Genomic DNA, 71647 nt, shown 5'->3' on the forward strand with positions numbered 1-71647 from the left:
TATAAATATAATATCTACATATTAACATATCTACACCTCTTAAAGTAAAACATAATTATTCTCATTTACACACAGGACCCCAGGACATGGAAGATAAGTAACTGACCTTACGTCACAGAGTGAGAAGTAGAACTCAGTCTGGCTGTCAAGTCAGCGGGTTTTGGCTCTGAGTAAGAATGTGAGTCAGATGAGGCAAGAGGGAGGAAGACCCCAAAGTATGCTTTATTCATCTCTGGAACATTTCCCCTCCTGCTCTATTTAGCTGAAGCAGGGAAGCTGCCTCCCCTCCGGCACCTTTCAGCCTGCATCTCCTTCCAACTCCAACTTGGAGTTCTGGGGCTCCCTTGGAGGAAACACACAGGATCTAACACAAACATGAGACCTGGGGGAAGTCTACAATCTTGTCGTTATTGATCAATGAGTTAGAGAAACATTTTTTAAATTCTCAGGACTTCTGGGTTTTCAATTATAAAATGTGGATTACAAGTCACACCTGGTCCTGGTCTTGTGAATGTTCCATATCAGTCTAGGCTGTGCTGTCATCATGCTATTCTTACCATTTCCCTTCTTTGAAGACCTGGAGCTCTCTGTTGCCATTGTCTTCAAGACAAAGCAAAGCTGGGGGAATCTACTAAATCTCTAGTGTGGGGATACTGCAGAGCACTGAAGCCCCTCAGCAGACCCCTTAACACTTTTCTTCAAACCAGTTTGCCTCTCTCCCACAGAACCTGGAGGAAAAGTCAGCTTCCAGTTATGTGAACTGCAGCCAGATCCAGCCAGTTCATGAGGTAGGGGGGGAGGGTGGTCTTCCCAACAGGAGCCAGCAGGGGACTGCAGCTTCAGTTCTGGGAAATCAAGGAAATAATTACTGAAACCTATGGTAGAAGCATGTTCAGACAGTCCACAACTGCCCCACGTGCAGAGAGCTCTTCTTGGGCCCACAGCACAGGGCGAACCTACCCCATGTCCCCAGAGTGCAGGGTGCCTCACATGCTTCCTTATGCTTAATGTGCCCATGCCTATGCTTTTGCAGCTGGTGAGAAGTGTGCCAGGTTCCATGAATGAGGACGGCATGTGCCATTGCGTGGTCCACCTGCCCAACGGCCTCATCTCCCTGCAGCAGCTGGAACAGCTACAGAGTAAAGCCCAGGCACTGATGGACAAATATGAGTGGGCGCTGTCCAGGGTGAGTGCTGGAGCCCCAGGCTGGGCCTTGGGCTATGAGCTGTACAATCACAGTTTCTACTGCTCCCAGCATGAGCGCTGGGATGGAGAAGGAGCTGAAGGAATTGCAGTCCTCACCTTTGAGATGAGTTCTCATCTTTCGAGTATGAAGGGAAAATTAGGAACTGTTCTTGGGACCCTCAGTGGTAGCATCAGGATAGAGAGGCTTATAGAGAGGTTGCTTTCCATATTAATGGATGAATTAGTGAGCATGAATCAAATGGGAAATGGAAAGAGGATATGACACTCACTGGTTTGGAAGTGGGATGATAGGTGCAAGGGAGGCAGGAGTTTGAATTAAAGAGTTGAAAACGGGCAGTTTGTGCAGGGTCTGTGGGTCAGACAGTTAAGTTTGAGATTGATGCTACACAGGTGAGTGAATAGGAAAACAACAGTGTGAAGCGGGCAATTATTATTTATTGATTTTTCTTGCAACGCTCACACGTTGCTCCTGGGAATGTTGATGGGATGAAGCCAGATGGAACCTGGGAGTTTGCCCATTCAGTCCCTCACCCAAACCATTCCTGAGCGTGTGGCTCTAATCAGGACAAAAGAAAGAAAATTGGGTGGCGTAGGGAAATGGTTATTTCCCCTATGATGCAAAGGAGGATCTGAGTGTCCTCAGTTGTGAAATGGGGATAACACCAATGCTCACCTCACTAATGGAAGTAAAAGGGCTATTAAAGGCAATAAAAGAGGTGACAGAAATGAGTAATTTGTAGGCTGAGTGGCACTGTTGGGATGAGGATGGATGGGCAGAGCCACAGAGATTGAGGTTTGGAGGAACTGCTTGGTCCACCCTCCCACCTCCCTGCTCAGGTCGGCGGGGATGCACATGCCATGGACGGTCAGGGTCATCAGGACCTGGAAAGGGACCTCACTCCAGAATCCAGGAATCCCGGCATCCTAGTTTCCTCCTATGAGAACCCAGTTTTCAACCTGCTGCGCCTGGAGCTGGAGGGAGCCCAGGAGTTGGTCACCCAACTTAAGGCTACGGGAGAAGGCAGTGGAGCTGGGGGCCTCCTCCACCAACTGCAGAGCCAGGTACATGGATGGATTAAAGCATCTCCGCCCCCTGTAGCTTCTAGCCTTATCGAGCCTCGCAAACTCGACGATTTCCCACATCACTTCTTTTGAGCTGAGAAATATGAGAGCCTGTTTCCATGTCTTAAGAACATCTGTGACCTGTGTCTTGGCATCTAATTTCCACAGGTGGCTAATGCCAGTGTCACACTCAAGCTTCTGGCTGGCTCTGACCAGCACACCCTCCGCGCCCTCCGCCAGGAGGTGGATGTCCTTGAGGGCAGGCTGAGCGAGTGTGAGAGGGAAAAGGAGCAAGAGGAGGCCTCTCCACATCCTGGCTCCTCCCTGCCCCCTGGTGAGGTCCCAGAATGAGTTTTCCAAAACCTCATCACCTTAAGGGCGGGTTGGGAATGCAGGCTTAATTATGGTGCACTGGAGGCTGCGCAGTAAAGATCTTGATGTGTAAGAAGTCTTCATTTCCCTGTCTGGTGTATCACTAAGGGATAGAGGCTGAGACAGGTACAGGCACACCACATGCACAGACATTTCAACACACCCCCTATCAGACATGCGCACTAACCTGCAATCATGCAAGATCATCCCTGCTTGAACGCTTATATAAGCACTCAGGTGTATGGACACATCTCAAAGTTGCATGTGCTTATTACACTTTCCTTCTCTGCTCCCTGGGGGTTGTGTGCTTCACAGCTACTTCACACGTTACCTATGCTCTTCTCTAGGTTCTTGTGCTCATGGAGGCCTCCAAATAGTCAGCAGACCCCTTGTAGTGCAGCTCAATTGGAGAGGCTTCTCATACAAGGCAGGTTCCTGGGGCAGAGACTCAGCACCCAATCCAGACTCATCCCTTTATTGGGTGGCCCCTCTGCGTGCAGATGGCAGGTAAGTCCAGGGTGATTTCTATTCTGCAACCAGATTCATTTCAAATGTTCCCTAGCCTACCCACTAGTTTTCTTTCAGCCCCCAGCCCTCCTATTTCTCTACCTCAGGTGTATTTCTGGGCAAAACTAGCTCAGGTCTGACAGTTTGCCTCCTGATGTACCCCTCATGGATTAAGATCAGCTCCTAATGTTGCCCTCATGGGTTAAGGATGGTTCAGATTGTCCTGACTTCCTTTACAAACTCACTGTCTCAATTTTCTAATTTCATTGCATTTCAAAGTTTGTTCTATCCCTGTCCTGTGTCTTATACCAAGAACAAGATCTTCTATATCTGGGCATCAGAGTCATAATTTCTACTCAGAAGTTTAGAGGATTAACTACCAATCTTGACACTTGGAGTCAAATAGATCTGAGCTTGAATCTCAGTACACTTCTTGGAGAAATGCATTAACATCTCAGACCCATTCTTCACCATATGCAAAATGAGGAAGATTACATATATGAAAACATCACAAGAAATTACAAAGAAAGTTGTGGACAACATAGTAGGTGTTGGTAAATATTTGATAGATGAAAAAACAGCTAATGAATTGATGCACAGATGAATGCGTCCTTCAGTAAACTGGCTAGGGAGCTAGACCTGGCCAGGGAGGTAGACTCACCGACCACAGGTTTAAAGACAGTATTTATTTATTTATTTATTTTCAAAGATTTATTTTTTTTTTTAATGCAAGAACCGGGGAACAGGCCAGATGCATGGGAGGGTGAGAGGATTCACCAGAGATAGAGCGGGTAACAGAACAGGCAGACTGACGAAATACATTGCTGAGAGGAGCAGCAGGTGAGACAGAAGTCTGCTTGCCATGTGGGTTGCTCGGAGGCCGGTGGGGATTGAACTGGCACTGCAGAGGCTGCGGAGAGCTTCACAGCACTGTTCTCAACCACCTGCGCCACCAGGGAGGCCCCAAGACAGTATTTATAAAAGTGTGACTCTTAAGTAGGAGGTTATGGGAGGGAGAGAGAAATGTGAGTTCAAGGAGTCCTTGAAGAACCCCAGTAGAAGTTAATTTCCGAATGATAAGCATCACTGATAATACTTCCTAACCCCTATAGACTTTTTGTTTCATATGAAACACATTTACTTGCCTTTGCTTTTTAAATTCTATCAAAATCTCTGTAAGGAAAAAAAAATCTCTGTAAGGCAGGACTTGCTGCCTAATGTTAAGAGAGGACAATACTCATAAGACAGGGATAATTTAAAGGACTTTCCAAAAAGACCTCATCAGCATAATCTCCACGAAGGAAGCTTTAGCTAGAACTACATTCTGCTCAAGGGCAGATGAAAAGCTGTGAAGTTTATGTACAGGAAAATATCCATGAAGGAAAAAACTAGCTACAGCTTGTGGATCCTTATTTTGAGGTGAATAGGCTACTAACTGTTTTATTTGCATTATCTAGGCCAGTTCTGACACTGAATGAAGTAGATTCTTTTGTTACTGTTTTTATGGATTTACATATGAACTGAATGACCAGGAGCAAACTACTTAACCTTTCTGAGACCCAGTCTTCTAATCTGTAGCAACACAACCTTTCTTTAAGTGTTTTTATTATAAGTAAATGAGCTAGTGCATGCACAGTGCCTATAATGTATTGTTGAGGATGTTATTGCTGCTGTTTGTTTCATGCTTTTAAAAGTAATTCTTTAGTGTCACAGTATATCTTAAGTAAAAGAAGAGAAATTAAATTAGATTCCAAAGCCCCTGCACTTAATTAGCACACTAGTCCTGCTATTTTTCACAGCATGTGTTTAGTCTGCATGTTCTCACCAGCTAACTCTGGCGTGGGGTGTGGCCTAGGTACTTTGACTACTACCGACTGTACAAGTCCTATGACGACCTGGTCTTGCTGAAAAACTCTCAGGAGTGGAAGATGGGATATGGTGATGGCAGTGGCAATACTGTGTATAAAAACTTCATGTACTTCAACTACTATGGCACAGCGGACATGGCCAAGGTGGACCTCTCCTCCAACACGCTGGTGCTGCGGCGGCCCCTGCAGGGAGCCACCTACAACAACCGCTTCTCCTATGCGGGCGTGCCTTGGAAGGACTTAGATTTTGCTGGTGATGAGAAGGGACTATGGGTGCTCTATGCCACCGAGGAGAGCAAGGGCAACCTGGTTGTGAGTCGTCTCAATGCCAGCAGTCTAGAAGTGGAGAAAACCTGGCACACCAGCCAGTACAAGCCGGCCCTGTCAGGGGCTTTCATGGCCTGTGGGGTGCTCTATGCCCTGCGCTCTCTGAGCACCCGCCAGGAGGAGATCTTCTATGCTTTTGATACCACCACTGGGCAGGAGCACCATATCAGTGTCCTGCTGGATAAGATGCTGGAGACGCTGCAGGGCATCAACTACTGCCCCTCAGACCACAGGCTTTATGTCTTCAATGATGGCTACCTCATGAATTATGACCTCAGTTTCCTCACATTGAAGCCCAAGCAGCCAAGACCACCAGCCAAAAGGTCCCCTGGGGCTTGGGATCCACCCAAACCCATTAAACCCAACAAGTCCTCTAGGCCCTGAGACCCAGGACAGGGCATTGGTAGATACCCCTCCTCTCCTCAGCCTCCCACCCTCCATCAAATGGCCTACCAGCCCTAATAATTGGGAGGCATTGATTTTATCAAGTTAGTTCCTTTTTATTAATATCTCAATCAGCACATTAAAGTTCTCTTTAATAATGGTCTAGGTGGATTTAATTGATTGGGAAATGAAACACTAGCTGGGAAATGTTACTCCTCTTTAACCAGAATCCTGGAATTATGTAGGAGAGAGAGTCATCTTTAAAAAAAAAAAATCTTATATTTTATGTTTTGAGAATTGTGAATGCAGTTACTACAATTCTAGGATTCTGGGAATCAGTTTAGAAGTGTAGCTCTTGGATTTTCTCCTCTGATTCCAAGTGCAGAAAACCCAGGGAGCTGGTTATTAGAGTGGGATGTAGAAGTTTCCTTTTTAAATATCTAAGATCCAGGGATTGGGGAACCTGGGGGCTAGAGGGGCAGTGTCTTGGTGTGAAAACCAATGTTTCACTGTCGTGAATCAATTTAATTTTGAGCATAGTTGAGAGAGGAGTTTAGACCTGACTCCTGCTATAAACAGCTGGGGTCTGTGGTGGATTGGGCTAGAGTGTCAGCCATTCCCAACAAAGAAATCTCTTGACCCACTCTCTGTGACTTCTTTTCTCATCTTCAACACATCAAGAACATACAAGTCTGGACTCTCTGCTTATCATATACCCCTGTAAGCAGGTGGAGAACTCTGATGTAGGGCTTGGCCTAGGTACTTTGACTACCACCAGCTGTACCTGTCAAGATTTCAGATCATGAGCTCTTCACAGTCACACAGAGGATACCAGAACACTCCACACTGTCTTATGTTTATGTTAGTGGGTGGCCAAGTGGTTCCCAGCAACCCCCAAAATGCACAATCTAAAGATCCAGGCTTTTATGTACACAAAGGCAAAGCAGACTCTTAGGGTGAAAGAAATTTAATAGAATGAGTGTGCACAGACAGAAGAGGAGACAGGATATTACTAATGTTTCCCAACAAAACACCCCAAATTACCTATGCCCTTGTGGGCAAATGCCCAGCCAAATTGGATTGGCCTGAAGTGGTGCCTCTAAGACCCAGAAGTCTGAGACACCTTCTGGCTGGAAACCGTGTGAATAGGGTTCTGAAGCAGGTCCCAGAATCGGGACAAGGAGCAAAATCAAAGTACAAATCAAGATAAGGCGTCATCGTCAGCCTCCCCTTGTGTCTCTCACCTACATGTCTCTTTCAAATGTCTCTATATGTTTCTTCTTCAAGTGTCTTCTTCCGTGACTTCTTCCTAGAAGCACCAAGGTGCAGTTTGGGCTGCAGAAGCAAGAGTTCTCTCCTCCAGCCACCTGCCTTCGCTGTCCTGTATCTTCCCCTGGCCACTCTGCTCCACCTGTCATTAAGTGGGATAGGGAACATGGTATTGCCCCTAACCGTTATACCCTCATGGTACACTCACAAATATGTATCAAATCAGATACAATGTATGTATCAAATACATACATACAAATATGTATCAAATCATCCTCGCTTTCAGATATACAATATTTCCATCCATACCCAAACACCAGCATACACATTTACATTTTACATAGACATTGACTTTACACAGACAATATACATTTTAATATGTCCACTGACAGGAAATTAATTTGCTACCTGAATAAAAATCAAACACTTTCACCATGTTTCTGTGAAACGGAGAATCTGGCTTTTTGATTCCCTAAACCTGTCCTCTTAAGAATACCACTAGTAACCACCTCCACCTCTTGATTTACAGGAATCTCTACCCTTAAAGCTTTAACACAAAAGTAAGTGCTTGAGATTGGATCAAGACGTTGAAACAAATATTCATAAAAATTCTGGTATCATGATAGTAGCAATGACTAAGCGATAAGTGAATAAAACATGTGTTGCAAGAAAAAGCTCATTCACTAGTTTGAAATATTCCTGGAGGGAATCTCCCAACCCTGTTTCTAGGACCGAATAAATCTTTTCTCACCACAGGAGTGCCCCCTCAATCAAGTGCAGAATCATAAAATCTCTAACCAGAGGAAAAACACAACTTTCCCACTTCCACTTAAGAACTTGCTCCATTTCCCAGCCTTTTTCAGATCACTGAAAAGTAATAATCTTTCCATGGAAAAGACTCCATTCTGACTCACAGCTATATGGTTTCACCTGTGGTTTCAATAGATGTCACTTTTCCACAATAAACCTGACATCCCTACAAAAGACTCATGCACAGCACCATAAAGAAATTCTCCCCCCCTCCAAGTTTCTTATTTATTTATTTTATTTATTTATACATATAAGAACTGGGGTGCAGGCCAGAGGTAGAGGGTGAGAGGATTCATCAGAGACAGAGTGGGGGGCAGAACAGGCAGACTGACTGAAATACACTGCTGAGGGGAGCAGGGGGCGAGACAGGAGAGGTTGGCTGGGCCACGTGGGTTAGCTCCCGGCTGGGGATCAAACTTGTGCCATAGTGGCTGGTGATAGCTTAATAGCACTGAGACTTTAACCCCTGTGCCACCAGGGAGCTCCCCCTCCACCACCCATAGTTTCATACTGAGAACTTTGTGTCCAATTTGCTGGAAATTTTTCTTATTCCTTTATGGAGACCTGGACCTTCAACTAGTCATCCTTCCCCAATTAGTCCTGGCAGAAGTTGTGAGGCTTGAGTTGACATCATAATATCTTGCTTTTGAAGCAGTGATGCTCTTAGCGGGAGGGGCAGACCTGGGAAGAGTCATCACTTGGCCACACTGAAACAAGGATGGACCAGTAGCCACAGCAGACCTCAGCAGGGTGACGTCTGGAGAGCTGGGGTGGGGGTACAACATCTGAAATTACCTGGCACAGCTTGGTCACTCATTACTTTTTGGACAAGGAAACTAGCTCGTGAGTTAAGAGCACAACACCGAGACAGAGGCCAGTGGAAACGTTTGTCTGCCCTCACCCCTTCTGCCTCTACTTCTACCTGCTCCCCAACCAACCATCCACACAGCTCCATGCCGCATATCATCTCTCAAGCATCCAGGATGGCCCACCATGGGTGTCGTTCAGGTTTGCCTGCAGATAATAACATCCCTTCCAGTGTCACTCGAGTGATTGTGAAGACTCCAGGCCACCAGGAAGACTTTATTGTAGCTCATGACACTTCTGTGAGGCAGTTTAAGGAGAAGCTATCTGCTCACTTCAAATGCCAAATGGACCAAATAGTGCTGGTCTTCATGGGCCGCCTTCTCAAAGACCATGACACCCTGAGCCAGAGGGGCATCCTGGATGGCCACACCATCCATTTGGTCATCAAGTCCAAAAATGGCTCTAGATCCCGAATCCTTCACTCCCATAATCTGTCAACCAATGAGCCCTGCCTCCAGGACAGAAACACCAATGGAAACAGTGGAGTATGCCAGCCTGCTGGTGTGAGTCACATCTCAGGGAAAGCAGCACACTTTGTGGAGTCTGAAAGACCCAAGGAACACATCCAAGACACAGAAGTGGGCGGTACAGAGCTGGAGGTACAGATGCTAGAGAATCCTATTGTTCAGCAGCTTCTGTCCAATGTGGACCTCATGAGACAGTTCATTTCAGATCACCCAGACATGCAACAACTGGTGCAGCAGAACCCGGAGGTCTCAAACATCCTTGAAAATTCTGAGATTCTGTGCCAAACTCTGGAACTGGCCAGAAATCTTGCCATAATTCAAGAGATAATGCAAACACAGCAACCTGCACAGAATCTTGAACAGCCTTGGAACCCACAATCATGTCTGGGATTAGAGACAATCTCAGGTGGGGACAATGTCCTGGGTCATAGCTATGCTGATTTCAGTGACCAAGTGCTCAACAGCTTGCACGATCGCTTTGGCAGCAACATTTTCAAGGCTCTCCTGGAAGGACAAATACCAGAAGTCGATTCTTCAACCCCATCTCCACCACCATCCCAGGAACAGTGGAACCAGCTCTCACATCTTCCTACTACTCGTGTCATCTATTCTAGCTCTCGTTCTGGTTTAACCTCCATCATCTCACCCAACACTACCCCCAACAGGGCGAACCATACTTGCAGAGTCAATACTGCCGCTCTCTCCACCAAAAGCCAGAGTCAGACATGTGCCATTCAGCAGCCAGCTGGGGTACCAGCTTTACCTAGCATAGAGCTCTCCCAGCAGTCCCAGGCAAAAGACAAACATGCCACCATCTCTTCAGATAGCTTTGACCAGAGTTCAGAGGAGGATCTCCACCCACTGGATGAACAGAGCAGCTCCCAGATCACAGGAAGCATGATGCAGTCGCTTTTGAATAATTCCAACCTGGCAGCCCAGATTATGACATTCATGAGTATGCCCCAACTGAGTGAGCAGTGGCGGCAACCACTGCTCACCTTCCTGCAGCAGACACAGCTTTCTGACATGCTTTTATCCCTGACCAACCCCAAAGCATCACAAGCATTATTGCAAATTGAGCAGAGTCTGCAGATTTTGGCCACGGAGGCGCCTAACCTTCTACCCTGCGTTGCACCCTATCTGTGGGGCCTGGCTTGGCTTCCTGCCCCCTGTTGCAGCTACTCTGACGCAGCGCCCTGCACTGGGAATATGTCAGATATGACTGAGTCCAAAATGTCTGAGTGCTGTCATAAATGTGGAACAGTCCCTCAGAGGACGCAATCCCTCGCTGATGCCCCTTCCCAACTTCTACAAGTCCCTGAGATTCGTTACAGCAAGCAAATGGAATCTCTGCAGGCCATGGGATTTGGGAACTATCAAGCCAATCTGCAGGCACTGATTGCCACTGAGGGGGACACCAGCGCTGCTATCCACAAGCTCAAGCGATCCCAAGGATTCTAACCACCTCATCTACCTATTTGCTTATTTGCCTGCCAATCCATAGGACCATCTTTTCTGACTTTCCACCATTTCTGATGCTTCCAGCCAGGATAAGTCCTGGCATAGGAGAAAACAGTCACTGCTTTCTCTACTGAATAACAGATCATTGGTCATGGCTGGAAGATCTGTCAATAAAATGGCTACACTCACTCGTCCCCATCCAAGGTTTGGCTTTGTTTCTTTTACTAAAAAGGCAATGATCTCTGTGTGACATCTCTGTGTCACATGCCATCTATCTGCAAACACACATACACACTCCACATACATACATTCATGCAGAGCTATAGTGGCATACACAGAAGCACATACCAAGATATAATTTCATGATTGTGTGTATAAGAACAAGCCTATGTAGCTTCAGATAGGTGTGCACACGTACACAAGCTTGCATAGCCATATTCACATACCTGGGCTCACAAAGTCAACACATAGGTATACACAGTCATGTGCATACACAGCTGCACACAAATATCTGGTGACACATAAAAAGACCCAGATGTGGGGAAGACAGTCATAACACCCATACCCCGAAGGGAAAATACATAAATAGACCTAGGTTATTATTCTAAGAAGGATGGCCTGGTAAGCCAGAATAGGAAAAATTCACATTTCAGCCAGGACTTGGTATTTATCCTCATGGGAGTCTCTTACTAATTGCTATTGTTACAATTGTAAAGTTTCTCTGCACAGTGACTTTTCTCTTTTTAGCTCAGAGAGATACAGCTTTGCCACTCCCACTGCATCTTCCAGTCATCACAAACTCAGGCCTCTATGGGACATGCCACCTTCCAAGAAATCATATCCATTAGCATCACCAATGTTTGTAGCTTATGTTTCCTATAGTCAGCCAAGATCCCCTCTCCTGGTCTTCCAGTCTCTCCAAGAGGATCCCAGCCAATTGGCATGTATATGTAAGTGACTATTCAATTGCTAAATAATTTAACAAGTTCTAGTGGTAATTCAATAACTCAAACACTCTTTTACATATTGAATACAGTGACAAAACAAAGATCTTTAATTCATGGAGTTGAATTTTTTGATGGGGAATATAGAGAATAATATGGGAGGGGTAATGAGTGCCGTGAAGACAATTGAAGCAGGAGAAGTTATTTAAGTTATTTCAAACAGAGATAAGGGAAGGCCTCTCTGAAAACATGACAATTTAGCAGAAAGGAAAATAATTGAGAGAGTTGAACTTGCAGTTTCCTGGGAGAAGTATGTTCCAGGCAGAATGCCAAAAAAAATTTTTTTTTCTCAGATTCCTTTGCTGAATTAATCTAATCTTCCAGACTTTAAATATTGAAGTGCCCATGATTCAAAATTTTTATCTTTACCTTTTTTATTATAATCTCAAATCTCAATACTGTGCCCTGCTGATAGATTCTAGACTCATAATTTTGATCTATCTTTCTACATATGTAAAATAGACATAGACATATGTAAAACAACTCTTTATTTTTTGTCTAACAACTTTATTCCATAGTCTTTTTTTCTTAATTCACTAGTCAATGCATTCTTTTAGTTCTTCTGGTGGCTAACACCGTTTTTTAAAAGTTAAATAAAAAGTTCGTGTCATTCTTGATCCTGCTCTCATACCCTAGATCCTACCAATCAGAAAGTCAGTAGTTTGAGAGTACATAAAGAATTCATAGCTAATGTTGAACCAGAAAGACGCCAGGAACACAGGATACTAGCAAGTAGCTGAATTTGGTTCTCAGTGGGGACACAAAGGATGATAGTGCCTTTTCTTTTCTTTTTTTTTTTTTTTTTAAAGACTTTATTTATTTATTTATTTATTTATTTTTTATAGAAGCATGCTTTATTTATTTATTTGTTTGTTTGTTTTTGTTTTGTTTATACATGCACTGGGTACAGTCAGAAGTGCTGGAGGGTGAGAGAATTCACCAGAGCCAGAGCGGGGAGCAGAGCAGGCAGAAGGACCAAAGTACACTGCTGAGGGGAGCAGCGGGCGGCAGGAGAGGTCTGCGCGCCATGTGGGACCCTCCTCCAGTGGCCGGGGAGCAGCCGGGGATCGAACCGGCGCCGCAGAGGCCGCCGGCAGCTTCGCAACCCAGCGCTCAACCGCTGCGCCACCGGGCAGGCCCGATAGTGCCTTTTCTAAGTGTCCAATCTCATTGTGATTCTCCTCATGCCATGTATCGGATGTGGAAGCAGGACTCTTGAGAGAGAGGGGTCAACCCAGGTCTCTAAGAAGAGGCAATTGAGATACAGGAAGTAAAGCAGGGAAAGCGTGAGGCAGATGGTGTTCCCTTACGCTTGGAGACCTTGGAGATGTCTCAAGAATCCATTGTATGCTGCTGTGATGTCAGTGCTGAAGTCACAGAGAAGACCTGATGGAGTGGGTTCCGGCCCAGAAGGCTTCATGGGTGTCTGTTCAGCAAGATGAGGGTGGTTTGGAGCCCTGTATAAGAGGAAGGACGGGGCCACAGCTGATCGGTATGTATTCCCCAAATTGGGCCCTTCTTTCTGGCTTTTCCCTTCTGCTCATCAAGTGTAGACCTCTTCTCCAGGTTCTCGGATTTCTCTCCTATCACCCCAACATGTCTTGAACCCATAATCTTCCAAAACCTTCCTATCCCAGGGACCTGACTGTCCCTTCCATGTGGGTCCCACAAGTTCCCTAACACTGAGATAGTAAGGCCCCTCTCTGCCTTCCTTTTTCTACTTTTACCACTGCCCAAAAGGATGATCTTGGTCTTCCATCCTCACACCCCAGCTGTGTCCCCACAGACCTGGGCCTCCTGCTGCCCACCATGGCCAAAAGCGGAGAAACTCTGCCACAGGGCAGCCCAGTGCCAGTCCAGGATCCCCACCTCATCAAGGTGACAGTGAAGACGCCCAAGGACAAGGAAGATTTCTCAGTTACAGACACGTGCACCATCCAGCAGCTGAAGGAAGAGATATCCCAGCGCTTTAAGGCCCACCCTGATCAGTTGGTCCTAATCTTTGCTGGCAAAATCCTCAAGGACCCTGACTCACTGGCACAGTGTGGAGTGCGAGATGGCCTCACTGTCCACCTGGTCATCAAGATGCAGCGCCGCCCCACGGGCACCGAGTACCCAGCTGCTTCGGTCCCTGCCTCAGCCCCAGGCCCTGGATCCCTCCCTCAGTCCAGCCCCATTTACCCAGCAGATGGACCTCCCACCTTTAGCTTAGGGGTCCTCACAGGCCTTAGTGGACTGGGTCTGACCTCTGGCAGTTTCCCCGACCAGCAGAGCTCACTGATGTGGCAGCACGTGTCTGTGCCTGAGTTCATGGCTCAGATAATCGACGACCCCTTCATCCAGGGTCTGCTGTCTAACACAAGCCTGGTGCGCCAGCTGGTTCTTGACAACCCCCACATGCAGCAGCTGATCCAGCATAACCCTGAGATTGGGCATATTCTCAACAACCCTGAAATCATGCGGCAGACACTGGAGTTTTTACGCAACCCTGCCATGATGCAAGAGATGATGCGTAGCCAGGACCGGGCACTCAGTAACCTGGAGAGCATCCCTGGTGGCTACAATGTGCTTCGTACCATGTACACCGATATCATGGACCCGATGCTGAATGCAGTGCAGGAGCAGTTTGGCGGCAACCCCTTCGCTACGTCCGCTACTGCTAATGCCACCCCCAGCAGCAGTCAGCCTTCAAGGATGGAGAACTGTGACCCTCTCCCCAATCCCTGGGCTTCCACCTCTGAAGGCTCAGGAGGCAGGGGCAGCAGGCAGCATGGGGATCATGATGTATCTGCAATTAGAAATAGGGTTCCCAACATTCTGGGTAACATAGGCCTCTATGACTATCTCCAGCAATTACATGAGACCTCCCAGTCCCTGGGAGCCCATCTGCAGGGAACTGCATCCATCCTTAGCCCAAACCAAGAACCACCATCACAGGGAAACAGAGTTCCCCCGAGTTTGTCCCAGGACCCTGAGTCAGGCACGCCACTCCCCAAAGAGTCAGTAGCATTCAAGGGAAAGTCCTCCTGCCCAGCCTTCCTGAGACACCCCACAGGGAGAGGCTCTAGACAAGATAGGGGCCACGATGGTGCAGGGAATGGCTCCACTGCCCACAGCGTCAACATGCCTGATCTTGTTTCGGGGTTGGGGGATTCTGCCAATAGGGCACCATTTCTTCCTTCACCACCATCCCCCATGGCTGCTACCCCTGGAATCCCTGAGCATGCCTGGCTGCCACCACCAGCTTATCCAAGATCTCTGAGACCAAACAGCAGGTATCAGGCCCCACAGTTGCAGGAGGAGATGCGCCGGCAGCTGCCATTGCTACTGCACCTACAGGCAGCCATGGCAAACCCTCGGGCCATGCAAGCCCTGCTGCAGATTGAGCAGGGCCTTCAGATCCTGGCCACTGAGGCACCTCGCCTGCTTGTCTGGTTCATGCCTCGCCTAACGGGGCTGGCAAGTGTGGCAGGAGTTACAGAATCTGGAGAGGGAGCCCTGGTGCCTGAGGATCTCCCCATAGCCCCAGCCTCCGAGGTTCCCCTAGTGCAGGGGAATAATGAGCAGGGCCTCCATGCCACCCCCTTCCTCCAGATGCTGCAGGCCTTAGCTGGTGCCAATCCTCAGCAGCTGCAGCCTGAGACTCACTTCCGGGCACAACTAGAACAACTTAGGGCCATGGGATTTCTGAATCCTGAAGCCAATCTCCAGGCTCTCATTGCCACAGGAGGTGATGTGGATGCTGCTGTGGAGAAACTGAGGCAGTCATAGAAGGCCCAGTTATTGAGACCATATCCTCTGTGCATTCCCTGCCTAGTCCATTACCCCAACTCCCCATTCTTGAATGCAGCTGCATTATGAACCAAATTTACTATGACGCCCTTTCCTGCGGAGACCATGTTGTTCAAGTCAATGAGGAAGAACGCGAGCCAGAAACAGGGTAGGGGTGCTCTGTGTGACCTGACCACCCCTGGCTTTGTGCCATCTTGGGGCCCCAGTCTGAGCTCTGCTTATGCCTATCTTGAAATGCAATTACATCCAATCTCCAGTGTCTCTTGCTTCCTGAGTTTTCTTTGTGGGGATGGTATAGAAGAGGTGGGATGAGATTTTCTCTGCATGGATGGGGAGGGTTTGGAGGAAAAACTAAAGAGTTGAAATTAGATTCACAGGTGTAAAGAATAGAAGGGAACCGAAGGCCTATAGCTATCCTGGTGTCCTCCTTGAGGTCCCCAGGTTCTGGGCAGGATTCAGCCCAAGTTTTAAGATTCTCTAATGTTACCAAGTTCACAAAGTTACAGTGTCTAGTCAAATTCAGAGAGTTGATTTCATTGTTATGGACTCTGTTCAGGATTTTGTCTTTCTTGCAACTTTTAGCTCAGAAATTGAGTACCAAGTCTGTGCCCAGAATTCTGCTGGGAATTAGAAAATCAATAAGAGTGAAAGAAACACAATCTTGCCCTCATGAACATGTGCTCTAGTAGCAGCATATGTACTATGAGTTCACTACACATAATTAAAAACAAAGTGCTATAAAGAAAAAGACAAGGGGCTATGAAGTAGCATAATGGGCTAGATCTAGGCTGGGGAGACAGGAAAGGCTTCTGTGAGCAAATCTCTGGAAAGTGCTTAAGAACGAAGTAGGTAAAGATTTGAGGGGGAGGAATATTCCAGCAGAAGTGCTGTCATGTCCAAAGGCCCAGAAGTAGGATGTGCAAAGTGTGCTCAATACTGCAGACTAAATTCTAGTTTGCATTCAGTGAAGCTTTGTTATGCGTGTTCTTCCAGGGTAAGGTGTTGCAAACCATAGGTCAGGCGGCTGAACCATGACCTCCGGTACATATACATACAATATGTCCCTGGGCTCACACTTGTCAGCATTTTATGGGGAAATACACAAACACAGGATGTACATTTCAGCTTAAATTCATCTTCACCTGGGCACATCCTATTTTGCACACATGCAAAAGCACACACACGGAGAACAGTGTATCAAAAGCTGATCATAGAATGAGTGTGTAAACATAACATGAATCCTATCTTCCTGTCAAGGAAGGAAAAGGATCTTGATGGAGGGTACTGCTATGGTAAAATTGACTGTGGTGTGTTTTTAAACATCAGTGCCTCAGTTTGGGGTCTCAGTCTCACTAGAAGACTAGAAGTAACAGAATCCTGGAGCTCTAGATACTCGGAGCAACCCTTCTTTACTTTTTAGCAACCAGCGTATGACTTAGTGATGAGACAAGTTTTTCGGCACAACTTTCTCCCACAGCTTTAGGCCTCGGTCTCTAGGTGAAACACAAACCTCCCTTTTCACTCTTCACTCCAACAGTGGGGGAGTTCTCCCGATCAGAATAGTCGTTTATGGCTCCACCCAGCAAGGCAAGGGCTGTGGAGCTGCCTCTGATGAGTGAAAGCATACAGTGCTATGGTAAAATTGATGACCAGGCAGGTCTGAGAAGAAACCTCTGGGTAATGAATTTTCCTTTTTTGCCTTTTGCATGGGCCGAGGAAAGCAGGAGAATTCATGAGAAGTAGATCCTGCTGACCAGGGCAGACAACAGTTCCAAATTGTAGAGGCCGGACAGGCCACAGAGCAGGTTTTCTGATCCCATGCAGACCGGGTAAAGGAGGAGTCAGAGTCCTTAGTGGTTTTTGCAGGTCTTTTATTGGGGTTCACCAGGTATATGGCAGGCAGGGGTGCTGGGGGGCTGGGAGGCCTCCCAGCCCCCAGCAAATCCTCACTCTATCTGGGCTCTCTGGCGTTCTCCGCTTCTCGGCTTCTCTCTCGATTTTGCTTTGGCTTCTGCTGCTGCTGCTGGCGTCCCCGTGACACCGCCCTTAAAAAGCATAGTCTTCACTCAGCTGAATCCCATCTACCTATGCCCACACCCTATTCCAGGTGCCCGCCATCAGGCATGCATTCAGGACAAGGATCCATCATCTATCCTGATGGCGGAAGGGCAGAAAAGCCTGACATTTTCTTTACCCTACACAAATGTAGGTGGAAAAGTCTTGGTGAGGGTAGAGAGTATTCATGGAATGGATCAGTTCCTGAACAGTCAGAGTCCATAGACAAGGAATTTAGATTTTATTCTAATGCTGATAAGGAAATAAACTTTGCCACTCCCATAAGAATGTCCTGGTCTAACTAAATAAACTTCAAAGATGATTATTAGCCACACGTGGTTCACATCTATTCAGAGAATACAGGAAGGAAAACACAGCCCACCAGGAGGGCAGGACCAGGCATTTCTTGTTGGATGGGAAATTCATTAGCAAAGCTACTTGGGTGTTATCCTTTCCTGGGGGATAGTTCTGGGTTACAAAAATTAAACTCTCACTGCATTCCTTTGAAGTAAATTGTTGGCAAGCAACACTGGAACTGTATGACTGTAATATCGAGCTCTTCATGTAGTTTTATGTATCTAATAAAACTGCTATTCAGATGGGAAAAGCTTAACCGATCACTGAGAAGAATATGGGAATGTGACATGAAATTACATCTTCGGTATATTGATGATTAATGTTTTATTGAATCTGGTTGAAGCCCTCAGTCTGACAAGGTTTTCTGGATACTGTACTTCCTCCACCGATCTGTACTTCCTCTACCACCTGTGCCTGGGCATTCAGACACATACCTGTTCCCTGTGTCTCCCAGCCAGGTGCAGATCTGACCACAGGGTGTGCCAAAGATTGGCAGTGACTGGAGTGTTGAAAGCATAGTCAATATTTAACAAATGTCTGCACTGTCCCAAAAACCTTGGGTTGCAGTTTATATGCATTATGTCCTTGAATCTTCAAAACAAATCTGTGAAGACAACGATTTTATAGATGATGAAACCTGGGCTTAAAAAAGGGAAATAAGGATAAATGACTTGTTGACGGTGATGGAGTGGTAGCAAGTGGGCTATTTAACGCTACAGTTCAAGTTTCCTTTTCTTCTAAATATATTTGATTAAATAGTAACTAGTTTTATTTTATAATTATAGAAGGAATATACATACTGTGTAAAATATTCAAACAATGTCAGCTTTTCAGGAAGGCTAACCCAAGTGTTCTTCTTGTGTTAAGAACAGTGCACGGTATGAATAAGACTCCCTCACTGACACACAGTAGGTGAATGAACTTTGAAAGAACTTCCAGCTGGTGCAGGGGAAAGAGAGATTCAGGCACTGCCAGCAGAGCCTACAGGGCAGGAGATGAAGGGATGGCCCACCTTAAAGGCAGTGGGGAGGAAAAAAATCCCTGCAACTATAAGATAAGCAAAGGCGATTCTGGACAATTATTACTTGGAATACTCTTTAGCCCCTGCTACACATTTCTAGATCAGCTAAGGAAAAGCCAGAAGCATTCATTTGAATATCTGAAACTGCTGAGAGCATCTTATAGGGGAATTTCCAAAAAGGAATTAGTTTTACTAATAATTTTTGGATGACAGAAGTTCTGTGTTTCGGCATTTACTAGGAAAGGCCAGACTGCTGGCAGCCAAACAGCCATGAAGCTCACTTTGTGAAATGTCCTGATCTTTTAAACTTAGAAATTACGATTTATCCATGCTTTGATACTGGCTAGGTGTGGGGTATAATGATTCAAGTGAATCAAAATTTCAGAGTTTATATCAATTTCCCATAAACCATGGAGTTGTTGAAGGATCATGGAGTTGTTGAAGGATCTGCCAAGGTTTCCCACATCTGGCAGAACATCCTGAGCATGGCGTTTTAGGAAGTCAAATCCTAACTTTGCAGTCTAGAATCAGACACATGGTTAAGTATATAAAAAAGCCCAAGGTAACCTGATGTATCCCTCTTCACAGTAAAGTATATATTTGCTGCAAGTCTTTGACAGATGATGGCTGAACTTTCCCACCTGGAATGTCAAAACAGTGCTTTAGAGGCTATTTACTGTTTTTATAGTTAAAACAAGTCCCTTCTGTAGTGGCAAGAAATAACAGGGTGAGGCCAGACACACGGGGGTGAAATAATTCAACAGAGACAGAGGGGAAAACAGAAAACGCAGATTTATTGAAATACACTGCTAAGAGAAGCACTGGGTGAGATGGGCGAGGTCTGCGGGTGAAGGAGGGTTTGAGGCTCTCTTATATTCTGCTCTTACTGGCTTTCAACCTTGGGGCACCAGTTTGCACCAGTTATCTACTGGGGTGTCTGGTCTCAGGCACCAGCCTCTGACACAGAATGTGTCCTGGCCTTGCGTCAGCATTCCTGGAGCAGGGCTGGATTTTCTGGTCAGGGTGGTTGGTTTTATGGCCTGGTTCCCATGGCTACCTTGTCAATTCCCTTATCTCTTCAAGCTTCCCAAACCTGCCTCCTGGGCAAGGAGTGGGGGTTTGGTTTTTAACCTTATTAAATTGTATTCCCACACCCTCCAAAGTGACAATTGTCTTCTTCAAACACACCTTAAATCTAATAATTATTGTCCTAAATACCTAGACTCTGTTATTTTCTTACAACTCGTCTCACATCTGATCCTTAGAGTGAGGTCACAGTTTATCTCTCAGAGCCACTTTGTTCGCAAGTTCTTAGGAAACAGGGTGTTTCTCTTAGAATGTTCCTTAGAACCGGACTGAGATGTAATTACGCTTGTCTGTCAGGCCTCAGCAATGCGAGCTGCCTACAAGACTCTGGTGAGGCTGAGTGGACTAATCATACAAATCATCATTCTGTCCGTATGGAAAAAAAGCAACTTGAGGCTTTGATTAGCTCATGGTCGGCACACAGCAAATTAGTGGAAGTGACTAGAATCTGCATTTCCTAATCTAGTTCTTTAAGTAATGGCTTTGTTACGGGGCAGCCTTGGGGGGAGTGGGGATGACCTGGCTTGTAGAGTCTTCACCCTCACGCTTAAGAACACAGAACACAGCCCAAAAGCCTACACACAGAGTAAACCAGCAACAACAGGAATTACATAGGAGTGAGAAAAGGGAGCGGAGAAAGAGAGTGAATCCACAGGCGGGTGCCTGGCCAGACACACTCTGCCCTACTGCAGAGAGTGTCAGCTGATCAGAGACTTCTCCACAAACACCCCTTCTCACCGGCGGCTTAACTGCCAAAGCCACAGTCATTCTATTACAAAAATGCTAGCTGGCTTCACTACCCAAATCTCTGGCTCAGCACCTGTTTCCTGTTTGCCCCACTCAGGATGGAGTCTGGAAGCTTCATCTTATACTATTGATTGGTTATGAGCACCACCTACTGGCTCAAAGGTTGCACCTCACGGTTCCATAGGTACACTCAGCTGTACTTAATTTCCAAAACCCAAGTGCATCATTTTCCACAGTGAAGGAGGCTGGTACAAAACAAATTTCTAGACAGGAGCATGTCAATATTTTTCTACTGTTATTTAAGTCAGATCATAAAGAAAGCCAGCCTCCAGGGTGTGAGACCTCTGCCCTTCCCCCGTCCGAGTCTCCAACTGTGACCTCACCACTGACATCATATTCCCCACAGCTGACCCTGGAGAAGGGCAGCTGCCACCTTATGGGAACTAGGTGGCTACAGGGCTACACTGGGAGGTGGCGTGCTTAGGGTCCTTAGGGTGTGAGTGAGGGGACATCCCTGGACAACTACTGGTCCCCGCAGCTGGGTGTGCTCAGGTCTCCATCTAGGCTGCCACAGCTCTCAGGTGGCTCTGCGTTCTGCTCTCGAGGAACTATGGCACGGGCTCGGGAAGAAGCAGGGGACAGCAGACTGGTGTCTGGTCGCGAGCCATCATCACGCATCATCAGAGTGTCTGTCAAGACCCCACAGGACTGCCAGGAATTTATGCTGGCTGAAAACAGCAGCGTCCGCCACTTTAAGAAGCAGATCTCCAGCCGTCTTCACTGTGACACTGACCGACTGGTGCTGATCTTCACCGGGAAGATCCTCCGGGATCAAGACATACTGAGCCAGCGTGGTATCCTTGATGGCACCACGGTCCACTTGGTGGTGAGGACCCATCTGAAAGGAGCTCTGCCCAGTCCTGTAACTCTTCCAGGTCCCCCAGGCCCCAGCGCCCATTGTGCTGATGCCTCCACCTCCGACAGTGCCGCTGTGCAAGCCAGGCTGGGCCGGCTGGTCCGCTGCTCCCCTGATCTGCCTGACTTCCTCGGCCAGCTGGGGCAACTCCTGGTGTCTGCCCCTGAGTCTGTAGTGCAATACCTGGAAGACCCTCTGGTGCAAGGTCTGGCAAGTGAGAAACCAGCCAATGTCAGTCACGTTCCTGAATCATCAAGGCCAATACAGAAAACTGAACCAGCTCCTAAGGCTCTGGAAAACTTGCAGAATCCAGCCCGGCAGCAGGATCTTCTGCGGGCAAATAAGCGGCGTCTGGAAGTTCTGAAAGCAGTGCCAGGTGGTGACAGTGCCATGCCTGCCATCTGCTCTGACATCCAGCAGCTCATGCTTTCCACTCTGGCCCCTCTGGTTGCCTCCAAAGGCCACAGACTAGGTTCAGAGACCTGCAGAGGAGAAGCTAGTGCTCACAGCAGGACTGACACCATCACCACCCCCTCCACAGCCTCTGCATCTTCCAGGCCATTGGCACAAGAGATCAGGCAAGAGGTCAGCGCAGGTTTAGTTGCCCAAGTCAGGGGGATGGCCTCCAACCAGGCCAATTCAGGGTTCAGGAATGGCATGTCAGACTTTGATCAGGATTCTCCCACCCAGGGGAACCAGCAGCCTATCGGGAAAGCTACTCTAACAAGTCAGCTGAGACCCTCGCCCAATGCCTTGCGTAGAGCCTTGCACATCCTGCAGCAGAATCCAGCTTTGCTGCATTACCTGACCACTGGCAGTCCCCTGCGACATCATATGCCACTGCTTCCCATCCTCACCAACCCACGAGCGCTGCAGGCTCTGATACAGATAGAAAAGGGCCTGCAGATACTGGCCAGGGAGGTGCCTGGGCTGGGAATTTACTTATGGGGCACAGGTAGACCACGTGGGGCTAGAGGAACTCCTGAAACTAGAGGTGGAGGACAGGACCATAGAGCAGACCTTCTGCCACCTACTTTGGCTGTTCTTCAGCTCCTCCATGCACTGGCCAGTGCCTGCTCCCAGTCTACCCAACCTCCACCATCCTCAACCCCCCTCACTGAAGGCAGCTACCAGCAAGAACTGGAGCATCTTAAGGCCATGGGCTTTGCTAATCATGATGCCAACCTGCAGGCCCTGAGGGCCACAGGTGGAGACCTCCATGCGGCCATCGAGAGACTGCTGGGGGCACCGGAAGCCTAGGTTCTTCCAACTGATGCCCACGAGGCACCACTCCATGGAGATGGGAGAAAAGGAAGGGGAGGGGACTGGGAAGGGGAAGTAGCTTATTTTGGGAATTCCTACTATTCAGATCGTGTACACACTTGAAAGCCCCTCTCTTATTGCCCAAGCTTGTTCTACATTAAAAAGATTGCTTGGATCTTGTGTGTGATGTCAATTTGAGGGTAAGTGAGCAAAGAGAATATTATTTGGAAAAGGAATTGATCGTAATAATATATTGTCTCAGGTCTGTGTTTTACCCTCTCTCCTCAAATCCCTGATTTCAGAGTATTTTCCAACTTTGTGTGTGACATGAAAGGAATCCTGAATTTTTCTCAGGTTTTTACTCCTACTCAGTTCCCAGCCAACCTTACCATGGATGCAAGCCCCGGGTCTGAGTCAGGGGTACTGAGGAAGGGGGTCAGGTTTGTCTACCAGGTCTTAGCTGGTGGCCTCATGGAAATGCCAGAAATTTGCAATCCTAAGGATAAGGATATTACAAAGACACTTGGGTTCTGAGCAAACATCACGAATCTTTAACAAGTCACAATAGACTATGGTGGAGGACTATGGATGATGATTTTAGGGTTGCACTACAGTGGTGATAGCTGAAGGGGGGCGAAGATCACAATGTTATCTCAACTAAAAAATTAAATAAATTTATTAAAATAATAACAAGGGATACTTTTATGTTTAACAGAAAAGGAAACACAAACATGGAGAACAGGAATGGGAAACAGTACAGTTTTAATAAGTACTACTTACATCCCAAGCACTATCTAAATATTTTAGAGTTGTTATATAATAAACGTATCATAATAACCCTGTGAAGTTATATAAAACATTTGTAAAGCAGTTATAACTTGGTTAATAATGCTTAATAAGCTATATATCTTATATGTTTTGCATTCATTAATTTATTTACCCTGCACCACAACTTGAATAGTTAGATATCAACATCATCTTCCATTTAACATTTAGCATAGCCAAGGCATAGAAAGACTGAGCAACTCCAAGGCCACAAAACTAGTTAAGCAGAAGAACCAGGATTTCAACCTGGGAACTTTGATTGTAGACTTTGGCTCTTGACGACCCAAAGTGTTGCAATTCAGAATAAATTTACTACAAATATTCTTTTTCTTTTCTACTTGGACTTATAGAGAAATATTCCCACCGTGAAAGCCCAACTCCTTTGAAGAACAGAAACTAACTTGATCTTCAGTAAGTCAGAGAGACTTTTGGAGAAACAGTAAAAGTATTTGGAGCTTTGTTCAGTGGCGACATCAACATCATTGCTGATGGAGCTTATCCAAGGAGTGGTTATCGTTGATTGAAAACTTTCCCCCAAAGTAAAGTGATTATTACATTTTTGGGCAAGTTGCTCAAAAGCCTCAGGATTTCAGTATGTTCAGAGTAAATATTGCTGTCTCTGATCATCTGACATTTCCTTGTCCTTTGAGTATTTCCTTTCATGTGAAAATTCCTCTCCTCTTGGAGGTGAATGCATCTAGATGGCTACCCTCCCAGTATACTTGTCTCCTACTTTACCTCTGCTCAGAATTCACACTGAAATCTTCCCCAAGTGAAGCAGTTTTAGAAGTCGAGTCCGAATCTCCTTGGTCCTGGCCCCATAGATGATTGGGTTGAGCACAGGAGGCACCAGCACATAGAGATTAGCCAGAAAGATGTGCACAGGCTTGGGGATTCGATTTTGCCCAAAACGATGGGTGAGGAAAGAGAAGAAGGCAGGGATGTAAAAGATTGTGATGACCCCAAGGTGTGAGCCACAGGTACTCAGAGCTTTTTGCTGGGCATCACGAGATGGAAGACGGAAGACAGCACGTAGGATAAAGCCATAGGAGATAGTAATGAGGACCGAATCCAGACCCATTGCCAGCAGGGCCACAGTCAATCCATAAACAATATTGACAGTGATGTTGGCACAGGCCAGTCGAGCAATGCCCATATGTTCACAGTATGTGTGTGTCATTATATGGTGACCACAGTAGGGCAGTCGCTTCAACAAGAAAATGAAGGGGGAGACTATAGCTACACTACGGAATAGCCCAGCAAGGGCAATTTGGCCTATGACCGTATGGTTGAGGATGGTTGTGTATCTCAGAGGGTTGCAGATAGCCACATAGCGATCAAAGGCCATGGCAAGAAGAACCGAGGACTCCAGAGCGTAGATAGAATGGACACAAAACATCTGCGCCAGGCATCCATCAAAGGAAATCTCACCAGCTCGGAACCACAAAATGGCCAGCATTTTTGGCACAGTGGTGGAGCTGAGGGCCAGATCGGTGAGTGAGAGAAGGCAAAGGAACAGGTACATGGGTGCATGTAGGACATTGTCCAAGGCAATGACCAGGATGAGGGCAGCATTCCCAGACAGTGCTACCAGATACATGGCACAGAAGGGAACAGCAATCCAGAAGTAAGCCCATTCCAGCCCTGGAATCCCAGTGAGGAAGAGCGTGGATGGAGGACTGGCATCACTGATGTTGGGAGCTGACATTCCACTTGGCAAATCAAGAGCTCTATCCATGGGTTGACACTATGCCTGCTCTGTAACATCAGGTATGCAGATCATTTATGTGAAATGATGAGCCTTTAGTGAATTTTTTAGACTGAGAAAAATAGTTATTAACTCGTTCAAGTTCTTAAAGTACTTTACCACATAAAATCTGCTTTGTTTTCCCTTCTGCCAGTTTCTTATACTGACCAATCATGATTTAAGTTCTGTGCTCCAATCACGAAATTAAATTTTTATGCATTTGTCCAAGCTGACCCTTCAAAATTTATCTCCTATACATCCCATATATGCATTTATTAACCATTAGTGAACCCAAGTCTAGGGATATTCCTTACATGTTTCATTCATGTCCTTTTCCAGGCCTATGGCTTTCTTCCTTTATTCCCCCTTTTCTCTTTTTTTTAAGATTCCATGAAATTTTCTCTGCCTGGCAGAAAACTTCCCTGTCTTCTGTTCTTTAGTCATCTTTTACTTTCTGTTCATTTTTCAACTGCTTTGCAAAAGCCCATTAGTTGAAACTATGTCTTTTTGTACACTGATCATGACTGTGTCTGTACCTAGGCATTTTAATTTAAACTTCACTCAATTTTGGTGACTTTCAGTAACTTATTATTGACTTTTTGACTTAATGGTATAGTATAGTATGGTATAGTAACATATTCACCTTATTTTCTGTGCTTGTGATGTTTCTTATATCTACTCAATGGCTCTTTTTACACCTTACCTAAAATGCCTTCATAGAGTCTAGGCAATCTGAATATAGCTACATTTGTCATGACTGAATATCTACAGAGACTGAGCATGTACGTGGGTACAATGAAGAAGTCAAGAGACACTAGACATGCTAACTGGGGGAAACTCTCCTAACTATGGCAACATCAACCCAAAGCTCTGTACACCCACAGTGTGCTAGCTGGAGGCAGGCCAGATCAGAATGCCAAGTGCTTATAGGAGTAGATTTTTTTTTTTTTTTTTTTTTGCTTATAGGAGTAGATTAAGGGAGAAAATGGAGGGTCTTGTGTTGCTAACAGTAAGGACATTCTAGAAAGGAGATCTGTTTTTGCTATGAGAGACTAGTTAGTACTTATATATACTCTCCTTTAGAAACATACTGTATACCTAAAAGAAACCTGCTTAGGATTCTGAGAAACTTGAATTTTAATCCTGATTCTGCAACAAAATGATGAGTGACTTTGAACAAATTTCTCTCTCCTCATCACAATCTCTGCAAAGGTCAGTGACTCTTGTCATTCTCTCATCTTTACTCTGCTCATTATATGACATCGGAAAAGTACCCAATCATTCTGTGCTTTTATTTCATCTCTATACTGGGAATGGCATCACCTGTCCTACTAACTTCACAAGATTTTGCAACTGAGCAAAAAGTCATATTTATGTGATAAAAAATTGTACCCCAAATACTTCCTTTTTTATAAGTCCTTATCATCTTGCAAATTCCTGAAAACAATGCAGTGTGATTATTATTTGTACCATTAATCAATGGGAAGACAAATTCCAGAGAGATGATTAATGTATTGAGGTCATAAAGTATGTAAATTGCAGAACAGAAATTAGGTTTCATGGACCCAATTCAGAATCACATGTTTTTAACCTCACCTCAATGACCATCAATATGACCAATACCTGAATTCTTACATTTTTCAAGCAAGGCATTTTGTCTAATATCGATTCATGATGTTACAACCACTTTACTCATTATGTAAATTCCAAATGTTAAAGAAAATGAGTTCTATTTACATCAAGACTTTTGCTGATGACAGCAGCTGGTCTTGGGCTCAGTTTTGACACAGGCCCATGATTCTAGGGAAGAAAAGCTTGGATGTAAGGGCAGAGCTGGAACCACTCCCACCTTCCCCTTTTCTCTCCTACCCATTTCTTGGCCCCTAAGGAAGATTATTTTTATTATAAGATAGCTCCTACTCTCTGACCATCTGTGGGTATGAGGATCATAAAGACCATTTTAAGAGTTGAATTCCTCTTCCTCCGCTGAGCCCTGTGAAACCAGGGCATAAGGATGCTGAGCTGTAGTGCCAGCCTAGATCACAGTGGGGTGATACTCCAAAACCTGTCACAGGGTTGTTTTGTCTTTTGTGGCCCTCTCTCTGGTCTAGATTTCAATAATTTAACTCTGAATTGTTTCACAGGACAGTTGCTGGGGAGTCTGACTTCAAATACATACCTGTGTTAGAGACCCAAATTTGCATGTGGAGGATGCTGAGGCTGTAGCTCCGTGAGATGATGTGCTGCAGGAGCGTGAGGCTGTGGGATGGAGCTGCAACTCAAGCAGGTTTTGGGTATCTGAATGCAAAGTGTTAGTGAAGAGGTGAAAACTGTGCTTCTGTGAAGGTTCGGTTGGTTGTGGTTTGGGGGAGAAGAGAGGTCTGAGTCTGTAACCTGGATTGAAATGTCAGCTCTTTTATCTGAGCTTTTTTTTCTGGGTCCAATGAATGTCTTCAACTCAGCCGGTGTTCCAGCTTCTTCCAATCAATGGGCTTAGTCAACAAGGTTATTTATAGATTCTCTCTATAATGCCCAAGTGTGAAAACCAAAGTGGTCTCCTCTAGGGAGTTGATATGTGATGCACATTATGAGAGAGAGACAGAGAAAGGATAATAATGATAAAATAAGAAAGAAATGAGAAAAGTAATGCTCCTTCATGACTGAGCAAAGTGGAAAGTAAACATCTAGTGTGTTTTATGTTTCATCCTCCCTTCTCATCTCCTACTTTCTCTTTTATTTTCTTGTCTCCTACTTATTTTCTCTTCTGTGTGTTTTCTTGAACTATCATTCACTTGAGGTCCACCAGAATTCTGTGCCCATGGGATGTGGTGGAAGATTTATGTGAATGGGGCAACAAGTAATAGTGGTGGGAATGTACAAGCAACACTGTATTACAAGACCTCACTGACAAAACACAAGTTCAAAAATAAAATGATCAAGAATTTCATGACAACAACAGAGTGTTTAGGAAAGCACAAGGCAGAATTTTCTGAGCATGGGTGCCGAGTAGCTGCACAGATTATATGCCCATGAAATTGGTTCTCATAGTGAATGACTTCGGTACTCCAGGTAGATTCCCTCACATGACTTGACATCAGCCATTCGTCAAGCCTTGTATTTTGTTTTGTTTGTTTGTTTGTTTGTAAGATTTATTTATATATGCATACAAGACCTGGGGTACAGGCCAGAGGTGTGGGGGGGTACGAGAATTCACAAGAGACAGGGTGGGGAACAGGCAGACTGACTGAAATACGCTGCTGAGGGGAGCACCGGGCATGACAGGAGAGGTCTGCTGCGCCATGTGGGTTTCTCCCTGGCTAGGGATCGAACTCATTGTGCAGTGGCTGTGGGTAGCTTCATAGGTTGCATTTTTTTTTTTAAAAAGATTTATTTATTTATACAAGAACCGGGTACAGGCCAGATGCGCAGGAGGGTGAGAGGATTCACCAGAGACAGAGGGAGGAACAGAAGAGGCAGACTGACGAAATACACTGCTGAAGGGAGCAGCAGGCGAGACAGGAGAGGTCTGCTGCGCCATGTGGGACCCTCGCCGGCTGGCCGGGATGGAACCCGCACTGCAGAGGCTGCAAACAGCTTCACAGTGCAGAGCTCAACCACCTGCGCCACCAGGGGAGGCCCACAAAGTTTTTTTAAATTAACTTTTTTCATAAATTCTAGACAAAGTTTTTATCTTCTATGTTGAATAGGTCTAACCTGAGATGATGTTGATACACCGTTTCCAGCCACCTCTACCGAGGATGGCAGCCACTCTTACTGCTCACTCAAACAGGCACAGAGATTTTCACTCCTTCAGGGTGCAAGGGCAGGATGGGGACAGAGCAGGATCTCTATGATCCGAGCAGACTAGATGGGTAAAGCAGAGTCCTGGAGTCCTTGGTGGCTTTCTCAGGCTTTTATTGAGCTTTTACATGTAATACAGCAACCAGATACACGGCAGGTAGGGGTGCTAGGGGGCCGGAAGGTCTACAGGCCTTTCAGCCCCTGGCAAGTTGTCACTCTGGGCTTATTTGGGCTTCTATCTCCCCTTCTCTCTCCTGCCTCTTCTCTTGCTTCTGCTTCTCTTCCCAATATCTCAACACTGCAGTGATGGCCCATACAAGTAAATAACACAGCTTACAACAATGTAACAACCGCAGATGTCCCCTCAAGCAGGGCAATCCTAATGGTGGGAGGGCAGGAAAGCTGGATTTACCAAACCATTTACCCTACACAGGGCTAAGGGGAATAGCCCTAAGCAGCAGGAAGCAGCAAGGGAAGAGACCATCTGCCCCAAATCCCTTTAAGATGAAGAAGCTAAAATCTCTCAGGGGGAAATGAGAAAAGAAGTATCAAGCTGGTAAAATGAGAGTTGCCTCAAACCCTGTTGGAACAGGCTGACCACACTGTGGACTCGTGAGCACTGTCAACACTGTGCAAACAACTCAGCTCACCAGACTGACCCAAAGCATCATGTTAGACAAAAAGCATTGGATATTGACTTGTGATTGTTTCCTAATTTCCTGAAGGGGCAGCCTGCACACAGACTTGGAATGGAGGTTGTCTGCACATGTCTGGGCAACGCAGGGCCTCTCAGAGTTGCTATGACTCTGCCATCCCCCAAGCTCCCTTTGGACCTACCCTTTAAATATCTCCTCGGAGGGGATGGTGCACGGGTGCACTGGGGAAGGAAACTCTATGGGGACTACACCTGAGGGGGTGGGGGGAAGCAAACATTGTTTAAAAATAAACAATGATGTAAAGAAATTAAAAAAGTTAATATTAAAAAAATAAAAAAAATAATAAGAAATAAATATCTCCTCTTAGCTGCCTTCAAGATGCCATGGTAATCCTTTTCTGGTACCAGTTCCTTCACCCAGGATCTTCTGATAAAGTTTGTCTTATTTCTTTTCTAGATTCTCATGACCAATATTATAAAATGAGGGATTAGAAACCATGTGTCTGTGGGTTCTGTCTAGTTCTGTTTCTACTGCTGCATACCTCTATGAGTGATGAAATACAAAGTCAGAGAGGTAAATGTGCCATATTCCCAGGGGTTCATATTCCCAGGGGTTCATGAGCTCCTGAGGTGATATGAGCTAAGAGAATTTCTGGATGCAGTCTCACGGTACTTAAGCCAGGGAGCTGGTGTTGGTAACGGGGTGCAACAGCCAGGACATGCAAGGCCCCAACTGCTGCTATTTCTTCCTCTGCTTCTTCCATGCATAGAGCTCTCTCATGTAAGTAAGTTGGGGCTCCCCAGCCTTAGGGCCCTATGGCATACTTGCCTGTGATTTAGAAAGTCTGAGTGTTATATATGACAATCTGAAGGAGAAAACATTGTCCTGAATCTGAGTGTGATTTTCTTTTCCTGCATAATTTCCTCTTTATCACTTTCCTCATTCTGTATTTTCAATCTTTTGCGCTTCTTCTTTTGAATCCTGCCATGCTATCAGCTTTTGATAATTGTTACCCTTGTTATCAGGGATAGTCTATTATATTATGCTTTGGATATAGATGCCTCAGTGTGAATAAGAAACCCACAGTTTTCTCAGAAAAACCTTTAAGAGCCAGATAAATAAAAAGTCACCAGCTGCCTTTGAAATCTCATGGCAAGACCCAACTTAGCGCTAACGGACTCCACTTCAGGGTGTCTGCATATTATATAGAGAAGCAAATGAAAATGTTTAGCAAGAGATTTGGGCTACAGAAAATAATGGGGTTCTGTAGTGGCGGGAAGGGCATGGAGCAGGATGTCTATGATCTGGCAGACGGGTAAGGAGGAGTCTGGGAGCTCTCGGTGGCTTTCTCAGGCTTTTACTGAGCTTTCCATGTAGTGTGGCAAGCAGGTACATAGCAGGCAGGGGTGCTGGGGGGGGGGGGGGCAGGAGGCCAGCAGGCCTCCAGGCCCCAGCAAGTCTTCACTCTGGGCTTCTCAGTCCTTTTCTCCCCTTCTCTCTCCTGACTGTCTTCTGCTTCTGCTTCTCTTGGTGACTATCTCAGTACCCTGCCCATGGCTCACAGAAGTAAATAGGACAGCTTGCAACAATGTAACAAGTACAGGTGCCCCATCAGGCAGGGCAATCCTGATGGTGGGAGGGCAGAAAAGCCTGAAAACCATTTACCAAAACATTTACACTAAAGGTTCCAAGAATATAAATTGAAATATAAAGTTCAACCCAAAGAGAAAGTATAGAAGCGTCCTGAGGCAGAGGGGGAAACAAAGGCAGCCAGAAGGCTGAAGGTGGAGTGTAAAGCACACTTGAGAACTCAGAGTGAAATGACTTTGTTCTTAAGAGTTTTCACAACTATCCCCATAGTTCAAAACTATGAATCATCACAGCCTCAGGAGCTAGACTTTTAGCATTTCCAATTTACAACAGAGAGCTATTGATGCAACTTTGAAGGAATAAGTGATGCACTGAGTGCATCTCCTGTTCAGGACCTTGAAGGAGCTGAAACAGTGAATAAGAATCAGGGCTGAGTGACTCTTGGAGCAGGTGAATCAGGAAGAACGACTTCATGAAGCTGTGGGTGTGGTCGTGGTGGTTACAGGAGGGGGGAGAATGGAGAAAGGAGAAGTTACCCCTGTTTGCTATGACCAGCCAAGAGTTCAAGGTGAAGGGCATCACCAATTTGATGTATTTGAAGATGGATTAAGTCGGTGTTTTCACACATTCTGGGAAACCTCTGAGAGCTTGAGAAATCATAGTTTATGGCTGAATAACAGCAAATAGACCAAAACAGACCCCCTGAAGTGTGAGAAAGAAAGGCAGAGTATTGATCTAGTACTGACTACAGAGGACCTTTATTCTGGGCTAATGGATTTGGATTTGATCTTTTGATAATATTCTTATCAGAATAGTGCCATTTCCATATTTGTCTTTTAAAAATATTAGTCTAGCATCAGATTAGAAAGTGAAATGGAAGAAGTATGAGATTTATTAGGTGACAGTTATTGTGGTAAAAAATGCAAATCTTGTGTCTGAAGCACGCAAACACAAATGGAAGTAAATGAGAGGTGCAAATAGGACACTTTGGGGTTGGAAAGTTCACGTACTGTTACCTGGCTTAAAGTAGTAGGTAAAGGATGGAAGGTGTCAAAGTGCCGTTTGGATTTCTCGTCCCAATCTTGGACATAATGATGGTATTATTCAAAGAGATGACAAACACATGAGAAGCAGTTCTTTGGTCAAGAGAAATGATCATGAAATCCAGTGACTTTCAGGAGCCAGGGGCCATTCTGTTCTGAAAGAAATTATTATTATTATTTTTAAATAATAAATTTTATTTTTATATTCCCCATACAATTGCAAACCCCCCATTCTGACCCCAATCCCTCCCCTCCCGCCCCCCACCCCCCAAAAAGTGTCTCTGGTTCATAGTTTTTGTTGATTTTGATTTTCACTTTCTTATAGTTATTCATTTTCCTGGTCCCTTATTTAAGTTTTCTAGATTCCTGCTATGAGTGAGACCATCCGGTATTTTTCTTTTTCTTTCTGGCTTATTTCGCTGAGCATGATCCCTTCCAGCGCCATCCATGTTGCGGCAAATTGCATGTGTTTATCTCTGAAAGAAATTATTAAAAAGATTTTTCATAAATTATTTAGGGTAATAAGTAATGGCATTACTTAAATGGAAGGAAGAATGGAAAGATGAGTGGAAATATAGGAATGTAGTGCTTCTTGATTAGGTGTGTGGAAGGTTGTCTCTAATGATAGTTATCTGGGCATCCATCAAGCAGGGTAGATGGATGGAAGAGCCGAGAGACTATATTTGAGAAAGCAAATTGGGAATAATAAGTTGGTAAATGAGAGAAGGGAAAGAGATGTTTATGTATCAATAAGTGGAATGCTTAGGAAGGGGGCAAAATAGTCCAGAAAATAGTTTTGTCTTAGGTTTTAAACAAAGTGATACCCACTTTGTTGAATTAAGGAAATAATTATTAGGCTGTGAGAGGGAAAATGGATATGACACCAATAGGCACAGGTAAGGGAAGACGCTATTGACCTGTTTAGTCAGTTGGGTAAGCAGAAAACACACAATTCCAGAATCTTGGTGACAGAGACAGGATGAGTCATTTGGTGAACAAGTTACTAATGCTCTATAAAGTCAGGCATTGAATGGTATGTAACAGACTTAAAATGTGAGGTGTAGGCCATGGATAAACTGTGTGTGTCTTCCTTACAGGACAGCGGCTGGAGTAGGAGCAGTAAGGCTAAGCAGCATGGGCGGTAACCCGCACAACAGCTCAGGGATGCCTCCTTTCATCCTCACGGGGCTCCCGGGGTTGGAGGCCTCCCAACACTGGATGTTTCTGCTCCTTGGGCCCCTCTACACTGTCTCCATTGTGGGCAATGCCCTTATCCTTTTCATTGTCAAGGAGGAGCAGAGCTTACATCAGCCTATGTACTATTTTCTGTCCCTACTATCAATTAATGACCTAGGTGTGTCTTTTTCCACGCTGCCCACGGTGCTGGTCACATATTGCTTCCATTTAAAGAAGATTAGTTTTGATTCTTGTATGGCTCAAATGTTCTTTATCCATTTCTTCTCCTTCATGGAGTCCGGGATCCTGCTGGCTATGAGTTTTGACCGCTACGTGGCCATCTGTAACCCCCTGCGATATGCCACAGTGCTCACGGATTCCCGTGTGGTCCGCATGGGCCTATCTGTGATCATCCGGAGTTTCTGTGTAGTCTTCCCCCTACCTTTCCTTCTGAAGAGGTTGCCCTTCTGCAAACCCAACATACTCTCCCATGCTTACTGCCTACATCCAGATCTGATCCGCCTGCCCTGTGGAGACATCACCGTCAATAATATTTTTGGTCTATTCATTGTCATCTCTACCTTTGGACTGGACTCTGCACTTATTCTTCTTTCCTATGTGCTCATTATGCGCTCTGTACTTGCTATTGCCTCTCGGGAGGAACGATTAAAGACACTCAACACGTGTGTGTCACACATGTGTGCTGTGCTCGTCTTCTACGTGCCCATGGTTGGGGTGTCCATGGCCGCTCGCTACGGGAGGCATGCCCCGGAGTACGTGCATACATTTTTGTCCCTGATCTATCTCTTTGTACCTCCCATGCTCAACCCTGTCATCTATTCCATCAAAACCAAGGAGATTCGTCGGAGGCTTTGCAAACTACTACTGAGAACCAAGTTTTAAGCAGGGTGATTGTAAGGGGTCAAGAGTAAGAAGATATTCATTGTCACTCCACACATTTGAGTTTTCATGAACTGGCTTGAGAAAACACTTAACATTTCTTTTTGGGCACTAACCTACTATTAGTATTTCTGCCATAATGTTTAATGACAGACCGGGCATAGTTAAGAGTCAAAATATTGGATTTTGACAAAATAAACTGGTCATAATTTAGCAAAATATATTTGCTCAATTCTCCTCTTTTTAAATTCATTAATGTACAACTTTATATCCAGTCCCTTATTTGGTCACAGTATGTTTCTATCATCCTTGTTTAAAATGAAGCATCCAAAGGAACTATTAATTACTATGTTAATATTGCCATAATATGTAAAGGATTATTTTCCCAAGATTATAACAAAGGCAGTTCTATTTATTTTATTTTTTTTTAGTTCTATTTTTAATCTTTTGAAGAGCATCTATGCCATTTTCCATAGTGGATGCATTATTTTACATTTCCACCATAGTGTACAAGTGTCTGAATTTCTCCACATACTCACCAACACCTCTGTCCTTTGTTATCTTGGTAACTGCCTTTTTGACAGGCGTGAGGTGATAACTCATGTTTTCATACAGTGATTCTGAGCATGTGTTGCCATATGCTTATCTTCTCTAGAGAAATGTCTATTTAACTTCTTAACTCATATTTTAAATTAAGGTTGACATTTCTGTTGCTACTGATTTGCAGGGCCTCCTCATCTTATGGAGATTTACCACTTAACAGATGCACCGTTTGCAAATATTTTCTTCTCTTCCATATGTTGCCTTTATACTCTGTTGGTTGTTTGCTTTACAGAAGTTTTTAAATTTAATGTAGTCTCATTTTATTTTTTGTTGTGCTACTTTTGTTTTTAGTGTTATAACTATATGATCCAGCAATATCACTTTTAGGTATTTATCCAAAAGTTCTGAAATAGGATCTCAAGGATATTGTCACAGTCCCTTGTTCATTGCAGCACTGTTCACACTAGGTAAAATGTGGAAGCAACTTAGATGTTAATGATCCAATAAATGGATAAAGAGAATGTGATATATACATATATCACTTGTGTTATATGTACACACACACAATGGGACACTATACAGCTATAAAAAAAACATAATCTTGCCATTTATGACATGGTTGGACCTTAAGAGGATTATAATAAGTGGAACAAATCAGACTGAGCAAAACTAATGTCACATAATTTCACTCATTCATGGCAGGAAGAAATAAAGCAAATGAACAAATGAAACAAAAACACATCTTTATTTTTTTTTTGAGATTTATTTATTTATTTTTATTTTTTTAAAATAAATTTTATTTTTATATTCCCCATACAATTGCATTCCCCTTATTTTGACCCCAATCCCTCCCCTCCCTGCACCCCACCACCCATAGAGTGTCTCTGGTTCATAGTTGTTTGTTGATTTTGATTTTCACTTTCTTATAGTTATTCATTTTCCTGGTCCCTTATTTAAGTTTTCTAGATTCCTGCTATGAGTGAGACCATCCAGTATTTTTCTTTTTCTTTCTGGCTTATTTTGCTGAGCATGATCCCTTCCAGCACCATCCATGTTGCTGCAAATTGCATGACAAAAACACATCTTTAGATTTAAGAAACACAATATGGTCACCAGAGTGGAAGGGAGGTTAAAGGGTGGACAAGTCAGTTAAGGCGGGTCAGTTCTACAATGGTGGGTGGAAACTAGACTTTTGGTGGAGATTGCAATGTATCATATACAGATTTTGAACGATAATGTGCACTTGAAACATATATATGTATATATATTTAAAAAGCAATGTTACCCCAATAAAAATTTTAAAAATATTACCACTGTATCTATCTCTTAAATCCTACTAGCCCTAACCATTCCCCTCTTCTTCACAAAAAACATTTGCTCTACATTTAAATCATATAGATTCTTAAGACAAGCTACTTTATGCCTCTTTTTATACTTCGTTCTGCTATTCTAACTTGGAAAAGCTTCCATGTATTTTATGCTTATATTTTTATTCATCAAAAATATTTATTAGACAGTTAGCATGGGTTAGATACTGGCTCAGTTCTGGGTTATCTTTTTTTTTAAAAAAAGATTCATTTATACAAGAACTGGGGTACAATCCAGAGGTGTGGGAGGGTGAGAGAATTCACCAGAGACAGAGCAGGGAGCAGAATAGGCAGATGGACCAAAAACACTGTGGGCGAGACAGGAGAGGTCTGCCGCAACATGTGGGTATCTCCTGGCCAGCCAGGGTTCAAACCCATGCTGCAGAGGCTGTGGACAGCTTCACAGTGCTGGGCTCAACCCGCTGAGCCACTGGGGAGGCCCTCTGGGTTATCTTCTTATGAAATATTTTTAGCATTCCCTTTACTCCTTCCAGCAGAAGTAAAACAGATGTTTCATTGTTTCTAGTATGTTTATGATATATAGATATATATACACCTATACCTTAAATGATATTCATACATGCTGAAGATTTTTCTTATCAAAATACCTCATTAAAGATGTCATTGTTATTCATATTTTGTTATTCATATATTGTTGAACATTTTCATAGAAAATAAAATGTATTTGGAAGGATTTAAAATGTTTATTAGTACTTTAATCTGGCTAGTGAGAATTCGTAAGATTTTCTATTTTTCTTTTTTCTCTTCTGTAAAGCACATGTATTGTCTTTTAATAAAGTGAGAGAGCACATGAGAGAATGCAGTAAGTGAGAATGATTTCAGAGCTCTGAGGGAGCATCACAAGGGAGAGGGCCAGTGACGGTGCCCCTGCTGGCTCCCCATCAAGACATTTTCCAAATGCTCCTCTCTGCTCATCTCCAGAGAGCAGCATTTTCTTTCCTTAGGGGACTCATTCATTTCCAGACGGGGGCCGTGGGCTGTGGAGGGCAGCGTCACTACTCATGAGGGCGTGATTCTGGGCCCCCGAGACTCATTCCACCTGATGCATATCAAGAACACATCCAACTTTCACTTCCCATTTCCCATTTCACCAGAGGCCTGTGCTGGCCAGAATATTTACTATGTAGTCAAAGGATATCAGATCATTAGTTTAAAACAAATGACAGAATATTTATTTATGGCAGGCCTGACAGCAGGACTAGTCCCACTTGGTGTTTTTCTTAAACCGGGTTCACTAGACCTGTCATTTATAATTTCTAATGCTCATTTTACCAGCTATGAAATAATACTAATGATAACATTTCTTGATTACATATTATTGTTTACTGAAAATAAAGTACCAATGATAGATAAAGAGGTTATTAAGTGATCAAAGTGAGCATTCAAACGTAGAAGAAACCCAGCAGATTTTAATCTGTAAGAGCTGTTCCAATGAACTAAGATTGACTCTAGTTTATGTAGGAAGGAACACTGAGTCACTGAATCATATTTTTTTTTTTAAGATTTATTTATTTATTTATTTAAACACTGAGTAGAGTCAGAAGCACGGGAGGGTGAGAGAATTCACCAGAGCCAGAGAGGGGAGCAGAGCAGGTAGAAGGACCGAAGTACACTGCTGAGGGGAGCAGCGGGCGGCAGGAGAGGTCTGCACACCATGTGGGACCCTCCTCCGGTGGCCGGGGAGCAGCCGGGGATCGAACCGGCGCCGCAGAGGCCGCGGGCAGCTTCACAATCCAGCGCTCAACCGCTGCGCCACTGGGGAGGCCCTGAATCATATTGTTTAAAAATGAACAATGGTGTAAAAAATAAAAGATTAAAAGAAAATAAAATGCACACACGTCAAAAAAAAAAAGAATGTAAATTCTTAACAGGAGGCGTTCTAAGTTGTTAAGACCTAAAGATATGCTGATGATAGAGGACAGAAATATAGGATTTATTCTTTCTTTTCTGAAAAATGCATTACAGAGATGCAAAGGCTGGGTGCTATTATTCAGTCTTGTTTACCTGATTCCTGGGTCTTCAGTGGGTTTGAAAGGGCTGGCTTTACCTTCTAATTTAATTTAACTTAATGTAATGGGGAAGACTGTTCAAACCACAAGTTCTATAGGTGCTCAGAATGAAGGTATGGAGTCTGTGAACCCAGAAGTGTTTTCTTTCATTAGGAGAAAATAAGAAATAACTTAGGGAAAGGGGTGCGATGTGATCAAGCAACAGTGGAATCTTGGGGGGGTCATCTGCAGGCAGCAGATTCCTGCATTCAGGAGGGAGATTGCTCTCTCCTACTCCAAGTCTATGGGAATGGCTTTTCTCTCTTGCCTGTTTAATCTGTATTTTACAGTATGTTCACATTATGTGCCAGTCAAAGCTAAAAAAAATATTTTATGTGTGTGTGTGTGTGTGCATTGCATACAGAATAGGTTAACTTGTTGCAGAATAGGTTAACTTGTCCAGGATCACACAGCTGGTTGAAAGGAGGATCAGGAAGTGAACCCAGACAGACTGACACCCAAGTTTAGGGCTACTATGATTTCGAGTTGATGAAACTATTTTGAAAACTGTTGCAATTTTTTCTTTTATTGCCTTCCAAACATACCATAGGGGCAGGATGTCACTGAGCAGGTTTTCTATGATGGGAGCAGACTGGGTAAAGGAGGAGTCCAGGAGCTCTCGGTGGCTTTCCCAGGCTTTTATTGAGCTTTACACGTATTGTAGCAACCAGGTACACAGCAGGCAGGGGTGCCTGGGGGCCAGGAGGCCAAGAGGCCTTCCAGGCCCTGGCAAGTCTTTACTCTGGGCTTCTCTCTCTCTCTCTTCTAGGTTTCTTTCTCCCCTTCTCTTTCCCACTTCTATCCCGCCTCCGCTTCTCTTGGTGACTGTCTCAATATGTCTCCCTTGGCCCACAGAGGTAAACAAGACAGCTTACAACAATGTAACAACTGCAGTTGCCCCATCAGGCAGGGCAATCCTAATGGTGGGAGGGCAGAAAAGCCTGAAAACCATTTACTCTACACACACTTAGTATAAATAGTTTTAGGCTGGACTAGAGATTTGCAAGATATCAAATCACAAAGGAAGCTCATCCATTCATGTAACGGCTACTGAGAACTCCTGAAATATAGGCCCCATGTTAAGCACTAGGGAATCCAGGGTGAAAATGGCAGAAGAGCACTTACTTCGTGAACTCAGTTTTGCCTTACAGCATCATGGCTGAGTACCTAGACACAAATGCTAAATCTGTCACTTACCTTTTCTGGTGACTTTGGAAAAATATAAATAATGTCTGTTTCATAAGGCTATTGTAAAATTGAAATGAATGAATGGAGCTAACTGATACATGAAACACTCAATAAATACACATAAGTGTTATTATTGGTGGGGAGGATTATTCCAGTTCAGAGAGCTAAGATATCAGGGTTATGGTCTGTGGTAGCCTGTAGGACCACAAATTTCTCTAGTGCACATTGACTTGGATTAATTTAGCTAGAAAGTGAATCAATATTACTTTACAAAGATTCTAACCAATAAGGAAAAGAGGGTTTGGATTGGGAATAGGTTTGTTAAAAAAAAAAGGAGTGACACAGTGTGAGCCCTTTCTGCAAGATGACGCTGTGGGACTGATAGGCATCTAATACATGGACAACAAAGCATCAACCAAATAGGTATGTGCATGTCACATGTGCTGAACATGTGATTCGCTAAGTAATGTGGTAACCAGTTTTGCAAACTTATGAGAAGAATGCTGATGCTGTTAGGTTAATGGTATAATTTATGTCCCAAATATTAGCTTATGCTTACTATTTGCTAAACATTGTGCTAGATACTTTGATAATTTAATTTAACTTAATGTAATGGGGAGACTGTTCAAACCACAAGATCTATAGGTCCTCAGAATGAAGGTATGGAGTCTGTGAACCCAGAAGTGTTTTCTTTCATTAGGAGAAAATAAGAAATAACTTAGGGAAAGGGGTGCGATGTGATCAAGCAACAGTGGAATCTTGGGGGGGTCATTACGAGGGAAGATTGAGTGGGGTGTTCCATATTCCATTGCTTGCTCAAGTTCAAGAGCCTGACAAGTTAAGTTTTTTTTTAAGATTTATTCATTTATGCATTCAAGAACAGGGGTACAGGCCAGAGGTGTGGGGGTGAGAGGATTCACCAGAGACAGAGGGTAACAGAACAGGCAGATTGACCGAAATACACTGCTGAGGGGAGCAGCAGGGCGAATCAGGAGAGGTCTGCTGCACCATGGGGGTCACCTCCCTGGCTGGGGATCAAACTGTGCTGCAGTGGCTTCGGTTGGCTTCACAGGTTGAGTCTTAACCCCTTGCGCCACCAGGGAGGCCCCGCCTGCCACCTTTAGAAGCGTCCTCCAAGATTTTCACAATTCTTTTGCTCTCTTTCCTCAGGTTCTCACTGAGTTCTGAAGCCTGCACTGTACATTTTGTCCAACGCACAGACGCAGCAAGATAATGGCCAAGGCCCAGGAGCAGACTCCCCCCTTCTCTCACCCACGTTTCTCTACCAAGGGTCTCTTGTATGTCTCCTCCAAATCTCCCTGCAGCAAGGTGCAAGTCAAGGTGGAAAAGCAAGACAGTTTTCCAACTTCTATTCAAAAGTTTTTTTGGCAGAAGAAAAGTTGGCAAATCATTAAAATAGCTCTTTTTCCCTAAGTACTTGCTTGGGGATCTTGAGTTTCACGGTCAACTGGATCTGTAAGCATTTGCACAACAATTTTACAAAAGAGGAATCAGGAACTTGAGAAAATTAAATAACTTTCTAAAGATCATCCCTCAGACAGGGAAGGAGGTTTAGAATCAGATCTGCATATAGGGTGACAAATTGTCCCATTTTGCAGCAACTGAGGGGTTTTCCCCAATGCAGGATTTTCATTGCTAAAATCAGTAGCGTGCCAGGCAAACCTGGATGGTCATTCTATTTGCCAAGTACAAATAAGTATGCTCTTAGTGGTTCTGTTATTTTGCTTCTTGAAATCTATTTGGGTTGTGGCAGTCAGTAGGAAGAGTCGCAATTTAGGAGCCAGTGAGAGACAGGGTCTGATTTCAATCGACTGTTTGTGAATTATTGAATAGGTTCTTTCTGGGCTTCTGAAGGAAAACACAGTTCTAAGTCTTAATTTCTTTCAAACCTCTTAAGGGAAGAAATGCGAGCACACAGAGGATCCACCTATTTAAAACTTTTGCATTCCCTGCAGTCCCAGTCACCTCCTTGAGCGCCAAGACTGACTGGGCCTGGGGGATTCTAAATCAGCAGCTTTAAATAGATCAGGGCAGGAATGGGTGGAGGCTGGCAGGAAGCTGTGTGTAGAGCACAAGGTCCTTGTTTCCCCCTCGCTCCCATAGACACTTCACCTGTCTCTTTCCTCTGGTTCAGCAGAACTGTCCTGGAGAGGTAAGTTGGGACTCCAATTCTCCCCTCACTTAGGAATCTCATTCATACCTTCAAAATCTAGTTAGCACAGTACAAACATTTGAAAGAGGAGAGGCTGGCTATGATTCATGTGTGGAGACTTTTCGCTGCATTCTTTTTCCATATTCCCAAACCCACCCTCCTATCCATGGCCCTTGGTGCCAGAAATCCCACTAACCTGGCTTCATCCTTATGGTTTTACTTTATGGTTCTTAGTGAGTGTAGAGCTAATTTTTGAAGATTTTATTTGGCGTGACACACACTCTTAATATTCTCATTAGGTAGGTAAAAGTCTGAGGAAAAATGTCTGAGCCTTTGGTTTGGAAACTGGAAACTAGAAATGGGAAGACAGTATAGAAGAAAGATCAAGAAGTCTCATCCACTACATATTCCTTTTTATCACCACTTTCTTGGTTGCCATTTATTAAATAGATATATCTTGAGCCAGGGTCCTTCCAATGCATTTTAAATGTTTTACTCTTTAGACTTTATTTTTCTATATAATACTGTAAAAATGAAAATAAGGTATGAAGAAGTAAACTAAATTCACAATTGAGATAAAAACTCAGTTTTTAGATGATAGTTATTTAATTGTCTAAATTCACTTTACACTTAAACACATAGTTCATACCTTTCTCCTAAAAGAGTTAATGTATCTATTTAATCAATATTTATTTATTAATTAGAACTAGATCTGGTCATCCCTGAGTTCTAGCCCAGGGCTCCCAGAGATTTGTCTAAGCATTGAAGATAAAATGAGAAGAAAGAAAAGATAATTATAAGAACTTATAATTTATTGGGGGAGAAAATACAAATCAAATAACAGATACACATTAATTCACTGTAAGTCTAAAGTATGAAAAGAATCATGAAGAAAATTGTGTGCGAGGATGTATAACAGAGACATACAAGCATGAGTACAAGAGTAAGAATGATTCAAATAATTGGATGCTGACAAGCAGATTCACACCCAGTATGTTTCTGCATAGGATGGTAAGGGTGTCTGAATTCTTATTTCAGAAGGTAAGGGAAGTCATTGGAAACTTTCCAGAAAGAGTGTAACATCTTTTAAATTTATATTATGAGTAGAAATGGGTAGAAAAGGCATGCCAGAGCATAGCAGAAAACGTGGACGACCAGTCAGGAAGCTGTGCTGACCTCCTGGGTGAAGCTACTGAGGGACAGATTACAGCAGAAGTGAGGAAATGAGAGAAGCCAGTATGAAGAATATTTTGGTAAAGTGATAATACATTGCTGAGATCTGGGACTGGGAGAGAGTGTGAAATGTGTTCTAGGTTTTTCTGGCTTGAGTGCATGGATAAATGGTGATGTTCTCTAATTACATGATAAATATTGGAGATCAAGTATGCTGATTAACAAAAAGTTCAGCTTTGCATATGTTGTGTTTGACTACTGATGAGCTGCTACAATTGATAGTCCAATAAGGAGCTGGATACTTTAATCTACAAGAAGAGAAATCTAAACTGGAGACATACATTTGAAATCATTGGTGTATGGGATTGAGAAAGAGCATCATGAATAGAAAATTATTTTGAATATATTAGTAATGAAAGAGAACAGAGAAATGAGTGATAGCTTGAAAAATAAATAGGTAAATATTTATTTATATAAATTATTTATATATTTATTTATATATTATTTATATATTTAATATAATATATAATATATTTAAATAATATTATAAATATTTATATATTATTTATATATATATTTATAAATATTTATTTATAAATAAATAAATAAATAGGGGCAATAAATAGGTTTTTTTTGTTTGCCGTGATAGTGAATTCTGAAATTAATCTTCAATGAGGAAAAAGTTGGTGTAGGTGGCACTTATCTAAAGCTAACAGGAGAGATTTTTTTTTTCTGATTTTTTTAAACAAATGGAGTGCCCCCAACATTTTCACAATGTAGCTAAATTATCTGAAACGAAGGCTGTAGGTGGAATCAGATACCCACTGCTGACTTTCTTTCTTTTTTTTGCTAACTCTCTTATAAGCTGGAACCCCATAAGTTGCTTTGTAGTGCTAGTGCATTCATGGGCACTCCATGCTTTGGAGTGGGGATTCCAAGGGTACAGCCTAGGTTTTAAAGAACACCAAGCCTGGAACTCCAGGAATCTCACTTACATTCCATTGCAAACTTATAAGAGATCTTTCAAAATTATCTGAGTCTGAAAATTCTAGAACTGTATCCTAACACTTAGCTTAGATTTCTTCTATTTTTAAAATTAATTTATTTTTAACCTTAATAGAAGTGATTTAAATCTCTGGCTCTCAAACTTCACTGCCTTTTGGAATTGCCTCAGAAGTTTTACAAGAGTACTGATTCCTTATTTCCACTGCCAGAGATTTTGATTTAATTGTCATGAGTGTGGCTCAGGCAGAGGGTTTTTTTCTTTTTTAAGTTCCTTAGATGAATCTAACATATACCACATTTTGGAAAACCTTAATATATATAAAAGAAAAATAATATAAACATGAAAGAGAGAAAAAGAAAAAGCAATTGGGAATGAAGATCATGAGAATCTGCATACTTGGTGGGTAAGTGAGGAACTCAAATAACAAAGAGAGGGTGAGGAACTAGAATGGTTTTTGAATATAGATGAGAGGTGAGACATAATTCAGAATATAGGGGAAAATGTCATCATTTGCATGAGAGAGAGTGATTTAGTAAGTTGAGTTTATTAGGAAAAAGTTCATGTAAAATGCACTCTACCTCACTTCTTTCTTTCCCTTTGATTTTGAGTTTATGATGTTTTTTAGTTGAAGTAAAATTGGTTTATAACATTGTTTGAATTTCAGAGGTATAGGATCTCCTCTTTCGTATTCTGAATATATATACATATATACACACACATATATATGCCAATATATAGATACACAGTGGAATGCTACTCAGCCATTAAAAAGATAAACTTGCCATTTGTGACAATATGGATGAAACTGGAGGGGGTTATGCTAAACAAAATAAGTCAAAGGAGAAAAACAAATACCTAATGGTGTCACCTATAGGTGGAATATAGAGAAACAAAACAAAGGGTCAGATAGAGCAGAACCAATAACAAATCTTAGAAATCTAATTGTAGAGCTGAGGCCTCTGGGGTGGCGGGAGGGAACAGAGTGGACTATAGTGTACCTCACTTCTTGAAGAAGTTGATGGCTAAGAACAGGCAGGAAGAAAGACCAAAATCATTTTCTACCATTGGAGAAAAATTTGGATCTTTCTGTAAAGAATACAGAGATAGGAGAAATGAGGAATAATATCCAAAAAACCCAAAAAGAGTCAGGAGTATTTGGAACCTAACACATGTGGATATAGTGTGGAAGGCTTAGGATAAAACCAGTGATTCATAGCCTGTGCCTTCCTGACCCTTCCATCATCTTTGATATGGAATCTAAGTAACATTGTCCCTGCAACCCTGAGAACAGTGACTCCTGGTCTTCCACTGTCTGACCTCACTCTGGTTGTTTTCCTCTAGAGTCTCATGGCAAGTTTTGGGACTAATGTATCCAGAATTACCAGCTTCATACTAACAGGCTTCCCAGAGATGGAGGGCCTGGAGCACTGGTTAGTTGCCTTTCTCTTGCTGCTATATGCGATCTCCATTGTGGGAAATGCCTTAATTCTCTTCATTATAAAGGAGGAGCAGAGCTTGCACCAGCCAATGTACTACTTCTTATCTCTGTTGTCGGTCAATGACCTGGGTGTATCCTTTTCTACGTTGCCCACTGTATTGGCTGCCATGTGCTTTCATGCTCCAGATACTGCCTTTGATGCCTGCTTGAGCCAAATGTTCTTCATTCACTTTTTCTCCTGGACTGAATCTGGGATCCTGCTGGCCATGAGTTTTGATCGCTACGTGGCCATCTGTAACCCCTTGCGTTATTCTACAGTGCTGACTGATATCCGAGTGGCTCACATGGGCATATCCATCATCATCCGCAGCTTCTGCATGGTCTTCCCACTGCCTTTCCTTCTGAAGAGGCTGCCCTTTTGTAAAGCCAATGTGCTTATTCATTCCTACTGCTTACACCCAGACCTGATCCGCCTGCCCTGTGGAGATACCACCATCAACAGCATGTACGGCCTGTCCATTGTCATCTCTGCCTTTGGGGTGGACTCCGTGCTCATTCTCCTCTCTTATGTTCTCATCCTGCGTTCTGTGCTGGCCATTGCTTCCCAGGAGGAGAGGCTTAAGACGCTCAACACGTGTGTGTCACACATCTGTGCTGTGCTCATCTTCTATGTGCCCATGGTTAGTGTGTCCATGGTTCATCGATTTGGGAAGGATGCCCCTGAGTATGTGCACAAGTTCATGTCCCTGGTATATCTCTTTGTGCCTCCTATGCTCAACCCAATTATATATTCCATTAAGACAAAGGAAATCCGTAAGAGACTACGGAAAATGCTATTGGGACCTAAGTTATGACCAAGGAGAAAACTTATGGAAAGCCAGGTGCCTTAGGAGCTTGCTGCTCTTGGGGTGTCTAGGCCAGCCATTGGAGGATTTCAGTTTACCCTTTTATGTGGATCTATATTGGTTGTATAATATAGGCTGGTAATAGCCCAGGACTGGGAAACTCAGGCTGCCCTATATTGTACTTAATACGTCACAAATGGCTTCTCTCAGGCTCCACAAAGAAGAGGGTTTTCAATTAGACCTTTTTATTTGCTCCAATGTACTATTAAAAAATCTATGCTTCCAAGTCAATCTCAAAAATAGACAAAAAGTACACATAAATTGTGTTATAATTGGGGATTATGTTACTTGAGATTATACATATCACCCAATACTTTTAAAAGGAATAATAGTTTTGAATATCTTTAAACTTTAAAAACTAAGATTCATAATAGCTGTGACAACTTTGCACTGTTTTGAAATAAAAAAGAGTATTCCTGAGTTGCATAAAATAAAACATATATGCTTGCTTGGTGGACTATGTAACATAACACCTGTTTCATAGAAAATAAATAAATGTCATTCCTTGGGAGTTGCTGGGAGAATTAACTTCCTTAGTAACCTCTCTTGCCCAGGACCAACCTCCGGCAAAATGTCGTGTCAGGGATTCCTGAAAGAATGAGACGGCCTAGGCGACCTGTAAGGGGCTGAAACTTAAGGGCTGAGGGGAAGGGGATAAGGTAGTTAGGAGACACTGACACTGGATGAGGTGCAAGTATCTTCTGCCGAGAGACTCAGCAGGTCTTTATTTATTCATTTTTAGTAAGAAGAAAAAAAAATACATCATCATGTGTAAAGCAGAAGCAATTAGTGTATTTTATTTCCATGGACTACTGGCTCCTACGGGTCCCAGCTAGATGGTAGCTTTCAAGGTTCATAGATAAAAAACCAAACCTTACACTAAAACTTATTATTTCAGCTAGACAATTACCTAAGACAGTGGATAGCCGCCAGTACATCCCTATCATCTAAAGCCTAAGCATCAAAAGACTATTTTATTCATATGGCCTTCAGCCGGAGACCAGCAGCAACTCAGCTATCAGAACTTTTTTCTACCTAGAAACTTCTTAACACAGTTAACTTTATTTAAAAACTTTCCTAAGAAACATCTAAATAAAAAGGGAAATTCTAAAAAAGCAAAAGAAGGATTTACTATAATTGTTGCATTGGATTGCTTGTCAGGCATGTACAATAAATTGTCTCCCATTGTCAAGTGGGCCAAATTGTTTAATAACTAATTTCTAAACAGATAATTTTCCATGCCATTTATTTGCAGTATACTGATGCATATAATTTATTGCCTAATGTACTTTCTGGGAAATTTTTCTCTTGTTATGACCAAGAACAAAAAATAAAGGGATGTTAGATCTTCAGCCCCACGGTGTGAGACACAAGGAAGCTTCAGCCCCATGGTGTGAGGCCCTTTAGTTTCGCTGCTTGCCAGTGTCTTACCTGGCTGGGGCAGCAAGGCCCCCTGCTGCACTGTCTAAATGAAAAGTTAACAGATACTAGTGATGTGATTGTGGGGCAAACCTACACACTGTGGCATGGCCCACCACCTGTTAGGAAATGGACTTTTGTGGCCTGTAGTGACCCCCCAAAGGCACAAAACTTCAGCTATGATAGAGCAGAGAGAAGCTGGAGACTACCAGGAAATTGGCAGAGAATAATCCCTGGAGAGTAACACTCTGCAAGCTCTTGCAAAGCACAGACAACATAGATCACACGGGCTTGCGGGCACTGGACAGACAGAAGCACAATGTGGGAGGTTTTTTTTGGGCAGTGGACAAGCCACGACATAATCCAACCCTAATAGATGATTGGGGAAAGCAGACACTGAGGCAAAAAGTTATGCAAGAAAAATAGAGAAGATAAATTATCCATTCAATAATCTGTTTAGTTTTGTACATGTGAAACTCGAGAGAAACCTGACACCATCTAAACACATTTCACTGATATTTACATAGGCCTCCAATACTCTTCAAATAGAAAATATAGCTCCCAGACAAAACTTTCCATAAATTACAGCATTCATGTATCATTCACCCAAATCAATGGCATGTGACAGCTTTAATAAAAGTTTCATTGACAAAGAGATCTCAGTTGATAGAAATGCAAAAGTCAAAGTTGCTTATTGAACAATCTTGATCTTACATCATTTATTGTTGCTCAGAGTGCTTGAGAAAATTTCTCACTAGAGTATGCCTCCACCTTCATGTCTTTTAGCAGAGATATTTAGCCATAATCTTTACTCAACTGCAAGTTGAGAGATTTTCAATATAGAGATTTTCTGGTGAGTGAATGTACTTCCTGTGGCAGACTATTTTGCTTACAAGCTTTGCTTTTGGTTTGTTGACTTATAAGAAACATAACAGCTCATTTATTTACTTTTTCAATAAAATGTATTGAAATCTACAACAGGGTGGTACAGTGTCAGGCTTGAGGGATCAGTCACGATGGAATGTAGTTATTAGGGTTTGTGAGAAAAACCTGCCTAAAGAGATGGAAGGCATATTTTTTGCTAGCTACACTTCCATTTAAACACCCTCTTACCAAACCACATTTTCAGTGGCTACATTGCGATGGGGGAGTGTTGGTGGTGGATATGTAGTAAATGTTCATGTGAACTCAGCACAAGGCCTGAGACCCAAAAAGCCTCTCTTAAGATAAATATTCCATGTTTCCAGCTGGGAGAAAAAAGCTTCCTCGTGTCAATTTGTGATTTCACAATGAAAGATGGAAACAATGATGCATCACAGTCAACTAGAATTACTCTTGACAGCAAAGCTCCAGGTCTCTGATAGAGACAAATTCTTCTGTAAATGTTAAACAGCTTAAAACAGACAGGGTGTTAAGTGGCTTTTTCTATATTTGACATGTCATTGTGAAAACAAAATCTATTGTGGATTTTCACACAAAAATCTGAGCATCAGCAATTTACTAAACAAATCTTATATGTAGAAGAGGAATACAAAATAAATCTGAAACTCAAACAAAGAAATTTCTAACTAAACAAATACATTTTGAATCTTTATATAATTGGGTTAACGGCACTATAACCTCAAAATAGTTCCCTAATAAGCTTATATGAACCATGATCAGTATTTAATTTTCTTAGATTATAGGCAAACCTAAGAGATCAAAATTAAAGAAATACAAGACCCTCTTTTCTTCTTTTCACTGCTCAAATTTCGAGTATTTTACCATTTCAATAGGACATGTTGAATTCAAAGAAAAATTTGTTAAATAAGAAGAGGTAAAAGATAGTTTATACTTAAGGTTTTTTTTAAAAAAAGAAGAGGTGTTTATCTTAGGCCTTCTTAGAATGGAAGCTGCTGGAATGAACTTAACTTTTTATTATGGCTCCTACCACATAAAAGACATCTAAAAGTGCTGTGCCCTCTCCATGATAAACAAGCAGCATTTCTAATTACTGATGGAGAAGAAAGGAGGACATAGAGAGAAGCTAGAGGCTCTTTTAGAAGGATCATTCTCCTGCTTCTTGGTGTTTCTCCTGTGACACCACTGGATTTCAACGTTAGGTCTAAGGACAAAGTGTTTTCTTAACTTTTATATAACGGCTTCTCTCATTCTTGCCTTTGCGTATTTGTTTATATGAATACGAACAACATATTTGTTTATATGCTCATCTTCATTTATATATTAATTAAGCCTTTCAAGGTATTATATTATTGTCATTATTACTTAAATGTTGCAAAATAGAGCTTCCTATATGAATCAGAAAGATTATTATTTAAACTGACTATTCAGACATATTCTGACTCTAGAAAACTATGCCAATATTTTCTGTTATCCAGTCATGCTCATAAAAATAATTACTAGTGGACAAGGACACATATATTACTGTACTTATGAACATTTTTGGAAACCTGGATTCCAAACACTTATAATATCTCAATTTAGAAATAGTTTCCTCTCTCTGGCACTTGACATTTCAGGATATTTCTTCAATAGAATTTTGTACAAAGAGAGAAAATCTCTGGATAACTGCATGATCTGCTGCTATGAAGTCTAGTCCAATTTCCTCATTGAGTTAGGTGAGACTGTATGGCGACGCCTTTTTTTAGACTAGAAATAAACCCAAACTCAGTTTGAGAGCAGTGGAGTACTGACAGGCCAAAGAATTTGTTACTGTATTACCACTTTGGTATTAAGTAGAGCCTATGCCAAAAAAATCAATCTAGAAGAAGGCCTGAAAGAATTATTTTTCTAGAGTTTAAATCATAAATATTGTACGTTACCTAGAAGGACGTAATATGTGACAGCGCTTATCATGTCACTATGTGGAAGGAAATTAAAATCCCAAGAAGGAGAGAGAAAGAGAAATCATGCATTTAGCACAATGTAAAAAAAAAATGTGATTTATATATTGAATATTGTTTTCCTTGGGGAAGGGCTGAGTGGAAGGCAAATGAGGGAAGCAGAGGGGAATCTGGAGTTTCTTCTAAATAACAACATTTATCAATTTTTGTGTCATATTTTTTCATACACCTTATGGCAAATTCTGACAGTACATCAAAGATCACTTTGTGAAAGTTAGAACAACTGATGAATATTTGGAAATGGAAAGTAAGGATACAGTGGTAATGTTAATAATGATACCAATTAAACTGAGACCAAGAGTTTGTAGTGGCTTTTTAAAAAAAAGATTTATTTATTTTTACATACAAAACCTGGGGTACAGGCCAGAGATGTGGGGGTGGGGGTGAGAGGATTCACCACAGACAGAGTGGGGAACAGAACAGGCAGTCTAATCGAAGTACACTGCTGAGGGGAGCAGCAGGCGAGTCAGGAGAGGTCTACTGCACCATGTGGATTGCTCCCTGGCTGGCAGTGATCAAACTCTTGCTGAAGAGGCTGCAGATTGCTTCATAGTGTGGTGCTTAACCCCTTGTGCCACCAGGGAGGCCCCTGTAGTGGTTTTATATAAATACTAGAGATGGACTAGTATTGAATCTCATGTTTATCATGTATTATCTGTGTTACCAGAACAATTAATTCTGTACACCACATAGAATTAATGAAGAGTAAGTGAAGTAATGCACATAAATAATTTAAAACAGAACCTTACACTTGTAGGATTCAATGTATTATTGTGCTCATAATATTTATTATTGCAGTAAAATGATTCCCAGCATGAATTTCCTGTTAAGTTGTCTGATAATTAACGCAATATTTATATGTCTAACAATGCCATTGATGTTTTCTGAATGTCCCATTAATTTGCTTTGGGTTGCACGATTTTACTGCTCCATCCCATGATCTTTTCCTTACACATGCCTGCTTATTCTTGATGTGATGTGATGACCATGACGAGGATGCTATGGATAGCAACCCCTGACTACCATCAACATTCGATCTTAAAGCCAAATGTGCAGATCACGTTTTGATGCGGCGAAACATGCGCACAATGGCTCGGCGGATCTCCTTGGTCTTGGCGCTGTAAATGAGAGGGTTAAGTACTGGGGGTACAAAGAGGTAAATATTGGACATGAGAACATGGACGTAGCGTGGCGCGTGCTTCCCAAAGCGGTGCACTGCGGAGACCCCGATCATTGGCACATAGAATGCAAGCACAGCCAGGATGTGTGATACACACGTGTTGAGAGCTTTGTGGCGTTCCTCCCGGGATGCAATGGCCATGACAGAGCGCAGGATGAGCACGTAGGAGAGGAAAATGAAAATGAGATCCATGCCAAAGGTGGACACGAGAACGAAGAGGCCGTAGATGCTGTTGATGGTGATATCGGCGCAGGCCAGCTTCATCATATCAGGGTGGAGACAGTAGGAGTGAGAAAGAACATTGGATTTGCAGATAGGCAGCCTCTTAATGAGGAAGGGAAGGGGGAAGAGGGTGACGAAGCTCCGAGCAGTCACAGCCAAACCCATCCCCGCAATGACACCATTGGTAAGCACGGTCGCATAGTGCAGAGGGTCACAAATGGCCACGTAGCGGTCAAAGCTCATGGCCAGCAGGATACCTGATTCCATCATGGAGAAGGAATGAATGAGAAACATCTGCACTAGGCAGGCATCGAAAGCAATGCTGCGGGCATTGAGGCAGAAGGTTCTGAGCACGGTAGGTAGAGTGGCCAGGGACATGGCCACGTCACTGAAGGACAGCATAGACAGGAAGTAGTACATGGGCTGATGGAGGTTGGGCTCCAGGCGCACGGCCTGCAGGATCACCGTGTTGCCCCCGAGGGCCACAGCATACATCACACAGAGGGGCCCCGCCAGCCAGGAGTGAGAACTCTCCAGCCCAGGGATTCCAGTTAGGAGAAAGGAAGCAGGGCGGGTGACATTGAACAATCCCATGGCAGGAGGAAACCAGGACAAGTTTCAGGATCAGGCCTTCTGACTTAGAAACAAGTGAGCAAGAAACCAGGGAGTAAGAGACAGTGGGAAACTGTGTCTAACCAGTCTAGCCGATTGGAAACTGATGCATTCATGAAATCACTGGTTTGGGGAAAATGCAGGTAAATTTCTTTTCTTCATATTTTATGATCATCAGACCATGGGCAGGGCTAATATTTCCCTCTGTTTTATGGAAGAAGGAAGACATTGATAACTATGTCAAAAATAACAATTGGAATCATTATTCTTTTTAATAACAACACAAAACGCAACAAAACGAAAAGAGACAATTATAAATTAGAGGCATCCTGCAGAGGAGGGGGAGGGAGAGGGATCAGAGGGAGGGAGGGAGGAGCACAGGGGACTGAGGTGATGGTGCAGGGGTGCACTGGGGAAGGAAACTCTATGGGGACTACACCCGAGGGTGGCGGGGAGCAAATACTGCTTAAAAATGAACAATGATGTAAAAAATAAATTAAAAAATAGCAATTGGTTACAAAGAAAATATTTGAACTATATTATACACCATTTTAATGTGTTTTAGAAGCATCACTGGATGGAAACAGGTTAAGTACAATCATAACTAGTTATTATAAAAGCACCCTGGGAGTTTGAATTATTAATAGCTCTTGGAAATTTAAATATTTACTTGAAAATGGAAATCAGTGGTCTGACTGATGAATGAGAGGCTTCCCTAGGACTGGTTTGATTTACCATGTGCGGTTGTTCAGGGTGAAGAAAGGGCAGAGGGATGTGGAGGAAATTGCTAGCCTCCAGACATCAACCTTTCATTGTCAGAATTGCTGCGAAAAGCATGTTTTCTCAAGCTCATACTCTCCATCCACAATGTCTTGCATGTGTGCAAACATTTATATATGCATTACGTAGAAGAACATTTGTATATTCACATATCCTTCCTACAGACATGCTTTTTAGACTCCCACTTGCCCACTGCTATTAGCCCACTCTTTCTACCTTATGCATTCTATTTACTCAGAGTTTTTGTTATAGGACATTTATAAATTACTCAATTCCTGGAGGCCAACCTTAAACTCATTCCCTGTGAGGGTGGTCATGTTGTTTATTCTATCATTTTGAGAAGCTTTTGTGTTCATTCCCTCATGATGGATGAAGACAGGGAAAGCTATAAAGCTTTTCACCTGGAAAAGGTGTTTCAGCTTTCAAAAAGGAGCTCCAGAAATACATACCACTGGATTCCCTTCTTCTTCCTCTCCTCTTCTGACAGAGCAAGGCCATAACATCAGAGGACTTTCTGATGGGAATGGAGGAGCAAGGGGACATGGGAGCTGAAGAGCTCAGCGGTGCTGTAATGGCAAGTAATGCAGCACTAACACTCTGGGAAACAATCCTGCATTACCCATGTATCTATCTATGTATCATCTATGTATGTGTGTATGTATGTATGTATGTATCTATATCTATCTATCTATCTATCTATCTATCTATCTATCTATCTATCTATCTATCTATCTATCTATCACATCTTGTTTCCCGGAAAGTCAGTGGCTTCCCTGTGTGACTGGTTACATCTCTGGCCTTAGAGCTCAGACTGGGCAATCCTGTCTCCCCTCCTGAACTGTAACTTCTTGGTCCTAGTACTCACCAACTTTATTCAATTTTTGTTTCTCTCCCCTGACTAAAATTCTCATTCTTTATAGAGACTTACTGAAGGCAATCAGGAAAACAAACAAACAAAAAATCCCCAAACCATAAAAAGCACAAAACCAGCAAAAAAGTGAGCTAAGTTCAAGGGGACAGAAAGGAAAAGGGGAGAAAACAGGCTCCAGTGAAGCAGGATCTGCACAGGACAGAGGCAATATGACTAGCAGGTGAGAAACCTCAATTCAAAGAAGTATTTGTAAGACTCTCCAAAATCTTTCTGAGGTCTATCAGCCACCATTAGGGCATTGGGGAAGAAATTAAAAAGGAAGATAGAGAGACACAGATCTGAACAGAGATTTCTCAGGTACTCCTGAACAAAATGTGAGATTCATGTGACTGAAATGATGCAAAAAGTACTTGCCTTCAAAGCAGGACTCAATTTCTTTTGCTTCTGGAACCAAGAACTTGTAACTGAAGTCATAGACCAGGCCTGTGTAGAGAAATAACAGCTCCTGTCAAGAACTGTCGAGGGTCAAGAGTTTTAAGATTTTACCCTAGTTATGGCATTTGGGGACTGCGTGAGCTTGGGGAATTTTTTTTTTTTTTTTACTTTTTAGGCCCCAGGATCCTCTTTATAACTATTTCCTTAAGGACATTTTAAGACACTTTATAGCTCTGACATTCTTTTAATTTACTTTTAAATTTCTGATCAAGGAAAAAATGCTTATGAAGGTTTGCTAGCATCTTGAAAGAAGACAAAAATAAGGTAGGGATGGGGCTGGAGGGGTTTATGGAGCGGCTCATCTAAAGACCATAGTTGTTTACCTAAGTCATAGATTATAACTGATTTCAAATGTTTCACTTTAAATGTTCATCTAAAGTTGATGACTATTTGATTTTTTCTACTTTTAATCTTCTGGGGGATTTTTAGATATTCTATTTCAGAATTCAGAAAATGAGAGCAAAGTGAGACCATGTACAGCTTAGCTGTTAGTTTGAAACATGGACTAGGTTGTGATCACTTTGCTCCTGGATAGCTGACTCTTTCTTCCTAAGTTCTGTTGATGGGTCTTGGAACCATTACCCCAGCGCAGTGACCCCAGAAAGCAGGCTATTTGGAGAAGTACAGGGAACCACACGAATCGCACCGTCAGAGAGTGGCAGCACCAGAACAAGAGCCCCAAGTTCAGGCACTTTTCACTTGCTCTGCTCACCCTACTAAGATTCTGCTTCTTAATAACCTCCACCCAGCTTCTCCCTCTTCATGTCCCCCTACCCCTTTTCCACTTTAACTCTTTCTCGAGTCTGGCTTACAGAGACTCCTCCTAACGACCCCGACAGTGTTTTAGAACTCACCAGAAGACAGATGAGACACCCACAGAATAGGACGTCCTTTTCTCCTATCTGCTAATGTGAAGCCATGGCTGCTACTTTTGTATCTCACTCCAAGCCCCAGGAGAGAGGGCTCGGAGAGGTGACTTTGTGTCTGAAAATTCACCAGGGAGACATTAGTCTCTTGAAGTTCTTAATGAATACAGAGACTAAATCATGTGCTCTTTTAGCTGAGAAAGACTTTGGCAATCTTCCAGATCAATTCTCTGTCCACGGCACCATCTCATAGTGGATGGACAGACGCTGTGGGAGAGGATCTCATCACTCCTAAGAGGTTCCAGGGTTATGTAATAGGTTGAACAAATCCAAGAGATAAGGTGTATGAAGAAAATAAATTTTTACTTTTCCTTTCCCTTTTAAAAATACATTGAATGGGGTTAAATCTTTTACCTGTGGAAGAAAACTCAGGTGCCTGAGATTTCTGGACACATTCAGACAATAAAACATCCTCTGGGGAGTAGTTAAATTATTACTTACCAGGTAATGGTTAGCTGTCCTCCATTGCAACAAACACTCTGCCCTCTGCCCCCAAATGGTAATAGTTTCTCATTCAATTCTGCTACCAGAGCAGCAAGCTCACGTTCATCTATCAGTTAGATTTCCAGGCATGAATACCAATTTGTCATGGTGTTTTTTTTCCCAGTCAAATTTCAGGGGACATATGTTTATGTCTCCTTATGAGAATCTTAAGGTCCCTTGAGTTTGACTGTGGTAAAGTGGGGTGTACCTCTTCATCCCTTTTTCTTGGGCCTGGGGAAGGAGGCGTGGAGTGGGAAACTTAGCACTTTCCGGACTTTCCTCTGGCTTCACCTCATTTTCTCATCTTTTGTTTTCCACCCCTATCTGTCTCTTTCCTTCCTTCTTTTCTCCACATTCTCTTCCATGTACCCCTCTTTATCTTTTTCCATAGCAATAGCTGTAGTAGAAGTGGTTTTTTAGTTCAATTTGTGCCTTATACCCATCATCACACTGGAAAAGCAAAAACAAAACAAAACAAAACAAAACAAAACAAAACAAAACAAAACAAAACAATCCAATTCATCATTATCCAAGTCACTGTGAAACTTCCTCTGTCAATCAATATATAGAACGCTTCAATTTAGTTATGCCTGTTTGTTGTCTATCATCCCCACTAAAATAGAAATATGGCAGAATGCACCTTGACTATTTTGTTAACAGTTGTATCTATATTTTCAAAAACATAGATAAGATGCCTTGTGGGAGCTCAGTAAACATTTGTTGAATGACTGAATTCAAGATCTTTGCTCATTTTGATAAAAATTAATGTGACTATAGCTCTTGCTCAGTTTTGAAACTTTCCTGTCTTCTCTGAGCCAATATTTCTGATTAATTGTATAATATAGACTTCTACAATATGCCTTATATTCCCGATGATGGTCTTTCACATTGACGACAAATGCTTCACTGGTTATATTCCCAACTATTCCTTAAATTCTCTCAGTAAGAATGGCACATACCAAAAAAAACCAGAAACAACAAATACTGGCAAGGATGTGGTGAAAAAGAACTCTCCTACACTGCTGGTGGGAGTGCAAACTGGTCCAACCACTATGGAAAACTGTCTGATGTTTCCTCAGTCTACTAAAAATGGAGCTACCATATGACCCAGCAATTCCACTACTAGGAATCTACCCAAGGACACAAAGACATTCATTCAAAAGAATGCCTGGGGCCTCCCTGGTGTCACAAGGGGTTGAGATGCAACCTATGAAGCTGTCTGCAGCCACTGCAGCATGAGTTTGATCCCCAGGCTGGCCAGGGAGCTACCCACATGGCACAGCAGACCTCTCCTGTCTTGCCCACTTTTCCCTTCAGCAGTGTATTTCAGTCAATCTGCCTTTTCTGTTACCCACACTGTCTCTGGTAAATCTTCTCACCCCACCCCCCCGACACTTCTGGCCTGTATCCCAGCTCTTGTATAAATAAATAAATAAATCTTTAAAATAAACAAATAAATCTTTAAAAAATATTAAAAAAAAAACAAAAGAACACCTGTACCCCTATGTTTATTGCGGCACTATTTACAATAGGTAAAACCTGGAAACAATCCAAATGCCCCCAAATAGATGACTGGATCAAGATGTGGTACGTATACACAATGGAATATTATTCAGCAATCAAGAAAGATAAACCATTCTTAGCAATGTGGATGGAGCTAGAGGAATTATGCTCAGTGAAATAAGTCAGAAGGTAAAAGAAAAATATCAGATGGTTTCACTTATAGCAGGAATATAGGGGAATCAAATAAGACATCAGTGTAAAAAGATAATAACAGTACAAAACACAACAAAGCAAAACCAGACAATTATAAATCAGAGACATCCTGCAGGGGAGGAGGAGGGAGAGGGATCAGAGGGAGGGAGGGAGGAGCACAGGGGACTGAGGTGATGGTGCTCTGGTGCACTGGGGAAGGAAACTCTATGGGGACTACACCTGAGGGGGTAAGGGGAGGAAATATTGTTTAAAAATGAACAATGATGGAAAAAATAAAAAAATTAAAAAAAAATTCTCCCAGACAGGGATCCCATTGGTCTTGGTCATTACATTTCCAGCTTCTAACATAGTATTTGGAAAGAAGTATTTAGTGACTTTCTGTTGAGTGCATATGTAATAGTCACAACATAGCCTGGGGAACAGGCTCAAGTATAAGAACCATACCAGCTCCTTTGAGAAAAATTAATATAACAAATTGTCAGCTAAGTATTAGAGAGTATAAACGTATTAGTGCAAGAAACAAAAGGAATATAAAGATGTCATTGGAGGTAGCAACTTGAGGATGTAGCTTCTAATTTTATGGCAAGAGAAACAAAGATAGGAGTTTGGAAGTATTAAATCATGTGCTTGGAGGAAGTGTGCTATGGGGTTGGTGACTCAGACTTTGGGGTAGTAGGCACTGATTGTTTAAGTGGTGGTGGGATGATGCAAGGGTCAGACAAGATGCCCCTGTAACTGGTATTTATTACTTTTAGTGGGTGTGGCAGGGACATTTTGGGCTTGTTCTGAGGTCTTTAAAAGTCATGGTAAAAGAGGTTCTGCCACCTGTATTATGTCATTAGTATCTTATTATGCCTCTTTCTTATATAGCCACCTATGATTCTATTCTTTTTAATTAGTCTACCTTTTTACCTTATTGATGCTTTCAAAGTAAGTTATATCATCAATATAGTTCCCTCTAAGCACTTAATTTTTCATGTATTAATTGAATTTTTGTAAAGTTTTTATTTATTTATTTTGTAAAGTTATTTATTTATTTATTCCAAACATGTCATGCACAGATTTTACATGCACATTAGAAACAATCTGATGCGTGTATTGACTTTGTCCTGTAGTATGTTTATGTGTCTAGGTAGCATCTTGAAGTGTATTTGCTTGAACTATCTTTATAAGAATAGGTCTGGTGTCTATTTCTCTGCATAAAAATGGCTATGAGAATAATACCTGGAACAAAATAATGTTCAAAAAAACATTTTTATTTTGGTCTTATTGGAACTTTTACCTAAATTTGCAACTTTGGGGCCATTTTTCATGGTGGACTAAAGGAATATTTAAATAAGAAGCATATTATGTAGATGCTGACATGCATTGTACAAAAAAAACAAAAACCCTGCAATGCATCTAAGTTCCATATATGAATCTGTGAAAAGAATTTGTTGTACTTCTTTTGTTGATTTGTTAATAAGAATGTGGGTATATGTTTGAAATACTTTTGGGTAGGTGAGCATGGGATTATATTTGAAATATATATACTTGTTTCTTCAATTATGATATGAATCTCTTTCTAAAGTTATTTCTATAATATAATTAGTCACTATAATCAGTGTAAGAGTACACACATTATAATGTGCATTTGATGTGTCAAAATATGCGATTAGTGTCTAGATAGTTATATGAGCATATTTATGTTTATCTGGTTGTATTTGTGTGCATCTGAAAGAGGAGCTATGCTAGTAAATAAGTAACAGAATGTGTGTAGGGGCCTCAGGATGAATATGACTGCATAAGATTGTATGCATTCATGGGTTTGCATTCCCTGATCAAGGAAGAAATGGTATAATGATAGGTAGGATGATGCCATCAGGGGTGATGGTGCCAAAACTGGTATTCTCCTGAGAGCAATTCTCCTATGACCCAGCTCACTGCTCACTGATCCCACCCCCTTCATTATTTCCATCTTCCTTTCTCTGACCACAAACAAATGAGCCTAGGGATTTTGGGGTATTCATAAATTCGTGAGTCATAAGAGAGTGAGTTGATGCTACTCTGTTGATTGGACCCATAAACCAGTGCATCCAGCTACAGGAAACAGAAACTGCATCACCCAGTGAGTGTCCCCTCCTTCATTTGCCCATCTGAGCTCCTTATCTTGTTCTAAACTTGTTCTAAACTTTAGCACTCTTACTGCAACCCCAGGTTGACCTGAGTCCTTATATAGCCCCTCCAAACATGAACCAAATCTATTTTCTTTCAAAGCTCAGGATCATAGGCCCAATGCCCAGTTTTCTTCTGAATCAAAGTCCTAATACCAAACCTTAGGTTAAAAAGTTGAGTCATTAAATTCAGATTTTGTCTTGAGAGTATTCTATAATTTCACCCTGCAATTTGAATCATTGTCTTCTATACCTGAACCTTGAGTGTACAGCTGGAGGAAAAAAAAAAAAAATCACACAATCAAATGAACCGAAGTCATTTGACAATGTGGTATCTAACCTATATGGGTTTTCAGTATTGAGTCTGTCATGGGAATCTAATTGGTGGGGATATTACTGCAGGTCTGTTAGTGCTGTTGTGGAACTTTGCATTTGTGTGTGTATACGTGTGTATGTGTGTGTGTGGGGGGTACTAGACATGCTCTTATAATTAAGATGATTTAGAAAGCATATTTGCACAGGTTGGATCAAAGTCACCTTCTTGGAGACATTGAATTGAAACCTGGATTGGAAGGAAGATAAAAGTTTAGAGGTGAAACTTTTGAGTGAAGTGTTCCTTTGAATTCTCAGTTGGAAGGGAATGAAACCAAAGGAATAGATCAATTCCTTCTCTAGCCCATATAAATTCAGGATTATGACTGAGCATTCTCCAGTCTCTCGTCTTTACCTAATTTCACTCTGCTTACTAATAAGGCTATGAAGAGGATGGACACTCTCAAAAATGCCAAAGGAATAATGGTACTATTATGCCTAAATTCCATTATGGAGCTTTAATTTTGAGAAATCTGGTACCCTGGAAATATAGAGATATTTTGGATAGTCTGAGACAGTTGATAATATGTTTTTTTTTTTCAATTTATAGCATTCTGACCATTGCTAAATTTTCCTAGAGTTAGGCTGATGCAATTTATTTATTTTTTTTAAAGATTTATTTATTTATCCTTATAAGAACCAGGGTACAGGCTAGATGCGCGGGAGGATGTGAGGATTCACCAGAGCCAGAGCAGGGAACAGAACAGGCAGACTGACGAAATACACTGCTGAGGGGAGCAGCGGGCAGGAGAGGTCTGCTGTGCCACGTGGGACCCTCGCCGGCAGGCCGGGATCCAACTGTTGCTGCAGAGGCTGCGGACAGCTTCATAGTGCTGCTCTCAACTGCCTGCGCCACCAGGGGAGGCTCACGCTGATGCAATTTAAAGACAAAAAGAGAAGATGCAGTTAAGAAGGTTAAAAAAAAAAAAAAAGAAGGTAAAGGAAAAATCAAGGAAGGGGAAAAATTGGAGAGAAATGATATCTCTGGAAGAAGAGAGCACTTCTAAAATGATGAAGTGTTACCTCTTGGAGGAAGATCAAATATGTTGTGAGAGAGAATGTTTTCATTAGATTGTGTGACAAGGAGGTTACTGGTTACCATAAACACATTAGTTTTGGTTGGGAGGGGAAGTGACTGGGTACTAGTCATAGCAACTTGATGAGCTATAAAAGGCAAGATCTAGAAGAATGAACTGCTGACTTTTAGTATCTCAGAATTGATGGGGGAGCATCCAGAGACAGTGTTTCAAAAAGTTTGACTAAGAATTGGAAAGGCTAACAGAGTAGCCGCCAGAGAGGAAAAAGCTGTATTTTAATGACAGGATGGTTTTGCACCTGGTTACTACCTGAAGGGGCGAGGCTAGAATACAGTACAATGGACTAATGGAAGAGGAGATGGCAAAAGGTTGAATCTTGATGATGAAAGTCCTCACCTTGGAGAAGGGGAGGCATCTCTTTCTCAGAAACCAGGGGTAAGAACAGGTAAAAGTGTTAATTAGTATAAATTTAGGTATTGGTAAGTACTCAGTCTCTTGTCTCTTCTAATACAACTTACTTCTTTGATTTAATCCAGCTGTATACCCAGGTTGATTATGGAGCTGGTCAAAGGATGGAGTTTACCATGCAATGTAAAAGAGAGTAAAAGAAAAAGTGGAGATATGAGTCCTAGTGAGAGAGTAGGTCAGGGAAAGAGTGAGGAAGGAAGTGTTAGTAAACAAATAGATCATAATAAAATGGGAGAATTATTGAGACTCTGGGAGCAAGTGCATGGGCTGGATAAGGTAAGAGAACTGAGAAGCAGAAGGATGTGGTCAGAAGGTAAAAATATTGGAATTGAGGATTTCAGAGGTGAAACAGTTTATGGTGATGGCAACTTTAGGGATACCCATGGATTTGGAGGTTGAGGTGAAGTCTGAGTAAAGGTTATTAAAGCCTTTTCATAGCTGTAGAAGTTTTATCTATGCCATCTAGCAAAGGGTTCCTAAAGCTATAGGTGGTGTTCCTTTTCCTTATTTTGTTATTTCTAGTTTCCATACAATTTCTAGAATATGGCTTCTGTTGTGAGATGGGGGAAGTGAAAGGATCATAGTTTAAAGTCAGAATTAGGGGCCTCCCTGGTGGCACAAGGAGTTAAGATACAGAGCTATGAGGCTATCTGCAGCCACTGCAGCGAGTTTGATCCCCGGCCAGGGACCTACCCACATGGCACAGCAGACCTCTCCTGTCTCGCCCACTGTTCTCCTCAGCAGTTTATTTCAGTCAATCTGCCTGTCTTGTTTCCCACTCTGTCTCTGGTGAATCCTTTCACCACCCATACCTCTGGCCTATATCCCAGTTTTTGTATGCATATATAAGTAAATCTTTTAAAAAAATAAAGGCAGAATTAGGGGACTTTGTCCACGTTATCGCCTACTCTGTTACCTTGTCATGTATGGATACTCACCTGATTATTCTACCTTTAAGTAGTTTCTGTGTGGTCTAGACAGGTTAGTGGGCACTGGTGATACAGAAATGAGCAAAACCCAGTAGCTATCCTCAAATAGCTCATAGTTTAATAAGTAAAGCAGGAACACAGACAAACACTTTCAATCTCTGACCTTTTGTGTTGGAGACAGGATGTCTGAAAGACAGTGAAGAACTCCCCCAACCCTCTTGGGCTCATCCCCACTCTGTATTCTCCCACCTTCCGGCCATGCTGGGCCTCAATGGCACCCCCTTCCAGCCAGCCACTCTCCAGCTGACAGGCATTCCTGGGATGCAGACAGGTCAAGCCTGGATTGCTCTGTTTTTCTGCATCCTCTACCTGATCTCCATCATAGGCAACCTCAGCATCATCACGGTGGTGATTCGGGAGCCTGCTCTGCACCAGCCCATGTACTACTTCCTCTCTATGCTTTCTCTCAATGATTTGGGGGTGTCCTTCTCTACACTGCCCACAGTGCTTGCGACCTTCTGCTTCAACTACCGCCATGTTGGCTTCGATGCCTGCTTGGTTCAGATGTTCTTCATCCACACTTTCTCTTTCATGGAATCAGGTATATTTCTGGCCATGAGCTTCGACCGTTTTGTGGCTATTTGTGACCCACTACACTATGCAACTGTGCTCACCAATAGCCGCATCTTGGCTATGGGATTGGGCATCCTTGCCAAGAGTTTTACCACTCTCTTCCCTTTCCCCTTTCTGGTGAAACGACTGCCTTTCTGCAAGGGGAACGTTTTGCATCACTCATACTGCCTCCATCCAGATCTCATGAAAGTGGCATGTGGAGATGTGCGTGTTAACAACATCTATGGGCTCTTTGTGGTCATCTTCACCTACGGCATAGACTCAACTTTTATCTTACTCTCCTATATGTTGATCCTCAAAGCTGTGTTAGCTATTGCATCTCAGGAGCAGCGACTTAAGGCACTCAACACCTGCATGTCACACATCTGTGCAGTGCTGGTCTTCTATGTGCCTATAATTGCTGTGTCCATGATCCACCGTTTCTGGAAAAGTGCCCCAGCGGTTGTTCATGTCATGATGTCCAATGTCTACCTATTTGTACCCCCAATGCTCAACCCTATAATCTACAGTGTGAAGACAAAGGAGATACGCAGAGGGATCCTCAAGGTCTTTTATAAAACCCAGAACTGAGGAAGGCTGTTGACTGTGAGAACACTCCGCTGCAGAAAATACTGGGACTTGCTGACTTTTGGAAACTTAAAACAAGGAAGAGAAGAGTCTGGGATCTTGACAGTTGTGTACGTAGAACTAATAAAAGAATATCTGACTCAATTAAATCCACAAATATGTATTGAACATTTATTGTGTAAAAGTCTCTTTACAAGTTATAATGGTAAGTATAACATACTGATGATTAAAGAAAGAGGCAGAAAAGGGGAAAATATTGAATGGAGAACAGCAGATATTCTGAAAAATGTTTACTATATATGGGAATAATTGAAGTTGTGTGGAGCTCATAAACTTGAACACAAATAATTCCACTACCATTAAGAGTGACGGAAATGACATAAACACTACAGGCAAATAACATCCCTGTGGAGGCTTGGTGCTTCATATGATATATAGACCTATTTATTTTGTGGCAATCAGGATAAGTGTTGTGTGTATGTGTGTGTGTGTGTGTGTGTGTGTGTGTGTGAGAAGTAGGTTATGAAGGATGAGAGAGGTTACAGTGCTTGACACGGGGTTATAAAGGGAAGGTTATGATATTGATGTAAGTAACCACTTGAGAAATAGTTAGACAACAAAGTTTAGAATCTCACTAACCCTAAGTATGTTCTAGTGAGCAATAACATTGCTGTATCTATGCTCATTAGAAAGATAAAATCTTAGGCACCAATACAAGACCTTCTCAATTAGAATTGCTCTTAATGATTAAAGCTTGAAAAACACAATGTTTTCTATTCTAACATCTGCCAGCCTGATTTGTAACAAAAACATTATGACTCATGGATAACAAGAATCTAGAACAGTGGCTCTCAAAAGGTGACTCCCAAACCAGCAGCAACTGTACTGCTTGGAATCCTGTGAAGCGTGCAAATTCTCAGACCCTTCCTCAGTTTTCCTAAGCTGGAACCCTTGGGGATTAAGTTTTAGTAAGTTCTCCAAGAGTTTAAAGTTCTGCCAAGAGTTTTAGGAGAGGCAGAAAAGGCAGTGGTAAAACCCCAGAATTTAGTAACTCTGATACATGAGAACCTTTAACTTAGAATATTAGTCTAGCATAGTGGGAGAATTGCAGATAGCTTCCTTTAGACAAACGGTGGGTTTCACATTGACCCTCTTGGGGAAAAAGATCTTGAGAGATTGCCTGAGTCAGATTGTGGGTGATTTTTTAAAGCTGATGATTTGATGATTCCCTGCTTATATAACCAGAAATTACTAGTCTCTCCAGACAGCACAGCCTGACAACAAAGGGCAAAGAGACATTACAGCCAAAGAGACATTAACCAAAACAGAAAGGCACCCCACTGATTGGGAAAAAAATCTTTGCACTCCAGTCAACTGATAAGGGACTGATCACAAAGATATAGAAAGAACTCACAGGACTCAACAAAAACAAAATAAACAATCCAGTCAAGAAATTGGCAGAAGAACTTAAAAGACATTTTTCCAAAGAGGAAATGCAGATTGCCAATAGGCATATGAAAAAAATGTTCAACATCCCTTATCATCAGGGAAATGCAAATTAAAACCACATTGAGATACCACCTTACATCAGTAAGAATGGCATATATATATATATATATATAAAAACAAGCAACAACTAATGTTAGCGAGGATGTGGTGGAAAAGGAACTTTCTTACATTGCTAGTGGGAGTGCAAACAGGTCGAACCACCATGGAAAGCTGTCTGGAGATTCCTCAGTCTACTGAAAATGGAGCTGCCATACGACCTGGCAATTCCACTCCTAGGGATCTACCCAAAGGACACAAACATTGATTCAAAAGAGCACTTGTACCCCTATGTTTATTGCAGCACTATTCACAATAGGTAAAACTTGGAAACAACCCAAATGCCCCAAAACAGATGACTGGATCAAGAAGATGTGGCATATATTCACAATGGAATATTATTCAGCAATCAAAAAGATAAACTCATGCCATTCGCAGCAATGTGGATGGAACTAGAGGCATTATGCTCAGTGAAATAAGCCAGAAGGAAAAAAAAATATTGGATGGTTTCACTTATAGCAGGAATATAGGAGAACCCAATAAGACATCAGTGTAAAATAAAAAATAACAGCACAAAACACAACAAAGCAAAAATGGACAATTATAAATTAGAGACATCCTGCAGGGGAGGAGGAGGAGGGAGAGGGATCAGAGGGAGGGAGGGAGGAGCACAGGGGACTACGGTGATGGTGCACAGGTGCATTGGGGAATGAAACTCTATGGGGACTATACCTGAGGGGGTGGGGGGAAGCAAATATTATTTAAAAATGAACAATGATGTAAAAAATAAAAAAAAATATAAAAAATAATTGCAAGCAGAAGGAATTCATAAACTGCATCTGAACTATTTCAAATTTCTTCATGGAGAAAGTAAAATTTTCTCTATGTCTATCTTCTGTTTGCTTTCCCTCATCTATCCTACTGCTTCCTAGAAAAAGGACAGAGCTTGCCTTTTATTCCTCTCCTCAATATACTCCCACTCTACTTGAAACTGAAACAAGACAGAGGTAAAATAAAATACTTAAAGGAAAAAGAAGGTATTGGGAAAGTAATTCTTTTGGGAGATCTAAAATTAGGACCTGTGCCAGAATTTATGATGGGGATAATTACCACTTACGATATAATCACATTAAATATGTCACTTTCTTCATATTGTCTGACTCCACCTCCAGTAGATAGGTACTATTCTCTTTACATATCAGGTGGAAGTTGAAGGAATGCTCATCTAAATCATGAAGATGGTGGATGGCAAAGCTAGGACTCAAATATAAATCTGTGTGATGTGAATCCCATGCTTTTCCATTACTCTGGGATGGTTCTTCTGGAGAAGACCTTGAACTTGATAGAGTGGGGTGTGGGAGGGAGATGATAGGATTAGGTGGGGAATAGTAGTGGTAAATGAATGGAGGTAGCCATGGTTGTATTGCTTAAATCCTGGGCCTGATTCTGGGTTTAAAGCTGTGTTCTCTGGATTCTACCTTCTAAAATTTATCCATTGGAACATAAACTTTAGATTATGCCTAGGAGATGGATTTTAAACACAGAATTTGGGGATCTAGACACTGGGTTATGAACTCAGAACTCCAGTTTTGAGACTGGATGATTGGAGCAGAGGATTGCAAAAGAGCATGGAGGAATTTTTTTCCATCTTCCTCTTCATCACAAGGAAGGAATGATAGCAACTTCTTTATTCTATTTATGGAGCGAGAACGAAATCTCTAGAGGAAGTGTTTTTCCTTTTCTTTCTGTTCCCAAGGTAGATCTAATCTCCTTCCTTCCCCCCTCATCAGCTTCACACTCAGGCAAACAAGTACACCAGAGGCCCTTGCTTTTGGGAACTGTCACTGAAAGACACAAAGTCTCTATCCGCTCCTGGCTAGTGCTTCCTGAGGTCCTTTCTGAAGCCATTGTGAGTCCTGACCAGTCACTTCACAAAGTTTCCTCAGGTGAGTTTGAATTTATTTGTATCTTCTAGATAGGTGCATAAAAATTAAGTTCCTAAATATAATTCTGTTGGTAACTCTGTATTTTTTATCCCTTTCTTTCACTGTATCTCTGTATCTTTGAGTGTCTTTCTTGATGCCTGTGTGTATTTGCATATTTTTTTATCATTTATCTGACACATTGGTAGAGCCAAAAATCTTTCTTACGATTCCATCCTAGATTACACTGAGGTTTATTCTCGTCTCCACAATGGAATGAAATGACTGGTACAGAAAGAGTCTGTGAATCTAAGCTATAACCTAGACACTGCAGAAATTGATTCTTAAGATTTTGATATATAAACCATTTTTCCTCTCTGGGTTTTAGTGACCCCTTAAGTATAAAGCAGTGGATATTTATTCAACGTTTCACTTGTCAAATAATACCTTGTTTATATTTATAACAACCTTATGAAGCAAGTGTATTTTCAGCCCTGATTTCCAAATGAACACACCACGGGCTGAAAAGATTAAGTTACCTGCTCAAGATCACAGCCTTTGAGGTAAGCTACTTAGGCAGTAGACCCTATAGATGGGAGTTAACTTCATTTTTTTTTTTTTTTTAAACCAGCAGGTGAAGACTGTTCTTCATCATTGGTGACATGGGAGCTGAGAGCAATGACAGCTTTGACTTTCAATCTGTCTTCCTGACTGGCATTCCAGGACTGGAGGCCCTACATGGCTGGCTTTCCATCCCCTTTTTAACCATGTACATTGTGGCCATTGTGGGCAACAGTCTAATCATGGCGGCTGTGAAGGCAGACTCTGCCCTGCATGAGCCCATGTACCTGTTCCTGTCCATGCTGGCTATCACTGAGGTGGGTGTCTCCGTGTCCACACTGCCCACGGTCATGGGCATTCTTTGGTTTGATTTCCGTCAGATTAACTTTGATGGCTGCCTGGCTCAGATGTTTTTCATTCATACCTTCTCCTGCATGGAGTCAGGGGTCCTGCTGGCCATGAGTTATGACCGCTTTGTAGCCATCTACAATCCACTGCGCTATACAACCATCCTGACCTTGCCACGGATAATCTCCATGGGTCTGAGCATCACACTGAAGAGCGTGCTATTCATGGCCCCACTTCCAATTCTTTTGAGGCAACTACCCTATTGCCACACTAACGTTCTCTCCCACTCCTATTGCCTCCACTCAGACCTGATCCAGCTGCCTTGTGCTGATACGAAGCTCAATAGCATCCTGGGCTTATCCATAGTCCTGGCCAGCTTTGGGTTGGACTCACTGCTCATTGTGGTCTCTTATATACTGATTCTTTACACAGTCCTGGGCATCGCTTCTGGAGAGGGAAGACGGAAGGCCCTCAACACATGTGTGTCTCACATCTGTGCAGTGCTTGTGTACTATGTGCCTATGATTGGTGTGTCTGTGATGCATCGTGTTGCCAAGCATGCTTCACCCCTGGTCCACACACTCATGTCTAGCATCTACCTCTTCGTGCCTCCTGTGCTCAATCCTATTATCTACAGTGTCAAGACCAAGCCAATCCGACAGGGAATTGCTACCTTGTTCTCCTGCAAGAAAGAATTGCTCTGAAACACTCCAGCAGGGCAGGTACTTTGAATCAGTGCATAAACTCTGATGGTGTTTCTGCTGTGGGGAAAACTCTGTATCAGGCATTTTTAAGAGTAATAGGAATGAGGAATTCAAAACTTCACCATAGGCTTAAATCTGGGAGGCATCGTTTGTCCATTCCTTCTCACATCTTATCAGTGTATGTGTATCTCAGAATGTGCATATGTGCATGTAATTCCAACGGATATGATCATTCCAGGACAGAGATCATGAATTTCCCTTTTTCTTTCCCTTTCAATCTCCAAATATAAAAATTAAAAATAGCACGTTAAGGATAAAGTCTTGAGGCTTAATGATATTTGAATTAAAATAATGCAAATTTCTGTTTTAATGATCTAAGCAGGATTTAAGAGACTTTCCCCCACAATAATCATCTTAGGAACATGCTTTTGAATAAAGTAAGTGTACTTGCTACTTTGCTCCAGATAGTCATGGTTTATACTTATTTTCTGCAGGATCATTATTAAGAGTGCTCCCTTCCCCTCTCAAATATTGCTTAAACAATCCATTCTCTTGGCCTATGCAATAAATTAGAATAAATTATGAAGAACCCTACTACTATATAAGGAGGTAGAATCTCCCCACAACCCAGCATCCAATGATCTCAACTCCCAGGATTTATGTACCAAGAGATTCTAAGGATTTGGAGAAGCTGTCTATGTGACCCCAGTTCAGTTGTAAATGAAATCTGGACAACCTCACAATGCCCAAAGACTTCAAATTCTTCTGTGAGAGAATCTCAGGTACTCTCTTTAGGTAAACATCCACCACCACGCAGGCCCAAATATCACTGTGCCTGGATATCCTTGCTCCCCTGCTCCCTTCCTTTTGGCCTTGACTAACCTCAATGCGCCATGCAGTGTGTGTCTTTTTAATCTGTTCCCTGACCCCACCCCTTTCAGTACTGTGAGCTTGGGTCTAGTTGACACTGCTCACTTCCGCCTATGGCAGCCTAGTGTTCCCTGGAAATATTTGCCCACATGGAAATGACCACCTTCCCACCTAAATAACATGGTGTTGGCAGAGAGGGAATGACAGGACTGTGCTGGTTCATCAGTAGCTCCTCTCAGGTTTTCAGAGCCTTTCACTTCAAGAACTCCACTTACAATAAAAGTGCTCTCTTCACCATATGTCTTTTTTCCCATACCTCATCGTGCTCTTAGTCACCTTTCCCAGTACTTTTTTGAAGTACTCAGTCTACTCAGAACATTGCTCATTGAAGTTTTATATTTTCTCTAAGTAATTAAACACAGTAACAAAGCTATGTAATTTTTCATGCATTTTCAAGTTGACAGCTAAAATTTTATCATGTTTACATAGTGTTAAGTATGTATTTTGGGATATATTATAAATATAGTCAATTTAAAATAAGTTGGTACAGTACAGCTTTAAATGCTAAATGGAATCTAAATGCTGATTTTTTTTTTGATACTTGACATCATGAATTTAAAAATGCATGAACACATCCTTTACCATATAGACATTTTACATTAGTTCCTTCTAGACTTCAAATTGTTATTTAATTCCCACCAAAAAGTTTTGATGATGGAATGTATTCTTAAGTTTGAAACTACTTGATGATCACTCTGTCATAATTATTTGTAGCATAAATGTGTATATGTAATTAAATTTGTTGTTTAAAAATTGATGAACATAAAAATTGTTTAAGAATGTATTCTGTACTGAATTATTTTCCAATACTTATTAGTACATAGTTGACCAAGAAAACATAAACATACTTTAATTTTGATATGTTAAAAGTAAAATTTGGGCCCTCCCTCGTGGTGCAGTGGGTTGAGTGCAGTGCTGTGAAGCTATCTGCAGCCTCCGCAGCATGGGTTTGATTCCCGATGGCCAGCTACGGAGATACCCACATGGTGCAGCAGACCTCTTCTGTCTCACCTGCTGTTCCCCTCAGCAGTGTTTTTGGTTGTCTTCCTGTTCTGCTCCCCGCTCTGTCTCTGGTGAATCCTCTCACCCACCCACGCCTATGGCCTGTACCCCAGGTCTTGTATAAACCTAAATCTTAAAAAAAATAAAATTTTATTGGAAATTCGTTTCAAAGAGCTACATAGGCTTTTTTTCTTGGATCTGAAATGAGTATTATTTATTCATGGAATGAGACAAAATTTAGCAACAATTACATTCCCATTCACTTTCTGTAAATGTTAATACTGGTAAATTTGATAATATAAATAAGAAGGTGATACTAAAACTGTTTTGTCATAGCCCAGTTACTTTTATTTTGATGCTTTTGGATTTAAATGGAAAAAATCATAAGATGATCAAAAATATTTTAATGACCTAATTAATGATAATTC

At 42.4% G+C, this 71647-nt stretch overlaps 9 protein-coding genes across 9 annotated transcripts in view; 7 read left to right on the top strand and 2 right to left on the bottom strand.

Moving 5' to 3' along the window:
• The window catches only part of LOC311179083 (olfactomedin-4-like), a gene marked incomplete at both ends in the record, with an annotated part of 6623 nt that extends 897 nt beyond the window's left edge, over nt 1-5726 (top strand). The window contains 6 exons of the mRNA XM_084245979.1: nt 726-788; nt 1034-1186; nt 2044-2268; nt 2437-2602; nt 2988-3147; nt 5003-5726. Coding sequence (XP_084102105.1) covers nt 726-788; nt 1034-1186; nt 2044-2268; nt 2437-2602; nt 2988-3147; nt 5003-5726 — 1491 coding nt within the window. The remainder of the gene's footprint in view (nt 1-725; nt 789-1033; nt 1187-2043; nt 2269-2436; nt 2603-2987; nt 3148-5002) is intronic.
• A 3032-nt stretch (nt 5727-8758) lies between these two features.
• UBQLNL (ubiquilin like) lies at nt 8759-10697 on the top strand (the record flags this gene model as incomplete). The annotated part of the gene is made up of 1 exon (XM_084250626.1): nt 8759-10697. The coding sequence occupies one exon, from the start codon at nt 8759-8761 to the stop codon at nt 10598-10600; it is 1842 nt and encodes a 613-aa protein (XP_084106752.1). The 3' UTR covers nt 10601-10697.
• A 2648-nt stretch (nt 10698-13345) lies between these two features.
• On the top strand, nt 13346-15375 carry UBQLN3 (ubiquilin 3; the record flags this gene model as incomplete). The annotated part of the gene is given in 2 exon segments (XM_084250616.1): nt 13346-13370; nt 13373-15375. Coding segments are annotated over 2 exon segments (2028 nt in total).
• Nucleotides 15376-21272: 5897 nt separating this feature from the next.
• On the top strand, nt 21273-22881 carry LOC311182075 (ubiquilin-4-like; the record flags this gene model as incomplete). Its single annotated transcript, XM_084250641.1, has 1 exon — nt 21273-22881. The coding sequence occupies one exon, from the start codon at nt 21273-21275 to the stop codon at nt 22836-22838; it is 1566 nt and encodes a 521-aa protein (XP_084106767.1). The 3' UTR covers nt 22839-22881.
• Nucleotides 22882-24417: 1536 nt separating this feature from the next.
• OR52D1 (olfactory receptor family 52 subfamily D member 1) lies at nt 24418-25374 on the bottom strand (the record flags this gene model as incomplete). Its single annotated transcript, XM_084250887.1, has 1 exon — nt 24418-25374. One exon carries the CDS (start codon nt 25372-25374, stop codon nt 24418-24420), a length of 957 nt encoding a protein of 318 aa, XP_084107013.1.
• An 8263-nt stretch (nt 25375-33637) lies between these two features.
• Nucleotides 33638-46559, top strand: LOC311179141 (uncharacterized protein; the record flags this gene model as incomplete). The annotated part of the gene is made up of 2 exons (XM_084246112.1): nt 33638-34575; nt 45442-46559. The coding sequence occupies 2 exons, from the start codon at nt 33638-33640 to the stop codon at nt 46388-46390; spliced, it is 1887 nt and encodes a 628-aa protein (XP_084102238.1). The 3' UTR covers nt 46391-46559.
• Nucleotides 46560-51820: 5261 nt separating this feature from the next.
• LOC311179204 (olfactory receptor 51I2) lies at nt 51821-52759 on the bottom strand (the record flags this gene model as incomplete). Its single annotated transcript, XM_084246244.1, has 1 exon — nt 51821-52759. One exon carries the CDS (start codon nt 52757-52759, stop codon nt 51821-51823), a length of 939 nt encoding a protein of 312 aa, XP_084102370.1.
• Nucleotides 52760-63265: 10506 nt separating this feature from the next.
• Nucleotides 63266-64210, top strand: LOC311182406 (olfactory receptor 51I1; the record flags this gene model as incomplete). Its single annotated transcript, XM_084251163.1, has 1 exon — nt 63266-64210. The coding sequence occupies one exon, from the start codon at nt 63266-63268 to the stop codon at nt 64208-64210; it is 945 nt and encodes a 314-aa protein (XP_084107289.1).
• A 4126-nt stretch (nt 64211-68336) lies between these two features.
• Nucleotides 68337-69287, top strand: LOC311182302 (olfactory receptor 51I2-like; the record flags this gene model as incomplete). Its single annotated transcript, XM_084251001.1, has 1 exon — nt 68337-69287. One exon carries the CDS (start codon nt 68337-68339, stop codon nt 69285-69287), a length of 951 nt encoding a protein of 316 aa, XP_084107127.1.
• Nucleotides 69288-71647: the final 2360 nt, after the last annotated feature.

This window comes from Talpa europaea (assembly GCF_964194135.1).
Source record: "Talpa europaea genome assembly, chromosome: 1".
Classification (NCBI taxonomy): Eukaryota; Metazoa; Chordata; class Mammalia; order Eulipotyphla; family Talpidae; genus Talpa; species Talpa europaea.